The sequence below is a fragment of the Ovis aries genome, chromosome 1 (assembly GCF_016772045.2).
Source record: "Ovis aries strain OAR_USU_Benz2616 breed Rambouillet chromosome 1, ARS-UI_Ramb_v3.0, whole genome shotgun sequence".
NCBI lineage: Eukaryota > Metazoa > Chordata > Mammalia > Artiodactyla > Bovidae > Ovis > Ovis aries.
In genome coordinates this window covers 240,339,063-240,411,151 of record NC_056054.1, presented here as the reverse complement: position 1 = coordinate 240,411,151, position 72,089 = coordinate 240,339,063, and positions in this window count along the sequence as shown.

The following is a 72,089-nucleotide window of genomic DNA, read 5'->3' as shown; positions in this document are numbered from 1 at the left end:
GGATGGCAGAGAACAAAATGGTTGGATGCTATCACCAACTCGATGGACATGAGTTTGAATAAGCTCCAGGAGTTGGTGATGGACAGGGAAGCTTGGCATCCATGGGGTCGCAAAGAGTCAGATATGACTGAGCGACTAAACTGAACTGAACTGAATACTTATTATGGGCTAGGTATCATGCATGTAGATATTTACACACATTATTATTTTTTAAATTTTACTAACAACCTATGAATATTATCCTCACTTACAGCTATGTGGAAACAAGCTTAGAACGATTAACTTTACTAGGGTCAAGTAACTAGTAAATAGAAGTGAAAAAGTTCAAAGCAGACTGTTCTAATTCAAAGTCTTTCCTGGATACCAACATCAAAGCAAATAGGACATAAATAGTAATTTATTTTGATATTAGAATCAAGATGAGATAGAGGCCACTTAATTCATTTTTGCCTTGGTAATATTTTGAGTGAAGTCTTTCGGGACTCCTATTTTCAAATTTAACATGGGTGGTAATGATAAGACCACCTAATTTTTTTCTTTTTTTGTAGTTTTTACTAAATTCCATACATTGTTCTAAGCACTTTAAATGAATTAACATATTTAATCTTCATAGCAACATTATCAGATAAGTACTATTATTATTTAAATTTAAGATGAAATTGTGAGATTGCTAAAGACATAAAGGCAGCTTTCAGATTAATGAATTAGCAAACTACATTTACACAACAACTTGAATGTCATGGGAAAAGATACTGCAAGGACTTCGATCAGCTACAAGTTTAACTGGACCTTCTTATTTCTAGTTTCCCTGGTGGTGTAGTGGTAAAGAACCTGTCTGCCAATGCAGGAGCTGCAAGAGATGCAGGTTCTATCCCTGGGTCAGGAAGATCCCCTGGAGCAGGAAATAGCAACTCATCCCAGTATTCTTGCCTGGAAAATCCTACAGAAAGAGGAGCCAGGTGGGCTACAGTCCAGGGGGGTTGAAAAGAGTTAGACACAACTTAGCAACTAACAACAACAAAATTCCTACTTTCAAGGATGAAGGAACGCCCCCATCACCTCAAAAGAGATCTAAGTAGTAGTTTATGTTCCATGAGATCACTAAAATATCATACCTATTTATGTGACAGCCTTCAACACTTTTGTTGTGGTTTATCGACCATTAATTCTAGAGGCCAACAGCACTTAACATTTTTCTGTCTATAAACACTTCAAAAGCAAATTAGCCTTCAAAGATGACCACTTTGTTAAACCTCTGAATGTCCTGAGGTAGGATAATGTTTTATTCTTTCTCTTGGGACAATATCTAAGGAGTGTTTTTATTACTATAATTATAGTATTTGGGCCTGTGAGGTACATTCATCTTTATAATAAACTTATTCAAAATATTTTAATTTGAAAGGGAATAAAGTTGCAATTAGAAGGCCTAGAAATAAACCCATACACACAACACACATAGTCAATTAACTTACAACAAAGGAGCCAATAATATACAATGGGCAAAGACCAGTCTCTTCAATAAATGGTATTGGGAAAACGGGACAGTCACATGCAAAAAAATGAAACTGGACAACTATCTTAGACCATACACAAAAATCAACTCAAAATGAAGATTTGAACATAAGACATGAACCCATGAAACTCCCAAAATAAAACATAGGCCTTGACATAGGTCTGGGCAATGACTTTTAAATCTACAACCAAGAGGAAAAGTAACAGAAGTGGAGGGAAACAAGCTATGTCAAACTACAAAGTTCCTGCAGAGCAAAGGAAATCATCAACAAAATAAGGAGGCAATCCTCTGAATGGGAGAAAATACTTGGAAATCCTGTATCTGATAAGGGGTCAATATCCAAAATAGATAAAGAATCCATACAATTCAATAGCCAAAAAAAAAAAAAATCCAATTAAAAATTGAGCAGAGATTTAAATAGACATTTTTTTAAAGAGAAATGTAGATGACCAACAGGCGCATGAGAATATGCTCAACATTGATAATCATCAAGGAAAATGCAAATCAAAACCATAATGAAGCTTTTATTAAAAACAAAATAGCTGTCAGGTTATTATTTTTGAAAAAAGACAAATGTTAAAAGGATGTGGGGAAAAGAGAACACTGGTATCTACTGGTGAGAATATAAATTGGTACAGCCACCATGGAAAACATTTTGATGGTTCCTCAAAAAATTAAAAATAGAAATACCATATAATTAAGTAATTCTACTGCTAAGTATCCAAAACTGACAACACTAACTCAAAAAGGTATATATTTATATATATACCCATGTTCATTGCAACAGTACAAGCATACCTTGGAGATATTGTGGATTTGGTTCCAGATCACTGCAATAAAGTGAGTCACACAATTTTTTTGGTTTCCCAATGCATATAAAAGTTATGCTTACACTATAGTCTATCAATAGCATTATGTCTAGAAAAATAACACACATGGTGTAATTAAAAAATACTGTGTTGCTAAAAGGATGTTAACCACCATCTGAGCCTTCAGTGAGTCATAATCGTTTTGTTGGTGGAGAGTCTTGCCTCAATGTTGATGGCTGCCAACTGATCAGGAAGGTGGTTGCTGAAGGCAAGGATGACTGTGGCTATTTCTTAAGGTAAAAGTATGAAGTTTGCCATGTCGACTGACTCTTCCCATTATAAATGATTTCTCTGTAGCACACAGTGCTGTTTCACTGTGTTTTACCCACAGCAGAACTTCTTTCAAAACTAGAGCCAATCAGTCCTCTCAAACCTTTTCAGTGCTTTATGAACCAAGTTTCTACATCCTTTCTTGTCATTTCAACAATGTCACAGTATCTTCATCAGGAATAGATTCCTTCTCTGGAAACCACTTTCTTTGTTCATCCATAAGAAGCAACTCTTCATCTGTGAAAGGTTTATCATGGGATTGCAGCAATTCAATCATGTTTGCAGGCTTGACTTTAGTCTTGACTCAAGTTATTTGGCTCTTTCCATTACATCTGCAGTTAGTTACTCCACTGAAGTCTTGAATCCCTCAAAATCATCCATCAGAGTTGGAATAAACTTCTTCCAAACTCTTGTTAATGATGATATTTGAACCTTTTCCCAAGAATCAGTTATGTTCTTAATGACATCTAGAATGGTGACTCCTTTCCAGAAAGTTTTCAAGTTAGTTTGCCCAGATTCATCAGAATAATCACTATCTATTGCAGCTAGAGGACGACAGAGGATGAGATGGATGGATGGCATCACTGACTCGATGGACGTGAATCTGAGTGAACTCCGGGAGTTGGTGATGGACAGGGAGGCCTGGAGTGCTGTGATTCATGGGGTCGCGAAGAGTCGGACACGACTGAGTGACTGAACTGACTGACTGATTGATGGCAGCTAGAACCCTACAAAATGTATTTCTTTAATAATAAGACTTAAAAGTCAAGATTACTCTTTGATGCATGTACTGCAGAATGGATGTTGTGTGAGCAGGCAGGAAAACAACATGAATCTCTTTTCTTCCCCCCACTGGAGCTCCTGGACAACCAGGTGCATTGTCAGTGAGAAGTCATAATTTGAAAGGAATCTTTTTTTCTGAGCAATGACTTTCAACAGTGGGCTTAAATTATTCAGTTAACCATGTTATAAACAGATGTGCTGTCATCCAGGCTTTGTTGTTCCATTTCTAGAGCACAGTCAGGGTACATTTAAGATACTTTTTAACAGCCTTAGCAATTTCAGAATGGAAAATAAACACTGGCTTCAGCTTAAAGTCATCAGGTGTGTTAGTCTGTAACAAGAGCATCAGCCTGTCCTTTGATGCTTTGAAGACATGCATTGACTTCTCTCTGGCTATGAAAGTCCTAGATGGCATCTTCTTCCAATAGAAGACTGTCTTATCTGCATTGAAAACTGTGTTGTTTAGTGTGGCCCCCTACATTAATTATCTTAACTAGATCTTCTGGGTTACCTGATGCACTTCCTACATCAGCACTTGTTACCTGATCTTGCACTTTTATGTTATGAAGATGGCTTATTTCCTTAAGTCCATGATCCAACCTCTGCTGGCTTCCAACTTTTCTTCTGCAGCTTCCTTACCTTTCTCAGCCTTTATAGAATTAAAGATAGCGAGGGACTTGCTCTGGATTAGGTTTGGGCTTAAGTGAACATTTTGCTGATTTGATCTTTTATCCAGGTTACTAAAACTTTCTCCATATCAGCAAAAAGACTGCTTTGCTTTCTTATCAATAGTGTGTTCACTGGAGTAGCATTTTTAATTTCCTTCAAGAATTTTTCCTTTGCATTCAGAACTTGAATAAGTGGTGGTGGTGGTGGTGTTCAGATGCTAAGTTGTTTCTGACTTTTTATGACCCCATGGACTGCAGTATATCAGGCTTCCCTGTCCTTCACTACCTCCTGGAGTTTGCTCAACATAAAGTCAGTGATGCTAACCAACCATCTCATCCTCCGTCGCCCCTTTCTCCTGCCCTCAATCTTTCTCAGCATCAGGGTCTCTTCCAATGAGCTGGCTCTTCACATCAGGTGGCCAAAGTATTGGGGCTTCAGCTTCAGCATCAGTCCTTCCAACGAATATCCAGGGTTGATTTCCTTTAGGATTGAATGGTTTGATCTCCTTGCAGTCCAAGAGACTCTCAAAAGTTTTCTCCAGCACCAAATTTGAAAGAATCCATTCTTCAACACTCAGCCTTCTTTATGGTCCAACTCTCACATCCGTTCATGACTGCTAGAAAAACCATAGCTTTGACTATAGGGACCTTTCTCCATGAAGTGATGTCTTTGCTTTTTATTATGCTGTCTAGGTTTGTCATAGCTTTTCTTCTAAAGAGCAAGCGTCTTTTAATTTCATGGCTGCAGTCACCGTCTACAATGACTTTGGGGCCCAGGAAATAAAATCTGAGACTGTTTCCACATTTTCCCCAACTATTTGCCGTGAAGTGATGGGACCAAATGCCATGATCTTAGTTTTCTGAATGCTGAGTTTTAAGCCAGCTTTTACACTCTCCTTTTTCACCCTCAACAAGAAGCCCTTTAGTTCCTCTTCACTTTCTGCCATTAGAGTGGTGTAAGAGGCCTAGCTTCCTGCCTATCTCAGCTTTCAGCATGACTTTCTCCTTAAGTCTAATCATTTCTAGCTTCTGATTTAAAGTGAGAAATGTGAGACTCTTCCTTTCACTTGAGCATGTAAAGGCTATTGTGCAGTTATTAACTGGCACAATTTGAGTGCTGTTGCGGCTTAAGGAATACAGAGGCCAGAAATGGGGGAACAGCCAGTTGGTGGAGCAGTAAGAGCACACACAGCAAATATTTATTGAGTTCCCTGTCTTCAATGGGCACCGGTTCATCATGCACCAAAACAATTAAATCATAACATTAAAGATCACTGGCCGTAGATCACCATAAAAAACATAGTAATAATGAAAAGGTTTCAAATATTACAAAAGTTGCCAAAATGTGACACAGAGATATGAAGTGAGCAAATGCTGTTGTAGAAGCAGAACTAACAGATTTGCTGAAGTGGGGTTGCCACAAACCTTCCAATTGTAAGATAAAACTCAGTATCTGTGAAACACAATAAGCTGAAGTGCGACAGAACAGAGTGTCTATATTTATAACAGCCAAGGTATGGAAGCAACCTGTTTCCATTGATGAATGAATGGATAAAGAAATTGTGCTATATACAGTCACACAGACACATACACACACACACGGTGGACTATTATTCAGCCATATAAAGAAAGAAATTATACCATTCGTGACAACACGGATAGAGCTATAAGGCGATATGCTAAGTGTAGTAAGTCATACAAAGAAAGATAAATACAGTATTATTTTTCTTACATGTGGTATCTAAAAACATAACAAGCTGATATATACAGAAAACAGATAAGTGGTTGCAAAGGTGGGTACTGGGGGATGTGAAAAAGGGATGAAGGGTATCAAAAGGTAAAATGAATAGATAATTTTGAAAAAGTGACTTATCAAATATTTTGCAACCTTAATAATTTTTTTTCTTCTAGTCACAGAGAAATAATAGCTCAATATCTGAGTAAGATTGGTGCTTATTTATTTTATAAATTTAGAATCCATGACATATAGATTAATGATAATATTTATATGAAAATCTTTTTCAAAGCCAATTCATACTAAATCCATAAACCTAATATTGAAGATGATGAAATTAAAAGCAAATGGGTGAGGGTGAATATAGCCTTTATAATATATATCAATACAAAGCATTACGTTAAACAGGCAGACTTCTGAAGGTGTCAATAAGTTCAATAAAAGTACATCAGCACACATATTGGTCACTGGTTCCTGAATATGTGTTAGAACTAGAAGAAAAATAAGTATGATATATTATAAAGATAAGTTGTTAATAAAAAATCATATTAAGAGAGCAAGGACATAAATTTAATGTGGATCAATGGATCATTTTATATCATTTTACATTTTATTTTTATATCATACAAAAGGTAACTTTTATTTTTTACTATCTAAAGGGCCTTTATTAGATGATTATCTAACATCAATTTTCTTATCTCTTTTAGAAACATTTAAAACACTGAATTCATATTATATACAGTAGCTATTAGCTTTTTGAAACTGATATTCTTAGTGAGGAATCATGTGCCCATTATCTTCTGTGCTATAGACTATCATTAAAGTATCTGAGTATGCAAGTCAATTCCCAAGGTACCATGATGAAATAGCAGGTAGTGCCTGGGGTCCAACATGTGATAGATCAAGGAATAGGGCATTCAGGGCATACGGTAGCAATTGAGGAAGAGTTCAATGATGTTAACATTAGCAAGGTGACAACAGCCACAAGGAAAATATTGGATATTGAAACAATACATAAAAGTTTTTAATGATGCACAATTTTCAACTATTTATAATGATAGAAATGATGTGTTTCCTTGTTTAAGGAAGTATTCATGGGTTGACAATGATTAATAAACAAATGCTTATCACAGTGTTTGGTATTTATGGTTTTTTTCTCTCTCCATCAACATAAAGTCATTTAGTCAGCCAAGTAACATTGCTTGAGGCAAAGTTCAATAAATATACGTATTTACCCTTCAGTGGTAATTTCTGTGACTGATGTGTGCTACACTCAGATGGAGGAATCTTTTAGGAATCCTCTCAAAGTTATGTTATGCCTTCCAGGCTAGAGATTCTGAACTAGAATATTACAGCAAACTAGTATGCCAAGTATAGGATCACAGTGTACCAATATAATATTTTCAGACTTCAGGACAAACAAATAGAGCTGGAGCTGGGTACTCTCAGAATTACCATTTTCTACTGTGGCATATTTTGATAAATGTAAAGAAGCCTTGCTTTAGAACCATGTCTCTGACATTCAAGTTAGCCAACACTGGTATCTGGTTGTCATATTAGGCTCTCAAGTTGTCAAGACACTTCAGTTCAGCTCAGTCACACAGTCTTGTTGACTCTTTGTGACCCCATGGACTGCAGCACACCAGGGTTCCCTGATCATCACCAACTTCTGGAGCTTGCCCAAACTCATGTCCATCGAGTCAGTGATGCCATCCAACCATCCATCCTCTGTGGTGTCCTTCCCCTCCTGCCTTCAATCTTTCCCAATATCAGGGTCATTTTCCAGTGAGTCAGTTCTTCACATCAGGTGGCCAAAGCATTGGAGCCTCAGCTGCAGCATTAGTCCTTTCAATGAATGTTCAGGACTGATTTTCTTTAGGATTGACTGGTTTGATCTCCTTGCAGTCCAAGGGACTCTCAAGAGTCTTCTCCAACACCACAGTTCAAAAGCATCAATTATTAGGTGCTTAGCTTTCATTATGGTCCAACTCGCACATGTGTACATGACTATTAGAAAAACCATAGCTTTGACTGTATGGATCTTTGTCGGTAAATTAATGCCTCTGCTTTTTAATGTGCTGTCCAGGTTGATCACAGTTTTTCTTCCAAGGAGCAAGTGTCTTTTACTTTCATGGCTGCAGTCACCAACTGCAGTAATTTTGGAGCCCCCCGAAATAAAGTCTTTCATTGTTTCCATTGTTTCCCCATCTAATTGCCATGAAGTGATGGGACAGGATGCCGTGATCTTAGTTTTTTAATGCTGAGTTTTAAGCCAGCTTTTTCACTCTCTTCTTTCACTTTCATCAAGAGGCTCTTTAGTTCCTTTTCACTTTCTGCAATAAGGGTGGTGTCATCTGCATATCTGAGGTTATTGATATTTCTCCCAGAAATCTTGATTCCAGCTTGTGATTCATCCAGTCTGGCATTTTGCATGATGTACTCTGCATAGAAGTTAAATAAGCAGAGTGACAATATATAGCCTTGACATACTCAGTTCCTAATTTGGAACCAGTCCATTGTTCCATGTCCAGTTTTAAAACTGTTGCTCTTGAAATGCATACAGATTTGTCAGGAGGCAAGTAAGATGATCTGGTATTCCCATCTCTTGAAGAATTTTCCACAGTTTGTTGTGATCCACACAGTCAAAGGCTTTGGTATAGTCAATAAAACGGAAGTAGATGTTTTTCTGGAACTCTCTTGTTTTTTTCAATGATCCAACAGATGTTGGCAATTTTATCTCTGGATCCTCTGCCTTTTCTAAATCCAGCTTGAACATCTGGAAGTGCTCGGTTCACATACTGTTGAAGCCTAACTTGGAGAATTTTCAGCATTATTTTGCTAGCATGTGAGATAAGTGCAAGTGTGCGGTAGTTTGAACATTCTTTGGCATTGCCTCTCTTTGGGATTGGAATGAAAACTGACCTTTTCCAGTCCTGTGGCCACTGCTGAGTTTTCAAGACACTTATATATTTTTAAAATATTACTTTTTATTTTGAGATAATTATATACTTATATGTAGTTATAAGAAATAGTTTAGAGATCCCACATATCCTTTACCCAGTTTCCCCCACTAAAAACATCTTGCAAAACTATGGTATAAGGAGATACTTAGAATACTGACATTGATACAGTCAGTCAAGATACAGAACGATTCCATTACCACAAGGAACCTTCTTATTGACCCTTTGTAGCCACGCTTATCCCACCCCACCACTACTCCTAACACATGGGAATCACTGATTGGTTCTCATTTTTAAAATTTTGTCATTTCAAGAATGTCATGTAAATGTAACCAAACAGCATTTAATTTTTTGAGGTTGGATTTTTTTTTTCACTTTGCATAATTCTCTGGAAATTCAGCCAAGTTGTTGCATGTATCCATAGTCTGTTATTTTTAATTGCTGAATAGTAATTCATAGTTTTTGTGTGTATAAAGTTTATATAACCATTATTCATTGAAGGACATCTGGGTTGTTTCCATTTGGGGGCATTGCAGATAAATTAGGGACTTCCCTGGTGGCTCAGGTGGTAAAGCATCTGCCTGCAATGTGGGAGACCCAGGTTTGATCCCTGGGTCAAGAAGATCCTCTGGAGAAGGAAATGGCAGCCCACTCCAGTACTCTTGCCTGGAAAATTCCATGGACAGAGGAGCCTTGTAGGCTACACTCCATGGGGTTGCAAAGAGTCAGACACGACTGAGTGACTTCACTCACTCACTCACAGATAAATTGCTATGAAAACGTGTGTACAGATTTTTGTATGAACATAAAATTACATTTTTGGGAGATAAATCTCCAGAAGTAAAATTGCTGGGTTGCATGCTAGCTTCATGTTAAGTTTTATAAGAAATTGCCAAGTTGTTTTCCAGAATGGCTTATGTCATTTCCATTCCCACTAGTAATGTACGAATGTTCCAGCTTTTCCACATCCTTTCCAGCATTTGCTGTTGTCACTCTTTTTATTGTAATCATGCCGATAGCCGAGTAGTGATAGCTAATTGTGATTTAAATGCATTTCCCTAGTGGCTAATAGTGTTGAACTTCTTTTCATGTGCTTATTTTTCATTCGCGTACCTTCTCCAGTGAAAAGTCTACTTAAGCTTTTTGCCCATTTTTTAGCTGGATTTTTAGGGAAGATTTTACTTTTGAGTTCTAAGAGTTCTTTATATGTATTCTGGATTGAGTCCTCTGAAAGATAATGTGCTTTGCAAATATTTTTTCCTTGTATGTACCTTTTCTTTAAGTCCTGTTAACAGGCTGTATCAGTCAGGGTTCTCCAAAGAAACAAAATAAAAAATCATAATGAGAAATCCAATTTAAAGCATGATTTTAATTTAGAAAATTAAAAAAAAAAATCCTACGCATCAAGATGTCTCTCATTATTCAAAAGCTTTCTCCAGGTTATTGGTCTACTCTTACCTATTTTTTCTGGTGATAACCGAGAATGATGGAGATTTCGTTTATTGTTGGGTTAATTATAATTAAGAAGTCTTTCCCTCCAGGGAGAGGATGGAAAACACTGATCCCCTGCCTTTTGGCTGTTTTAATACTGATGACTCTCCACTAATCTCATCCCACACTGCAGTATCCATTGCTGCCCTGATTACTAGAAAAGTCTTGTATGAATAAAGGCCGGAGTCACCCTCCCCTCTACTATACGTCCAAGTCTCTTCTCTGAAAATGTTCATCATCTATATTTCCACCTTCCACTATGGTTATCCTAGAAAAGCAGATCAGCTTTATCACAGCACTGGTCATCAAGTATCTCACATATCACCTAAGCAAGTGTCTTTAAAAAGAAATCAAACAAAGTCAAAACATAATAGCATTTTAATAGACAAACCTTTAAAAAGCAGCTAGTTTTTACATAAGGGCATTATACAATTTAAGTTTGCATGCTTCCTCTTAACCCTTTTGACTACTGCAAGTGATCTTTTAGGGGTCATGACAAGTGGATTTTTTTTTTTTTTTGCTGAGCCATAAATTTAATCACCAGCTCAGGGAAGTTAGCGTGTGAGAGTTGAACCTCTTTACTCAGATTGATTGGGTGATTCCCAGACTTAAGAATATCACGAATCAGCTTTTTTATAAATTTTCAATTGGGAGACTAGATAGGCCAAGGACAACTCATTTTGTCAAATAACTACCTAAAAAAAGTGAAAACTGCCAGCTACCATCTCCATAATTTTCAAACTAAATGGCCATAAACTGAATTTGAAAGGGCATAATCTCTAAAAAAAAAAAAAAGACTAACCATATGTACTGAAAATACTAACTATATATATTTATGACCATTTAAATACTTGAAAAAACAAAAATCTACTTGTCATGACCCTTGAAAGATCACTTGCAAGAGTTGAAAGTGTTAATAGGAAATGTGAACTCAAATTGTCTACTGTCCCCATATAAAAACTAGCTGCTTTTTAAAGGTTTGCCTATTAAAATGCTATTTAAGTACTTAAATAGTCATAATACATGCGGTTAGTGTTTAAAATATATAACCTGTATTTCCTATAATTTCTACTCATGACTGGGGGAAAAAATCTATATTTTAACCTCACATCAATTACCAAAGCTATGGTGTGAACTTGCCATCAAATTGAGGTCCTTTGCCCCAGACACCATGCTGCAATGTACTCTATTCTCTACAAGTTACCATGACACCAAAATCCTTGGAAAATATCACAGCTACATTCTTTTGAAGGAAGAGCTGCTGAACAAAAGAAATCTTTTAGGAAAACTGAAAAAGCTTAAAAAGAGATGTGATATACAAGAAATACGTGGAAGCAGCTATTCATTGAAATGTTTTAAGCATCACTACCAAATGCAAAGGGTCTCCTATACATAAAGAGTTCCCTACCTGCATTAACCTTTTCCATTTTAAATAATAATGTAATATCTTATAAGATGATTGCCATTGTGAGTGCTGGTCACTCAGTCATGTCTGACTTTTTGGGATCCCATGGACTATAGCCTGCAAGGCTCCCCTGCCCAAGAAATCTCCCCAGCCAAGAATACTGGAGTGGGTTGCCATTCCCTTCTCAAGGGGAGCTTTCTGACCTAAGGGTAGAACTGGGGTCTACCGCATTGCAGGCAGATTCTTTACTGTCTGAGCCACCATATGTAGTTAGTATTTTCAATATGTATAGTAAAGATTTTAAAGTAAAATGACCAAAAAAATAATTTCATTAATATCAGATCATTTGGCATTCTATATTATTTATTCTGTATGCGGAGTATTTAGGAAAGTCTGCTTTCCATTCTCTTCTGTTAACATAGGCTGTTACTTTGGAGAAGGCAATGGCACCGCATTCCAGTACTCCTGCCTGGAAAATCCCATGGATGGAGGAGCCTGGAAGGCTGCAGTCCATGGGGTCGCTGAAGGTCAGACATGATTGAGCAACTTCACTTTCACTTTTCACTTTCATGCATTGGAGAAGGAAATGGCAACCCACTCCAGTGTTCTTGCCTGGAGAATCCCAGGGATGGGGGAGCCTGGTGGGCTGCCGTCTATGGGGTCGCACAGAGTCGGACACAACTGAAGCGACTTAACAGCAGCAGCAGGCTCTTACTTAGAAGCATTTTACATGCAATGTTGTTTTTGTTTTCTAAATATGCATCTGTTTACTAAGTGGGGTCTCCTGAGTCCAAGAAATAAATTTATGCTCTTTTTTACCAGTATCCAAGAATGGAAACTAATTAATGTCAAATATATTATACTTAAAAGAATCTTTTTTTGTAATTCTTATTTACTACTTCCAGAAAGAGGCCAAAGTTCAAACAATAAGTAATAAAATAAACTTTCATTTATACCAAAAATTATCAAAACACATGATCTAATAAAAGATCATTTCCCTACATTTCCATCTTATATATAATTTAAGCAAGAAAGAATATCCTAAATGGGCTTTGAAGAATGAGGTGTATCATGTTAGTAATACCATTTCATAAATGTTTTTGAATGGGGAAAAGATTTTTTAAATTCTATCTAAATACCAGCATTATGAATGACATTACAGCTCTCCAATCAGTAAGCCTTACATTTTACAAACTTTTCTAACACTATGTTATCCCCAAATTCACCTAGAACACAGCACTATTGAACATACTACAATCTTACAACATAGACTATAAACATACATTTTTAGAAAAGATGATAATATAAGTGAGAAAGGTTAAAATTTACTTTGAAATTACAGAATGTTTTTAAACATAGGTATCAGGGCTTCCCTGGTGGCACAGATAGTAAAGAATCTGTCTGCAATGCAGGAGACCTGGGTTTAACCCCTGGGTCGGGAAGATCCCCTGGAGAAGGGAATGACTACCCACTCCAGTATTCTTAACTGGAGAATCCCATGGATGGAGGAGCCTGGTGGGCTATCATCCATGAGGCCGCAATGAGTCAGACACAACTGAGTGACTAACACTTTCATTTTTTATATTCAGATTAAATGTAGATGGTCAAATGAATCACCTGCTTTTCTGGCAGGATTCAGCCACCAGTTGCATTACTATAATCAATACGATACACGGGTTCAAGTGGTGGATGCTTTTTTGTATTATCCTCTATCCAACCCTGTGCTACAAGTATAATCAGTTCCATTTTATAGATGGGAAAACTGTGTCACCAACTGGTTAAGTAATGTTTCAAATTTATACAGAATTTTCTGTGTCTCATTTGTCCTTTTTATTTTGTTTGTTTATATTTTACTGAAGAATTCTACAAAGATTTGTAATTAAAGTCACATCCACATAGCACAGTTAAATGCAAACTTTGTCTTAAAATCTAGATAATTTCACTATACCCCTCTGCCACCAAGTACAGTTTCATATTTATGGAATAAACCAGAAAGGACACCTCATTTTCTAAAGCTTAAGTAACAATGAACTAAACAAATTCTAACTTCATCCAACCTAGTTTAAAATAAAAAATGGCATCTAGTGGAAAACTCAAAGTATTTCAAGTTATGATCTGTGTTCCAATCTTTTGCCCAATAACTATTAGGTAAAAAAATCTAAGAAAAATCACTTGCTTTTCTCTTTTGTAAAGTGGAGATAATACTATGCCTGATGTTTCTACCTCACAATATTGTTTAGAGAAATAAAAATAGTACACTTCTGTGTAAGTTGTAAAAAGAATTATACTACACCAAATTAATTTATTTGCATAATCTATTCAGATCCTCTCTCTTTCTGAATGTGAAAACTTTCAAAATTTTAGTAGTATTAATTCCAAAGAACCAGTTCAAAAAAGTCCTATAAGATGAAATGTTAAGTTACATTATAGGATTTATTTTATACTAAAGTGAATAATTAAATCCACTTAGTATGTGCTCTCCAGGTGTTTCTTTATTTCCTACTTTTGCATTCCAGTCCCCTATAATGAAAAAGACATCTTTTTTGGGTGTTAGTTCTAAAAGGTCTTGTAGGTCTTCATAGAACTGTTCAACTTCATCTTCTTCAGTGTTACTGGTGGGGCATAGACTTGGATTACCATGATATTGAATGGTTGTCCTTGGAAATGAACAGAGATCATTCTGTCATTTCTGAGGTTGCATCTAAGTACTGTACTTCGGACTCTTTTGTTGACCATGATGGCTACTACGTTTCTTCTAAGGGATTCCTGCCCACAGTAGTAGATATAATGGTCATCTGAGTTAAATTCACCTATTCCAGTCCATTGACTATGCCAAAGCCTTTGACTGTGTGGATCACAATAAACTGTGGAAAATTCTGAAAGAGATGGGAATACAGACCACCTGACCTGCCTCTTGAGAAACCTATATGCAGGTCAGGAAGCAACAATTAGAACTGGACATGGAACAACAGACTGGTTCCAAATAGGAAAAGGAGTACGTCAAGGCTGTATATTGTCACCCTGTTTATTTAACTTATATACAGAGTACATCATGAGAAACGCTGGGCTTGAAGAATCACAAGCTGGAATCAAGATTGCCAGGAGAAATATCAGTAACCTCAGATATGCAGATAACACCATTCTTACGCAGAAAGTGAAGAGGAACTAAAAAGCCTCTTGATGAAAGTGAAAGAGGAGAGTGAAAAAGTTGGCTTAAAGCTCAACATTCAGAAAACAAAGATCATGGCATTCAGTCCCATCACTTCATGGGAAATAGATGGGGAAACAGTGGAAACAGTGTCAGACTTTATTTTTTTGGGGGGCTCCAAAATCACTGCAGATGGTGACTGCAGCCATGAAATTAAAAGACGCCTACTCCTTGGAAGAAAAGTTATGACCAACCTAGATGGCATATTGAAAAGCAGAGACATTACTTTGCCAACAAAGGTCCATCTAGTCAAGGCTATGGTTTTTCCAGTGGTCTTGTATGGATGTGAGAGTTGGACTGTGAAGAAAGCTGAGCACTGAAGAATTGATGCTTTTGAACTGTGGTGTTGGAGAAGACTCTTCAGAGTCCCTTGTACTACAAGAAGATCCAACCAGTCCATTCTAAAGGAGATCAGCCCTGGGATTTCTTTGGAAGGAATAATGCTAAAGCTGAAACTCCAGTACTTTGGCCACCTCATGTGAAGAGTTGACTCATTGGAAAAGACTCTGATGCTGGGAGGGATTGGGAGCAGGAGGTGAAGGGGATGACAGAGGATGAGATGGCTGGATGGCATCACAGACTCGATGGACATGAGTCTGAGTGAACTCCAGGAGTTGGTGATGGACAGGGAGGCCTGGTGTGCTGCAATTCATGGGATCGCAAAGAGTTGGATACGACTGAGCGACTGAACTGAACTGAGTATGTGCTCATCATAGAATACAACTAGAGGCAATATTTATGTAGCATACATAAAGAGTATTGGAAGTGTCATTTTTTTTCTGAGCATCTATTATGTGTTGCACCTGCTTAATAGTGGTGCTAGATTACACAAGTAACATTTTGCTTTTGCACAGATAAATGAGATTCAGCTTCTAACACTGATAAGATAGTGATCTCCTGGATAAATTGAAAAAAACAGCCAGTGCTAAGGTGAATAGTGCTAAAATCAATACATGAAATGGAAAGTTCATTGACTTGACCCAGTTCTGAATATATTTTCACTTCATATTATTATGTCATTCTTTCTGATCCTTCAGAGACCATTATCTCTGTAATTGCTGGTTATTGATTCCTAATTAAACCCAGTGTATGCAAATTAATTAAACATTGTTTGCATTTAACATCTCCAAACAGAGCTAATATTATTTGGCATAATAATGTCAAATATTATCGCAAATACTTGACAAGAAACACTAATTTCCTAGCAGCAATGTGATTTAGAATGTTTTGATGTCAGTCAGATATTTGCTCTGGTAACTTCTACGGTTCTCACACTGTAAATACCATAGGCCACACCAGTAATATCTTAGAGTCAACAACTCTCAAGCATTTATGTATCCGGGGCTGCAAAATGATCTGGAAACTATACGGACATTTTTAATAGAACTAGATGTTTCCTGTAGTTAAAATATAAATAAATAAATAAAACTTCATACAGTAACCACCACCATAAGGGCCCACAACAAAAGCCAGGATGTTCTGTAAGACAAATATCCATTCAAACCTGGGAGATTTCCAGAGCAGATTTGCAATAGTCTTCTGTCATATACAAAGGTCAAAAAAATAACAACTTAAAACTAGAATGTTTCCATGCAATTTAGGTGCCATTTGACCACAAATGCTCTGCCTGTATGAGAAAACTGAAGAAATAAATCACGCTTCTTTCTCTTAATGGCTGTTTTCACTGGCCAGTGCTTGGCAATATAACTTTAGGCCCAGATTGAATTTCACTCTGGGGCAGCTACATTTATCATGATTCCACAGGCAGGTACTGTGGCCATTGATTTTGGCACAATGAAAAAATTGCTATTTCAATGGGATTATGTTTTGTTGTGGTGTATGGAGGGGGGGAATCACAATAGTGTACTCTTATACAGAAGACAATACTGTAAAGATCTTTTAATGAGTAGTAAAATATTCAGCCAAGCATAGCTGATGGTAAAATGGGGTGTTTCACAAGTCCACTAGTTAATTCAGTACCAGTATTTGTCATGGATCATGTTGGTCACTAAAAACCAAATCCATCACACTGATAAAGGAAAAGAATTCAGCTAAAACTCTGGAGTGAAAAGCTCATTGCTTTTATTCTGCTTTGCAAGTTTGTATTTTAGAAGCATTCATTCATCAGTATATATTGAATGCTTATTTTATGCAATGCATTGTGTTAGGTGTAAGAAGTAATACATTGAAAAAGACAAAATGCCAGCTCTCATAAGTCTGGACTATACGGAACACTGATCAGAGAGACATTACCATTAACACATAAATGGGTGGCTAATGGGAATGAAATGTATCAAGTATTAAACAGAATCCTTTTTTCTGTAGCCTCAGTCCTTTTTGTGACTCAGATCAAGGGTTTCCAGGTTGATGTTTATCTCTCATAAGCAAAAATAGATTCTAGTGAGGAGTGGGGAATGAATTCTTGTATTTGGGATCCAGTTTCTCTACTCACTATGTGATTTGCAGCAGTAACTTCAAATTTTAGGACTCAATTTACATTTTAAAATTAGAAAAGGATAGTACCTATATCTACCGGGTAGTCGTGAACATAAATTGAAATAACACATATGAAAATACTTTGCAAGAAAACAGAGTAGACTACCACAGATACACAAACGCTATTTGTTGTTGTTGTTGTTATTAATAAATCCTCTGGGCCAAATAAACCGCTTATATAAAAGCAAGCCATCTTAAAAGAAAAAATCCATAAATCATGTAAAATAGAACTTCCTGCCTGCCTTCCCATGAGAAAACTATCTGAGCAGCTTCAATTTATCCCTAACCATGTAAAAGCAAATAGACCTGACCAATTCAAACTCATGAAACTGGAGAAACCTCTGCCCCAGGCCTTGTCTTCTTGATTTGGGGCAAGTTTTTTAATTTGAGTATCAGTTTCTATCCCTGGAAAATGGGACTAAAAACACTGAACAGAGAACTACCGAACTATAGAGACATCAAATGAAAAGAAGTATGTAAAAAAAAGCATGAGGTCCTCTGCCAGGTTCATAGTAGGTGAACCTACAAATGTTAATCAGGTCCATCCCCAAAACAACGAGTTCTAAGATTGTCATTAACTCTAATTTAATTAACCAGCTACCCTTTACTATTGATGAATTTTACATCAATAGCATTTGCATTTTGACACTTCTTTTTCTAATTACGTATAATTTGCTCCCTGTTAAAGAAATTTCAGGCATCAGCAAGCACGTCAGGAGATATTTAACCAACTCAGAAAGTTTCCTAGAAAGCTGACTCTGAAATCATACTTCTTGTTTTAATTCAGTCTTCAAGAGAGTAAATGGTGATGGAGATCAGTGCTGCTTTTGAGACTTGGAATCATGTGCCCTTCCACAGTTCTTTTCTTTACCCTAAAGCAAGCCCTGGGGCTTCTCTGATGGCTCAAATGGTAAGGAATCTGCCTGCAATGCAGGAGACCAGAGTTTGATCCCTAGGTGAGGAAGACAACCTGAAGAAGGGAATGGCTACCCACTCCAGTGTTCTTGCCTGGAGAATTCCAAGGACAGAGGAGCCTGGTGGGCTACAGTCAATGGGGTCGCAAAGAGGTGGACACAACTGAGCTACTAACACTTTCAAAGCAGGTCCCATATCCAAATAGCCCAAACTCCACTTTTCTTTCTTAGCTTAAGATTCTTTAGTTTCTACTCCTGCATTTTAGTTTATTTTACAGGCCTTTTTTTTTTTCCCCCACCCTGTAACCCTGTGTTGGTTAGGGTTCAGCTGAACATAACAGAAACCACTCTAATGAGGTTGAATAGAAAGAGGTTTATCACCAGGTACCAGTGGGGAGCAGGCTTTAGCGTAATCTTCCAGTCAACTCTCATTCTTCAGAATCACAATGATCTTCTGTGAGAGGGAAAAAGGTCTTGGAGAAGCATAAAGCTACAACTGCAAAAGCCAGCTTCCTCTATCACAACCATGCCATGAAATGGATGCCTTGTCCCTTGCGTTCCTCCCTTCATAACTCGGACCTGAATCCTAGCTTGTCAGAATGCGTGTGATTGGCAGAACTGAACACATCCAGAAATCTACCCACAGAGCATCTTTGAAATGCAATGTTTTTGCTTTCTAACCTCTACAAAATAGGACAAACACTAGACAGGAGCTAGAACATACTGAGACCATTCTACATGTCTGCTGCAAACACTACAGAATATTTGTGTGTCCTCTATTTTTCTACTATTTTTTGATGGTGGTGGTGGTGCTGCTGCTGGTTTAGTTGCTCAGTCGTGTCTGTCTCTTGAGACCCCATGGACTGTAGCCTGCCAGGCTTCTCTGTCCATGGGGATTCTCTAGGTAAGAATACTGAAGTGGGTTGCCAATTCCTACTCCAAAGGATCTTTCTGACCCAGGAATTGAACCCAGGTCTCCTGCATTGCAGGCAGATTCTTTACCAACTGAGCTATGAGGGAAGCCCATTTCGATGAAGAAGGACCAAAAAAAGACAATTTGCCACTAGAATACCTCATTTGTTAATATGCTGTGCTTAGGCATTTATTTGAGTCCAACTCTTTGTGACTCCATGGACTGTGGCCCTCCAGACACTTCTGCCCATATGGATTCTCCAGGCAAGAATACTGAAGTGGGTTGCCATGCCCGCCTCTAGGGGATCTTCCCAACCCAGGGATCGAACCTAGGTCTCCTGCATTGCAGGTGGATTCTTTACCATCTGAGCCACCAGGGAAGCCCCTGGATCTTTGACTTCAAGCTTAAGGTTGTTAATTATGCTACTTTATTAACAGATGGTAAAGAATCTGCCTGCAAGAGTCAACAAATTTGAGCGACTAAGCATAGCACAACACAAAGACCTAGAGTCTTTGTGACCTAGAGTCTTTCCAACCTAGAGTCACTAATTAGTTTTTGGACCTGGGAAATCTATTTTCTTTATAAAACCTTTGTTTCTCATGTGTGTAATAAAATGAGGAGATTAGATTCAGTCATTGCTGTGCAAGCATTTTCATAATATACTTGTGTGTATTATTATTGCTGCTAAGTCACTTCAGTCATGTCCGACTCTGTGTGACCCCATAGACAGCAGCCCACCAGGCTCCCCTGCCCCTGGGATTCTCCAGGCAAGAACACTGGAGTGGGTTGCCATTTCCTTCTCCAATTGTTGTTGCTAGTATAAATAAGTAACCTTTTGTATTTGATTAAAAGTGATACACAGGCTCTTAGTATTATTATGAAATAATGCTGTTTCACTTAATTCTCATAAACCTGTCTACAGAGGCAGATAAGAACAAGCAGCAGTATGTTTTCCCATGCTGAAGAGGTTTACAGACTCAATGGCTTGACTAAAGGACACTTTGAAAAGTTTTCTATATTTTTTTTCTCTCCCAGTCTCTCCAAGGCACTTCATAAAACAATCAGTTCTTTACCCTTTTGTAACTACCTTCCAGACTCCCAGAGCAGATACAGAGAGGCTAACAGGAATCATTTCAGTGAACGTCACAGTGTTTGGGGAGCCAAAGCAGTAGGCAGGACCTCTCAGTCTGGTGTGTTCTTGCTGTGAGGATACAGGCCAACAGGCCTGGCCTCTGCAAAATGCGTTTCCATGGTAACTCCAATTTTTCACCCTTTTATGGAGTCACCCTTATGATTCTAAACATACGATAAAAACAAACATTTTAGTTAGCTTGGGCTACTGCAATGAAATATCATAGTCTAGGTGGCTAAAACAACAAACTTCTACTCTTCACAGTTCTAAAAACTGGAAAATCTGAGATCAAGGTGTCAAGAGATTTAATGTCTGGTGAGAACATTCTTCCAGGTTTGTAGACAGTCATCTTCTCATTATATCCTCACACAGCAGAGAGCAGAGACCACCTCTTTCACTTTTCTTCTTATAAAGGGACTGGTGCCAATCATGAGGACTCCATCCTCATAGACTAAACACCTCCCAAAGGTCCCATCACCTAATACCATCATATTGGTTGTTAGGATCTCAACATATGAATTTGTGGAGTGAAGCTACAAGCACTTAGTCCTTAATACCCACTCTTCTATTTCTACCAACACTGTATAAACACCGTTTAAATGGGTTACATCAATATAAACAAATTGATTTATACCTTAGATGGTTTTTAAAAAAGCAATACACCAAACTCCCTTGATGCTGACCCCACTTAGAGTATAAAACTCTGATCATCAGAAAGAAAACTTTTGTGTATTTGCTTGTTTGGTTGGTTGTTGAGCTTTGAGAGTTCTTCATATAATCTGGACAAAGTCTTATCATATATTTCACTTGCAAATATTTTCTCCAAATATGTAGCTTGTCTGAATCCTCTTGGCAGTCATTCATAGAGCAAAAATTTTTAATTTTGATGAGATTAAGTTTATCAGTTTTCCCTTGTACTGATTTTGTTTTGAGGACATGATAGAACTATTGGTCTAATCCTAAAACTCAGGAGATTATCTCATATTTTTTCTAAAAGCTTTATAATTTTATATTTAAGTTGACCCATTTTAACTTAATTTATGTATAGGGTGTGAAGTTTACATGGAGATTCAATGTTTTGCCTATGGATGTCCAAAAGCTCTAGAACTATTTGTCAAAAAATGCTATCTTTTCTTCACTGAATTGCATTTTCACTTCTGTTAAATATCACTTGGGTATATTTGTGTGGGTCTGTTTCTAGGCACTCTATTCTGTTCCAGTTATCTATCCCTTTGCCAATATCACCAAATCATAATTGCTGAACCTATGTAGTAAGATTCCTCCCACTTTTTTCTTGTTTCAACTGTTTTTGCTATTACAAGTTTTTTTCAAGTGCATACAAATTTTAGAGTATTTCTCTTTCTCTCTCTTTCTCTCTCTCTATATATATAAACTCTGCTGCTGTTCTGATGGGAATTTTATCTGCAGTGAAATCCTCTACCACTGAGCTATACCCCTAGACTGTGTTATATCCATATATCAATCTGAGGGGAACAGATATCTTTACTATGCTATCTCCCAATTCAAGAACATTTATTTAGGTCATTTCTGTTTCATTATATGATGATTTTAAGCTTACAAATCCTATAGTATATGTTATGTTAGATTTACACCTGTTTCACTTTTTTGAATGATTTTAAATCATATTGTATCTTTAATTTCTGTCCACAGTTTGTTAGTGTTTAGAAATAAAACAAAATTTTAACATTGATTATGTTTCCTATGATCTTGCTGAACTCACTATTTAGTTATAGTAAGTTTTGGGGTGGGGTTGTTTGTTTTTGTTTTTTGAACTCCATGAAATATTTTATGTAGACAATTATGTCCTCAGCAAATAGAGAGAGTCTCTTGCTTTCCAATCTGTATGCTTTTTATTACTTTTTCTTTCCCATTGCACTGGCTAACACTTGCAGTATTATATTGAATGAAGGGTGAAAGCAGACATCTTAGCCTTGTTCCTGATCTTAAGGGAAAATTATTTACTCTTTAACCATTAAGCAAAATGTTAATATAATGTGTTTTGTGGATGATCTTATTTGAACAAAAGACACCATCTTTTTCAGTCTTGTATGAGGTACTGCAAAACACAATTTAGGAGCAAACAGTAGAATCTCGCTACCCTCTATTAAGTTAGACATTAAAGAGATTAGCAAAATTGTGAAATAGTACTACACTTCCACTTCTTTTTTTGCAAACTATAGTAACTGTCTATAAAAACATGCTATTTTATTTTTAATGAATTAATAAATGTTTTAAATTTTATCAGTTTTCATTTTTGATATGGTAAATCAATAGATATATGCCAAATAAATACAAAGTCTTTGGAGTCCTCAATAAATTTTAAAAGCGTGAAGTGGTCCTGAGACAAAAATGTCTGAGAACCAGTTCTATAAGCTAATAGACATCTTTAAACTTTACTAGAGTTGGTGTTTAATTTCTGATAAATGTCCTGCATGTAGGAATGGTACTGGAAGACATAATTTCTATAAATATGTATGTGAGTCACAATTACAGGGACTTTTTCATGATTCTTATTAACTTTTTCTTGAAAGTCTGTGTTGTTCTTCACTTTCAGTTAATAAAGGGCAACACAACCAAAACCAAAAATTCACTTTTAGAAACTTTATACAGAGTAGTACTCTTGCCTGGAAAATCCCATGGACGGGGGAGCCTGGTAGGCTGCAGTCCATGGGGTCCCTAAGAGTCGGACACGACTGAGCGACTTCACTTTCACTTTTCACTTTCATGCATTGGAGAAGGAAATGGCAACCCACTCCAGTGTTCTTGCCTGGAGCATCCCAGGGACGGGGGAGCCTGGTGGGCTGCCATCTATGGAGTCACACAGAGTCGGACATGACCGAAGTGATTTAGCAGCAGCATACATACTCAACCAATATTGAATGCTTGTTTTGTGCACTGGGTTTATAGTGGTAAAGAAAACAGACAGAAATCATTTGCTTTTATGAATCATGTCTTCTAATTGCAAGAAAAAAGAACTAATCAGCAAGTAATATTGTACCAGGTACACTGTAGGACAAGTAGGCATGGAAACTCGAGTCAGTTATGGCTTTTCTTGCTCTGGGGCTAAAAAGTTCTGCCTCTTCTGGAATTAAAGCCAGGAGTAAAGAATATTTCTACTGATTGGGTACAAATATGAAAGAGAATATGCAGATCCTCACTAGATGAAAGTGCTTTCCTTCACTTTTCTCAGTCCTTCCTTCTTCCTTTGCTTTGCTTTGTGTGGAACTCTTATCAAGCTTGGGGCATTACTGTCAAGGTTTCTTCTTATAAGGAGTGAAATCTGTATTACTTCCCTTGGAGCATGTTACTGACTTCTATCCTTGGGGGAGTTTTAAAAAAAGACATTCATTTACATCAGGAAGTTATCCATCAACTTTTCCTTATCCTTTGACTGTTTTAATGATGATACACGAAACAGGCCCACATTTTTTAATAAATAAAAATAGAAATCTTGTAAAGAATTTGTTTCCTGCTGACTGTGAGAAACAGAATCCTAGGTGGCATGGTGACCTTATTTGTTTGCATATAGTCTTGTTTTCAGATAAGGAGAGCTACTGGAAATCACTCTCATGCAAGGCTAATGTCACAGCACATGGAACCCTATAAGAATCAGCAGTGTGGCAAGCCAGAGTGTGCAGAGGGCCTCTGAGCTTAATAAGCAACTGCCTTAAATTATTCTATCAAGTTTTTTTTTCCTTAACTTTTGTGCATCCATTAGCATAATCATCTTTTTCATTTCTGAAACAGCCTCAGGAAAAGCACATGTTTCTTTCAGTGATGATCTAGTCTGGTGGGTGGGTCTTATGTTTATAACACTACTCTGCAAACATTATCACTAAGCTCTTGGATGTGCTTAATTGTGTGAGTGAGAAAATTTTAAGTGATAATAATTTGGCATAATTCATGCAATAAGAAGAATGTTCTTAGAAATTGTTCTTGACTGGTCATTTTCTTTACCTTCTATAATTAAAGCAGCCTTCCTTTCATCTTTCACACATTCCCCTTCTTTCCTATAAACACAGAATCAATGGTGACTTTTTGCCTAGGTTTTCTCATATATTCATTTATCAGTTATGTGTAACTCAGATATTTTTCTGAATATACCTAGATGTGAAATGTATTAAGTGGTTATGGCTCCACGGAAAAAAGGCTTGATTTTTTTTTCTGTTGATAAAGTTTTACTTCAATGACTACTATTTCTTTCTTTTTTTTCCCCCTGGGCCCTTTTCAAGGAAAGTTGGCCATTTTGTGATTGGAAGAAGCAGAAAACAAACAAACAAACAAAAATTAATCTGGCTACTTCAGATAAGGGGATCTCTGGAGGCCTTTCTGAGATGATGACATAAAACTTGAAATCTAAAAAGGCACAGCCAGGCAGAAGAAACAGCAAGTGCAAAGGCCCTGAGATACCAAGGTGGAATGAGCTTGGTTTGTTAAAGGAATAGCAAGGAGAGAAGTGTGGCTAGAGCTGAGTGGCCTAGGGAAGAGAGGGGTCTGGAGGAAAAAGATTTTTTTGGCCATGGTGAGAGACTGGATTTGATCTTTAAAGTGATGTGATGTCACTGGAAGGAATTTGATCCATCAGTCATCAGATACCTGTGGAATCTTCCTTCAAAATACATTCTCAATAATCATTCCAAAGAATCCCTGCCTACAGCTTAAGGAGATGCCATAGCTGAACTTGGGAGCCTCCAAGGACAGCCTCATCTAATCCCCCTTGTTTTCCAGAATGTCAGGGAGGGCCATGGCCAACCCCCAGCCATGGAACAGATGGGGAACAAGAACGCAGGCTTCTGGGGTCCTACCAGAGGGGACTGCCTGACTCGTCTTGTTCCATCCTTGCACTTCACATTATTGCAACCATTCCTCCCATCATCGTCCACTTTAATCTCATTTCCAAATCCTGCATCCCTGCTCCCATCTCACCCTCCCCCTGCTTGTGCCAAGTCCTTTTACCTCCCTTTATTCCCCATCCCCAGTTCTGAATGGGCCCCCACTGAATTGAGAAGTACGGATGATGGGGTATTTTGGATGTGGGTGAGCGAAAAGTGGGGGCAGGTGAGGTGGTCTCTGTGTCTCTTGCCTCTGATGCCAAAATCCACTCATTAACATGAAATAATGGCTGGAGCTGATGGGACTGCCTGATTACCTACCCCAAGGTCCTAGATCCCTCTCCCTTCCACACACTTCCTTTCTGCTCTATCCTCTTTGTCCATGACCCACCCTCCACTAACCTCCTACACCTTCTTCCAAGATCCTTCCTCCTGACCTGTTCCTCACATTTGCCATGACCCCTCCCTTCTCCATCTTCTTTCATCAAACACCTGAGTCCTGCACAGACCCCTGTTTCTCCTGTCTCCCCAGCCCTCCCTCTCTGCTCTTTCTTCATTCTCTCCCTACCCCCCCACCCCCAGCCACCCCAGAATTTCCTTCCATATTTGATGTCTCTGGCCAACTCCATTTCACTGCTCCTCCCCGAGAAAACACCAGAGAGGAGGAAGGGATCTTGCTATTCCTCCATCCCCACGTCAGTGAGGCTAAATGGGGTCTTCCCCTGGACCATCCCTCGCCCCACCATAACTCTGTGTATTTCTGTCCCCAGCTCTTATCAATGATTACTATTTTAAAACTAATTTGAAGTTATGTCTTTCTTGGTGGCTCAGCTGGTAAAGAATCCGCCTGCAAATGCGGGAGACCTGGGTTCAATCCCTGGGTTGGAAAGATCCCCTGGAGAAGGAAATGGCTACCTGGTCCAGTATCCTGGCCTGGAGAATTTCATGGACTGTATCTACAGGGTTGCAAAGAGTCAGACATGACTGAACAACTTTCGCTTTCACTTTCCACATCCCTGTAGTCAGTCATTCCTGTGAAATATTTATTGAGCATTATTCTGTGTCAGTCACTAAGCATGATTCTGGATTTAAGTGTCCAATGCTGGTAACACATAGCAACCATGACTTATTTACATGGTTACTCAATTCTCTATAGCCCTTATTTTCATATCATGCTCAAAAGACACTTGGAATGTATTTAACTGTGGCCCCTGTGGTATGAGGACAGAGTTCCACCACTGTTATTGTTCTCAGTTTTAAATAATGAAAATGATATAAATTTATAGTATAATTTCAAATTTCAAATTTAGATTGAAACTTTATAAATTTAAAATTTGCAAATTAAAAAAATAAATAACTGGACTTTCTTGTAAGATTTCATTTAAAGAGTTGTAAAGCTGACAGAACTCTTTTCTCTGTCATAAACAAACTAGCAAGATAAAAATATTTTTCCTAAAATAATTTTTTCCTATATTAACACAAGACAGTGTGCCAGATGATAAAATGGTAACCCAGAGAATTCATTTAAATAGGAGTGAATTAAATTCAGGATTCTCAAACTTTTTCATTTTAGAACCCCAAACTCTTATTGAAGATCTGAGAGTTTTACTTTATGAATTATATCTATTAATGTTTTTTATATTAGTAATTGCTTTCATATCTGAGGAAATTTAGAAATATTTATTTAATTCAGTTCCATGGAATTCTACAGGCAAGAATTGCCATTCCCTTCTCCAGGGGATCTATCCGACCCAAGGATCCAACCAGGGTCTCCTGAATTGCAGGAAGATTCTTTACCACCTGAGCCACCAAGGAAGTCCAGTTGTTTAACAATTCATTTAAAAATAAGTGTACACATTAACATACACTTTTGTGTTAATATACATAAATCTGCAAAAAATAACTGTATCTTTCAAAACAAAAATACTAGTGAGTGGTTTATCTTGCACTTTTGCAAGTCTCTTGAAGGTGGTACATAATGGAAGAACTGCTGGATTCCCAATTCTGGTGCAATATCATATGTCATATACCCTCTGGAATATGTCACTACAGGTTCATGAAAGAATAAGAACAAAAATGGCAAAAATATCCTAGTTTAATTCTGGACAAAATTTTGACCTATGGACCTACTGAAAATGTCTCAAAGAACTCCTAGGAGTGCTCAACCACACCTTAAGAACCACTGACTTAAGAGCCATTTTAGAAAACAGCTGATCCACTCAAGGTTATAAAAAATACTATATAATAGATAATAATTTCAAAAAGAACAAATATTTTCCATAAATATAAAAGTACAGGTATATAAGCTCCAAAACTAAGGGTATACTATTTGTAGATGATATGCTTTTCCACATATAAAACTCCAAGGAACCTATTTACAAAAACTACTGACAGATGAAGCTATTTTAGCAAGATTGTAAGATACAAGATCAACACAAACACACACACACACAAAACCACTCACATTTCTACATACTAACAACAAACATATGGATACCAAAGGTTACATCACAGTATCATTTTTACATTTGCTTTGAAGAAAATTAAATAGTTTAGTATGATATTAAAAAAAAAAACCCATGTACAGGTTCTGTATTATCAATATAAAATGATGATAAAAGAAATCAAAAACCTACCTAAATAAAGACATATATTGTGTTCACAGATTTGAGGACACTGTAGGAGTAAAGGTGTTAATTCTCCTGAAACTGATATATAGGCTTAATGCAATTCCCTTCAAAATTTGGCAGATTTTTGTAGACATAGACAATCTTATTCTGAAAAGCATATGAAAAAGAAAAGGACCTATTAGTTCAGTTCAGTCGCTCAGTCATGTCCGACTCTTTGCAACCCCATGAATCGCAGCACACCAGGCCTCCCTGTCCATCACCAACTCCTGGAGTTCACTCAGACTCATGTCCATCGAGTCCGTGATGCCATCCAGCCATCTCATCCTCTGCTGTCCCCTTTTCCTCCTGCCCCCAATCCCTCCCAGCATCAGTCTTTTCCAATGAGTCAACTCTTCACTTGAGGTGGCCAAAGTACTGGAGTTTCAGCTTTAGCATCATTCCTTCCAAAGAAATCCCAGGGCTGATCTCCTTCAGAATGGACTGGTTGGATCTCCTTGCAGTCCAAGGGACTCTCAAGAATCTTCTCCAACACCACAGTTCAAACGCATCAATTCTTCGGCGCTCAGCCTTCTTCGCATTCCAACTCTCACATCCATACATGACTGCTGGAAAAACCATAGCCTTGACTAGATGGACCTATACCACTTAAAATAAGTTTTCAAAGGAAGAATAAAGTCAGAATCATTCTATACAATGTTAAGTCAGACTCCAGAGCTCCAGTACTCAGGACCATGTGTTCCTGGGATAAGAACAGACAATGCAAGAGAATAGAGAACTTAGAAACAGTCTCACACAAGTATGTCCAAGTGATGTTGACAAAGATGAAAAATCAATTCAATGAAAGAAGTTTAACCTTTTCAACAAATGGTGCTGGAAAAATAAGATATCCATAGACAGGGAAAACCTTGATTTCAACTTCACTCTTTGTGCATGGAATCATGAGCTTAAAACATAAAACTATAAAACTTTGAGAAAATGACAGAGAAGAAAATCTTTGGAACTTAGAAATAGGCAAAGGATTCTTAGATTTGACAACAGACGTTATGCCCACCAAAAAACCTGTACTTTAATGTTGAAAGCAGCTATATTTGTTACAGCCAAAATCAGAAACAATCTAGACACCTTTCAATGAGTAACTGGCTAAACAAACTGTGGTGCCTCCATACCATGGATTACCCTCAACAATAAAAAAGAACTCATCACTGAAACCATAACAACCTGGTTTGATATCAGTGATATTACACTGAATGAAAAAGCCAATCTCACCAAGTTACACAATAAATGATTCCACTCATATCATTCTTGAAATAACATACTTATAAACATGTAGAATGGATTAGTGATTGCCAAGTGTTAGAGATAGAAAGAAGGGAAATAGATATGCTTATAAATGGCCGCATGAGCAAGCTTTCTGATGATGGAACAGTTTTATGTCCTGTTGTCACCGTGCTTGTACTATGTGCTTGGTCGCTCAGTCGTGTCCAGCTCTTTGGACATGACTGACAGTAGCCTGTCAGGCTCCACAGTCCATGGGGATTCTCCAGGCAAGAATACTAGAGTGGGTGGCCATGCGCTCCTCCAGGGGATCTTCCCAACCCAGGGATGGAACCAGGTCTCTCACATTGCAGCAGGATTCTTTACCTTCTGAGCCACCAGGGAAGCCCATCATAGTGCTTACACAAATCTAAACAAGTGGTAATACTGCATAGAACTACACATACACATGCATACACACACACACATTCACAAATGTATGTCAAACTGATGAAATCTGAATAAGCTCTGTGGATTGTGCCAATGTTAATTCCTTGGTTTTTGATATTCTACTATACTTAAGCAATATGTTATCATTGGAGCGAAAGGTATGGGGGACCTCCATGTACATTTTTGCTACTTCATGTGAATCTGTAATTATTTCAAAATAGAAAGTTAGAAAACAATAACTAAAACCTCAAAATGGAGAACACATAAAGCACATTTGAAGAGAGGAAACTCAGAGTTTGTGAGTAGTTCAGTAGATGGGCCATGTTTCTACCATGCAGTCTCTATGGTTGAGCAAGTAGGCCAAGACAAAGGACTACCAACAAGAGAGGAAGCATCAACATGGAGGGACTAAGTGAGCTTATAATCAGAACATGAGCATACAACTGGTTACTTTGGTTCAGTTCCTTTGTTAGCCATCTTCCTAGACTAGTGGAGGCAATTTTCTCCAATTTGAAAAGAGCTTCACCTAATTTTATGCTAATTTTCAATCATATAATTATACATTCAATTTCCAGACCGAACTCTGAAGTCAGAGTAGTATTTATGTTTTTAAATCAAAAGATCTGGTGTCTTTTAAGGTTCATGGTCCAAGTGGGCCATTACTATGATAAGTAAAGTTATTAAAAACTAACTAGATAAAAATGATAAAATGCTGACAACCAAATTTGAATTAATTTCAATAAAACAAATATTATTTTATAAACTAGTTCCAGGCCAGTCAGCATGTATTACTACAAGCCTGGATTCTCAGATTTATAAACTACTGACTTCAGCATTATTTCCAGAAATGTAGTGTGTGCTCTTACTCTTCAGAAGTAATTGGCTGTGACATGTATCTGGAAAACATGCATTAAATATCTGTTTTGTCTAAAAGACCTGACTTCTAGGAATTAAGATATTAGTTATTTCCTTTTCTTTCTACCAAAGGAGTGTAGAAATGCCAAATGTCAGAAACTGTCCACAAAATGATGGTGTTAAGCTCAAGAGAACAAAATTCAGTTCACCAGTTGTGTCTTCCTATTCTTTGACTGGTGGTGTGAAAATCAGTGGTCTCTTCTGCAGTTTTAATGAAGCTTTCTTTTAGAAAAACCAACAGCTAATTGTAATCCATATCAGTTTACAAAAAAACTTCTTTAAAATGTTTTAATTCAGTGGCCTTTAGAGACTGTATGTTGATACTTACATATCAGTAGACACTTTCATACATAAGCATGAAAGTGCATTCATACACAAGAATACTGGAACAGAAAATATGCAACCTTTCAGTTCAGTTCAGTTGCTCAGTTGTGTCCGACTCTTTGCGGCCCGATGAATCGCAACACACCAGGCCTCCCTGTCCATCACCATCTCCCAGAGTTCACTCAGACTCAAGTCCATTGAGTCCGTGATGCCATCCAGCCATCTCATCCTGGGTCGTCTCCTTCTCCTGCTCCCAATCCCTCCCAGCATCAGAGTCTTTTCCAATGAGTAAACTCTTCGCATGAGGTGGCCAAAGTACTGGAGCTTCAGCTTCAGCATCATTCCTTCCAAAGAAATCCCAGGGCTGATCTCCTTCAGAATGGACTGGATGGATCTCCTTGCAGTCTAAGGGACTCTCAAGAGTCTTCTCCAACACCACAGTTCAAAAGCATCAATTCTTCGGTGCTCAGCCTTCTTCACAGTCCAAATCTCACATCCATACATGACGACAGGAAAAACCATAGCCTTGACTAGACAGACCTTTGTTGGCAAAGTAATGTCTCTGCTTTTGAATATACTATCTAGGTTGGTCATAACTTTTCTTCCAAGAAGTAAGCGTCTTTTAATTTCATGGCTGCAGTCACCAACCTTTAGATATAAGTTATGAGTTTGAGAAAGGACATACCATGACTAATATTAATTGAAATAAAAATAAAAATTCATTTGTGACACAACATCATGGTCTCAGGAAGTCAGAGGGTGAAAGTGCACTTGAAATCAGAATGTTTCTTCCATTAGTCTTAGCAAGTGTTTGGATTTTTGAACTTTAATGTTCTGACTTTGAATACAATATATTTTAATTAACTTATCCCAACATTCTAATCATATAAACACTTTCAGTTCAGTTCAGTTCAGTCGCTCTGTCGTGTCCAACTCTTTGCGATCCCATGAATTGCAGCACGCCAGGCCTCCCTGTCCATCACCAACTCCTGGAGTTCACTCAGACTCATGTCCATTGAGTCAGTAATGCCATCCAGCCATCTCATCCTCTGTCGTCGCTTCCTCCTCCTGCCTCCAATCCCTCCCAGCATCAGAGTCTTTTCCAATGAGTCAACTCTTCCCTTGAGGTGGCCAAAGTACTGGAGCTTCAGCTTTAGCATTATTCCTTCCAAAGAAATCCCAGGGCTGATCTCCTTCAGAATGGACTGGTTGGATCTCCTTGCAGTCCAAGGGACTCTCAAGAGTCTTCTCCAACACCACAGTTCAAAAGCATCAATTCTTCAGCACTCAGTGTTCTTCACAGTCCAACTCTCACATACATGACCACAGGAAAAACCATAGCCTTGACTAGATGGACCTTTGTTGGCAAAGTAATGTCTCTGCTTTTCAACATGCTATCTAGGTTGGTCATAACTTTTCTTCCAAGGAGTAAGCGTCTTTTAATTTCATAGCTGCAGTCACCATTTGCAGTGATTTTGGAGCCCAAAAAAATAAAGTCTGACACGTTTCTACTGTTTCCCCATCTATTTCCCATGAAGTGATGGGACCAGATGCCATGATCTTCGTTTTCTGAATGTTGAGCTTTAAGCCAACTTTTTCACTCTCCTCTTTCACTTTCATCAAGAGGCTTTTTAGTTCTTCTTCACTTTCTGCCATAAGGGTGGTGTCATCTGCATATCTGAGGTTACTGATATTTCTCCCAGCAATCTTGATTCCAGCTTGTGCTTCTTCCAGCCCAGTATTTCTCATGATGTACTCTGCATAGAAGTTAAATAAGCAGGGTGACAATATACAGCCTTGACTGACTCCTTTTCCTATTTGGAACCAGTCGGTTGTTCCATATCCAGTTCTAACTGTTGCTCTCTGACCTGCACATAGGTTTCTCAAGAGGCAAGTCAGGTGGTCTGGTATTACCATCTCTTTCAGAATTTTCCACAGTTTATTGTGATCCACACAGGCGAAGGCTTTGGCATAAACATTTTGATAGAGCAATAAAGCATACTTGTCTATATCACTTCAGTTCAACCAAAAGCTGGTTGGTGTAAACAGCTAACAACATACTAGGTATTGGTGTAGAGACAAAGAAATAAAAAGACCAGGCCTGTATTTTGAAATGTTTATAGTTTTTGAATTGACAATATTAAAAAAGGAACTCCTAGCCAGTGGGGGACGGAGAGTTTGCTGCTTTGCCAAAGACCTGGACTAAGTGTCACTTCAAGTTCAGTGTCATGGCTAGCCCTAAAGAAGAAATGTCAAATAATCAGACAAATACTAGATAAAAATTATTTGGGCTTTCTTTTACCAAGATTCGAAGTTAGTTTGCATTCAGGATAAATGCACAAGGTTTATAAACTTAAATCGAGATGATATCTCAGAAGCTTCATGCATTTTACTATCACACGCCAACATGTATAACTGTCAGGTGACAAAAGCTTTACATGGTGAACTGCTGTGTGCCCAGTGCTGGTTACTTCCTTTGTCATGTCTAATACAAAACCTTTTTCACCATAAATAAAATGTAATTAGACCAAGTCTTCCCACAGTACATGGAGGTGAGAGTAGACGCACAATGAGCAAAATAAATGCAGCAGAACATGGGCTGCAAATTCCTAACAGTTGCTTGGCAGTAAAATATGTGTATACAATAATAATGACACTGTATCACCCTCAAGAGCAATGAGCCTCTTATCCAAGAGAGAATAAGTTCATTAAAGTACCAAGAAACCATCCTGGCAGTATCATCAATCAGAGACAAGGTAGGAAGCAATGGGCCTGGTCCCTATACCTGATGCTGAGGTCCCAGGGGCAGTGCTGGCTCCACCAGTGGCAGTACAGTGATGCTTTCTTTTGTAATTATGACATAATCTAATGTGAAGGATTTGGCTACCGTGATATTTGGGTTACTATGACAATAGCCTGGAACTATTTGGTTTGGTAATGCCATCATATGCTTATTTATAAGATATATGATTCATGTGTTTTATAACTTCAATTCAATAACAAAAGGTATAATGTTTTATTAAATTACATTATTTTCCTCCCTTTGGCTAAGGTTTCTTTTTCTTACAAAAACATAAAGAGAAAAGGGAAGAAAAATCTACTTAAAGATTATGAGACACGTATAAACTAATTCTGAATTTAACCAGGAAACTGGAAACGGTTCAATGGGCTTGAATCCCAGTGTGGACAATAGGAACTTGGAAGCCATCATACCCAATGTATGACTTCATGCTACCTTTAATGAAGTATAACAGATTTAATTTCACTTTGATTATTTTCAGGATTTCTGATTCTCTCCAGCAAAAGGAAATTAATTAATAAAGCTGTCCAAATTAAGTCATTTTTGCTGATATTCCTTGAGCACTAAAGAACAGACTTTTTTTCTAAATCGTCTAAAATGAATATAAATTGCAACAAGGAGGGAAAAATCTTTTACAAAAACCAGAATGTGTGTTTCCATAAAAATTCAATGTGACCATAAGTTCAGAGTAATTATTAGATGGCTGGCTTACTATATAAGAAAATAAAATGGAATATGTTACATGGTATGCCAGTTTTACTAACAGATATAATCCATTATGCATCGTTTGTGAAAGAGATTATCTCTGTACTTATTCCAAAGTTCTTTAGTAAGAGAATCGCTGCTCTGATAGATGAGCTTAAAAAAAAAAAAAAAAAGCTTTCTTTGAAAAACCTAAGGACTCTCACACCATACATTTTTGATGAATTAGTAAGTCTTGGTATAGCTTAAATTTACTATTGCTTAATGAATAATAGGCAATTAATGAACTGACAACTAGATATTGTGCTGAACTGAATATTCAAAAACATGATACAGATATCTTGAAATGTAGACATTCTTTTTAAAGAGTAAGAACTATTAATAGTTTGAAATAGTAATGAACAAATAGGAAATACCTTAAGCAGTAAGAATTATGAGATATAGGGCTAAAAGAGTATTGCTGCTGCTGCTGCTGCTAATTCGCTTCAGTCATGTCCGACTCTGTGCGACCCCATAGATGGCAGCCCACACGGCTCCGCCGTCCCTGGGATTCTCCAGGCAAGAACACTGGAGTGGGTTGCCATTTCCTTCTCCAATGCATTAATGTGAAAAGTGAAAGTGAAGTTGCTCAGTCGTGCCCTACTCTTAGCGACCCCATGGACTGCAGCCTACCAGGCTCCCTCATCCATGGGATTTTCCAGGCAAGAGTACTGGAGTGGGTTGCCATTGCCTTCTCTGAAAAGAGTATTAGAAATAGAAAATAAAATATCTGACCAAGCATTTGGACTTACAACTGCAGTGAAAGTGAAAGTGAAGCCTCTCAGTCTTGTCCGACTCTGCGACCCCATGAACTGTAGCCTACAAGGCTCCTCCTTCCATGGGATTTTCCAGGCAAGAATACTGGAAAGGGTTGCCATTTTCTTCTCCAGAAGGAACTACAACTGCAGTACATGCCATTAATTCCCTTCCCAGATCCCTGACTTGCCAATGCAACCCTCTTCTACCTGCTGAAAGTTTTGGCTATAATGGCACACAGCTGCTGGAAAAGACACACCTTGCTGGAAGGCAAAATAAAGGTGCAGCAGATGATGATGAGATGGTTAAACAACATTCCAACTAAATGGACATGAATCTGGGCAAACTGCAGGAGATAATGGAGGAGAGAGGAGCCTGGCATGCTGCAGAGGTTGCAAAGATTTGGACATGACTTAGAGCCTGAACAACAACCACAGCCCCCTTCTCTAGACAGGAATTGTGCTGGACCACCAGAGATGCCTTTGTGGTTATGAAAGCTCCCACGTACCTGTGGGAAGAGCTTAGCCCAACTGCCAATAAATGATGTAGGTGAAGGAAATCCAATTTGTCCAAATGGAACAACTCTGAATTTCCGTTCATACTCTAGAGTGCCCCATAGGATCAGGCTGACCCATAGACTTCTGCCAAGAGTACATCTTTTCCTACCTTCTTCATCTACTCTATTCTATTCAGCTGTAATCACTTCCTTATTTTCTGAAAGTATATTCTCAAAAAAAAAACAAAACCCTTCATTTGCATAATAATCTCCAATTTGGGTTCTGATCCAGGGAAACTGACCTCAGGATAATCAGACAACTTGATATTTCAGCATAAGGAAACATGAACTTTAAAATGACTCAAGCAATTTCTGAATCCATTACTTCAACTTTTGTTCTACTGAAATTTTATCTTCTGTATATTTGTTATCAAATTAGTCAGACAGTATCCATTCATGTCATTCCTAGTATTTCAAAAGAAACAATGAAAATATGTCTTCTTTAAGTCCCGTCAGAACCAACAAAATCACTACATCATTTTGAACTGATATCTTGGAATTTTCATTTTGCTTGATGCTCGCACTTTTTTTATACGGTAATACAAGTAAACACAGAACAGGGAATACATATGGCTATATATTAAACTATTCTACATTTAAACACTTCTCTAAATGTGTTTCAATATTGTCAGTGTACTGAACTATCTCTCTTTGAACCATAATTTTGAAAACACTAGGGTATCTTTTGTAATTACTTGATCTGCATCAGAATTTTTTCACTTTGATTTTCATTATTTCTACATTTCAGGGTAACTAAAGAGACTCTTAAGGAAATGACATCCATTAGTGTCAGTGGCCCAAAATTCAGTTTAGTTTAGTTGAGTCACTCAGTCATGTCTGACTCTGCAGATGGTGATTGTAGCCATGAAATTAAAAGATGTTTACTCCTTGGAAGGAAAGTTATGACCAATCTAGATAGCATATTCAAAAGCAGAGACATTACTTTGCCAACAAAAGTCTGTCTAGTCAAGGCTATGGTTTTTCCAGTGGTCATGCATGGATGTGAGAGTTGGACTGTGAAGAAAGCTGAGCGCCGAAGAATTGATGCTTTTGAACTGTGGTGTTGGAGAAGACTCTTCAGAGTCCCTTGGACTGCAAGGAGATCCAACCAGTCCATTCTGAAGGAGGTCAGCCCTGGGTGTTCATTGGAAGGACTGATGCTGAAGCTGAAACTCCAATGCTTTGGCCACCTGATGCGAAGAGTTGACTCATCGGAAAAGACCCTGATGCTGGGAGGGATTGAGGGTAGGAGGAGAAGGGGATGACAGAGGATGAGATGGCTGGATGGCATCACAGACTCGATGGACATGAGTTTGGGTGAACTCCGGGAGTTGGTGAGGGACAGGGAGGCCTGGTGTGCTGCAATTCATGGGGTCGCAGAGAGTTGGACACGACTGAGCGACTGAACTGAACTGATGACCACAATAACACTACAGAGGAAGCAACAAGAAAATCTCTGTGACATAAAACAAGCCGTTATTGCTCACACATTTGAGGTGGCCATTAGGTGGCTCTGCACTCATGGGGTTGGCTGGCTACAGCTACTGTAGGTAGGCCTTGACTAGACATTCACACCTGCAGTTTGGCTCACTTATTTACCTATCTATTGATGGGGTTACTCCACATGGTGATAAAGGAGTTTCTCAGGTGGCTCAGTGGTTAAAAAAAAAAATCTGCCTGCCAATGCAAGAGATGAAGGAGACGTGGATTCAATCCCTGAGGTGGGATGATCCCTTTTAGGAGGAAATGGTAGCCCACTCCAGTATTCTGGCCTGGAGAATCCCAAGAACAGAGGAGCCTGGTAGGCTACAGTCCATGGGATTGCAGTCAGACATGACTGAGCAACTGAGCACAAGAGCACAACACATTCCACGTGTCTCTGATCCTCCAACATACTAGTCAAGAATGTTCTGAAACCAATGGCCAGAGTGGAAATAAGGACATTCTTTTCCACCTCTGCTGTATCAAATCTTCTAAACTGCATTAGCCAAAGAAAACTACATCCAAGCGGGGAGACACCAAACAGCTATATAATAAAGTCCATGGACTCAAAGAGAGGAGAGAATTTGGGCCAGTAATGTATTCTACGACAATGGGTATTTATTGAGTGGATTATACTATTCTCAAAATTTGTTGGGGTTAAAATACTTCTATCATCTTTATCTGGAGAAGGCAATCATCTTTATCAGTATATCAACCAAAAAGTAGCAGGTATATTGTGCTACCATAAAATGGAAGACCAAATGTATAGCTTTAGATTAATGCAATTTAAGCTGATTTTTTCCCCTTTTTTAACCATTTGTAAGGTCAGATACACAACCATTTATAATATTAGGGTGGTTTTGTTGCTTCACTTTGATAATAATGTAAAAACCAAATTTCTGAGTAACCATAACCTACTTAACTAGGCAAAATACTTTTATAATTTTTATAGGACCTACATACAAATGAGTAGTTGAGTTATTTTTACCTCCTCTTTAAAAAGTTCCCTCAAAGACTCCAAGTTGTAATATGCTATTTGTTACTGTTGAGATTATTATATGTACTTAATAATAAAATTATATTTGGATTTTTAGCCATAAAACTTAAATTTTAATTTATTAATATATGTCTTTTAGCTCTTTGTAAAAATATAAAACAAGCTAATCATTTAATGAAACAGTTACTGGTTCTGCCAAGAGCTCACCTAAATGATCCCATTAGCTTCTGAAAACCTTATATTTGACATTTAGTTTTCCTTTTATTTCACAGAATTTAGAATTTTAAAATAGATAATGAAATCTCTTTCAATAAATATTAAGAACTGTTAAAAAAAGAATTAGTAATTTTTCCAATGAGAAGAAAATAATAATTCAAAAAGTAAATGAAATGAGTTGTAAGTATAAAATTAAGCCCAACCCAATGTAAATATTTACAACACTAATAATAAGATGCTTGCTTCTTAGAAGAAAAGTTATGACAAACCTAGATAGCACATTAAAAAGCAGAGACATTATAGTGCCTACAAAGGTCCATCTACTCAAAGCTGCAGTTTTTTCAGTAATCATTCATGTATGGATGTGAGAGTTGGACTATAAGGAAAGCTGAGCACCAAAAAAAATGATGCTTTTGAACTGTGGTATTGGAGAAGACTCTTGAGAGTCCCTTGGACTGCAAGAAGATCCAACCAGTCTATTCTAAAGGAAATCAACCCCGAATATTCAGTGAAAGGACTGATGTTGAAGCTGAAACTCCCATTGTTTGGCAACCTGTTGCAAAGAACCAACTCATTAGAAAAGACCCTGATGCTGGGAAAGATTGAAGGCAGGAGAAGAAGGGGATGACAGAGGATGAGATGGTCGGGTGGCATCATTGACTCAATGGACATGAGTTTGAGCAAGCTCTAGGAGACAGCGAAGGAAAGGGAAGCCTGGCATGCTGCAGTTCATGGGGTTGCAAAGAGTCAGACATGACTGAGCAATGAAACAACAACAACAAAAAATAGTAATTAAATTGTTATAGATCCAAGACATTTGAAGTTCATCAAGAACCACTGGAGAAGCAAGATAGGAGGCTACCGGAAGGTACAGTATATGCCACGAAGATTCCTTAGGTCCAACTGATTCAGGAAAACAATTATGCAATAAGAAAAAGATCTTTGGGGGATTAGAGAAGCATATAAATGTAAAGACAATATAGTATGTTCTGAGGTTGTATGAAAAGGAAGATGAGCAAATAAGATGCTGGTGAGTTCTGTAAGGTTGGATTTAAGACACAAAATATTAAATGAAATAGTAAAAATTTGTTTAAAATCCATTAAAAGGTTCTGAGCTCCTAACTGCAACTGCAGTCCCCCAGATGGATCTGAGTGTTATTTTGAATTGTTCTCTGAGAACTATCTTTTAAAATAACAGTAAGCTAGGCACTACACTCATATATATGGATGTGAGAGTTGGACTATAAAGAAAGCTGAGCACCGAGAATTGATGCTTTTGAACTGCGGTATTGGAGAAGACTCTTGAGAGTCCCTTGGACTGCAAGAAAATCAAATCACTCAATCCTAAAGGAAATCAGTCCTGAATATTCATTGGAAGGACAGATGCTGAAGCTGAAACTCCAATACTTTGGCCACCTGATTCAAATAACTGACTCATTGGAAAAGACCCTGATTCTGGGAAAGATTGAAGGCAGGAGGAGAAGGGGACGACAGAGGATGAGATGGTTAGATGGTATCACCAACTCGATGGACATGAGTTTCAGCAAGCTCCAGGAGTTGGTGACTGACAGGAAAGCCTGGCAGCTGCAGTCCATGGGGTCACGAAGAGTCAGACACAGCTGAGTGACTGAACTTAACTGATGCATTATTATTGAAAAGAAGAAGGAGTGTCTTGCAAAAAATTACAATTAGAAATATTTGGATGAAAAAATTGAAGCCTTTTTTTTGGACTGGCAGGGTACCTGAGGATGAGGCACAAAGTATCATTATCACATATTTATTAAGTTAGCTTGAAACTTAAAGGCACTTTTAAGAAAACAAAAGAAACTACCTTTTTTAAAAAATTATTATTTTTTTTTACTTTACAATACTGTATTGGTTTTGCCATACATCAACATGAATCTGCCACAGGTGTATATAAGTGCCCACTCCTGAACCCCCCTCTCACCTCCCTCCCATACCATCCCTCTGGGTTATCCCAGTGCACCAACCCCAAGCATCCTGTATCCTGCTATGAACCTAGACTGGCGATTCGTTTCTTATATGATATTATACATATTTCAATGCCATTCTCCCAAATCATCCCACCCTCTCACTCTCCCACAGAGTCCAAAAGTCTGTTCTGTACATCTGCGTCTATTTTGCTGTCTTGCATACAGGGTTATCATTACCATCTTTCTAAATTCCATATATATGTGTTAGTATACTGTATTGGTGTTTTTCCTTCTGGCTTACTTCACTGTATAATCAGCTCCAGTTTCATTAGAACTAATTCAAATGTATTCTTTTTAATGGCTGAGTAATACTCCATTGTGTATATGTACCACAGTTTTCTTATCCATTCATCTGCTGATGGACATCTAACTTGCTTCCATGTCCTGGCTATTATAAACAGTGCTGCGATGAACATTGGGGTACATGTGTCTCTTTCAATACTAGTTTCCTCGGTGTGTATGCCCAGCATTGGGATTTCTGGGTCATAAGGCAGTTCTATTTCTAGTTTATTAGGGAATCTCCACACTGTTCTCCATAGTGACTGTACTAGTTTGCACTCCCACCAACAGTGTAAGAGGGTTCCCTTTTCTCCACACTCTCTCCAGCATTTATTGCTTGCAGACTTTTGGATCACAGCCATTCTGATTTGTGTGAAATGGCACCTCATTGTGGTCTTGATTTGCATTTCTCTGATAATGAGTGATGTTGAGCATCTTTTCATGTGTTTGTTAGATCAACTAAACAGAAAATTAACAAAGAAACACAAACTTTAAATAATACAATAGACCAGTTAGACCTAATTGATATCTACAGGACATTTCACCCCAAACCAATGAATTTCACCTTTTTCTCAAGTGCTCAAGGAACCTTCTCCAGGATAGATTATATCCTGGGCCATAAATCTAGCCTTGATAAATTCGAAAAATTGAAATCATTCCAAGCATCTTTTCTGACCATAATGCAGTAAGATTAGATCTCAATTACAGGAGAAAAACTATTAAAAATTCCAATATATGGAGGCTAAACACACTTCTGAATAACCAATAAATCTCAGAAGAAATCAAAAAAGAAACTACCATTTTAGTTAGTAGATTTTATATACAATATAGTAGATTGTATATATTCAAATTCAAATATTTGACACTAATTAGATAAATAAATACAAGAAAAAATATGGATTATGCACTATCATTTTTATTATTTAATAGTAGTGTAGGTGTTATCTAAGGAAGCACAACTGAAACAGATACTAGTCATTTCACTTAGTTGGAGAGACAGAAATGAGAGCATGGGGAGACTGAGACATCTGCACTTTTCAAAAAGTAAAAGCTTGCAAATAAAAGTAAGTACTGGGAATGTAATGAAGAACATCCTGACTATTGTTAACATTGCTATTTAATATATGTGAAATTCCCTAAGAGAGAAAATCCTATGAGTTCTCATCACAAGAGAAACATTTAATTTTTCTTATTATATAAGATGTATGGAAGCTAATTAAGTTTATTGTCGTAATCATTTCACAATATATGTAAGTCAAACCATTACTCTCTATACTTTAAACTCATACAGTAATATATATTAATTATACCTCAATAATACTGGGAAAAAAATCAGAGTACCAAAGAAATGAGATCTAGGCAGAGAACACTGGAGATTTACAGATTTGCTCAAGTCTATTGCTAAGTATCTCTCTGCATATGCATGAGAGGAAACTAACTGGAACTGAAGACAGAATCTGTAGAAAATATCAGGCATAAAAATTGCCAGAGAGAACACAGGACTGGGAATAAAGTCACCGCTTAGAGGGGGAACTTTTCATAAGAATGCAGACCTAATCGGTTCAGTTCAGTCACTCAATCAGGTCCAACTCTTTCAAATTCTGTAGACTGCCGCACGTCAGGCCTCCCTGTCCATCGCCGCTCCCAGAGCTTACTCAAACTCATGTCCATATAGTTGGTGATGCCATGAAACCATCTCATCCTCTGTCATTCCCTTCATACAGATTTCTCAAGAGGCAGGTCAGGTGGTCTGAGATTCCCATCTCTTTCAGAATTTTCCACAGTTTATTGTGATCCACACAGTCAAATGCTTTGGCATATTTAATAAAGCAGAAATAGATGTTTTTCTGGAACTCTCTTGCTTTTCCATAATCCAGTGGATGCTGGCAATTTGATCTCGGGTTCCTCTGCCCTTTCTAAAACCAGCTTGAACATCAGGGAGTTCACGGTTCACGTATTGCTGAAGCCTGGCTTGGAGAATTTTGAGCATTACTTTACTAGCATGTGAGATGAGTGCAATTGTGTGGTAGTTTGAGCATTCTTTGGCATTGCCTTTCTTTGGAATTGGAATGAAAATTGACCTTTTCCAGTCCTGTGGCCACTTCTGAGTTTTCCAGATTTGCTGGCATATTGAGTGCAGCACTTTCACAGCATCATCTTTCAGGATTTGAAAGAGCTCAACTGGAATTCCATCACCTCCACTAGCTTTGTTCGTAGTGTGATGCTTTCTAAGGCCCACTTGACTTCACATTCCAAGATGTCTGGCTCTAGATTAGTGATCACATCATCATGATTATCTGGGTCATGACAATTTGTTTGTACAGTTCTTCTGTGTATTCTTGCCACCTCTTCTTAAATATCTTTTGCTTCTGTTAGGTCCAGACCATTTCTGTCCTTTATCGAGCCCATCTTTGCATGAAATGTTCCCTTGGTATCTCTAATTTTCTTAAAGAGATCTCTAGTCTTTCCCATTCTGTTGTTTTCCTCTATTACTTTGCATTGATCGCTGAAGAAGGCTTTCTTATCTCTTCTTGCTATTCTTTGGAACCCTGAATTCAGATGCTTACATCTTTGCTTTTCACCTTTGCTTTTCACCTCTCTTCTTTTCACAGCTATTTGTAAGGCCTCCCCAGATAGCCATTTTGCTTTTTTGCATTTCTTTTCCATGGGGATGATCTTGATCACTGTGTCCTATACAATGTCACAAACCTCATTCCATAGTTCATCAGGCACTCTGTCTATCAGATCTAGACCCCTAAATCTATTTGTCACTTCCACTGTATAATCATAAGGGATTCGATTTAGGTCATACCTGAATGGTCTAGCGTTTTCCCTACTTTCTTCAATTTAAGTCTGAATTACTGGTAGAAATACAAAATAATGTAGCCACATTTGGAAAACATTTTAGAAATTTTTTTCAAACTTAAATATACATTTATCATACAACCCAACAACCCAATTCTAAGATTTTACCCAAGAAAATCAAAACCTTGTGTCCAAATACAGAATAGCAATTGAATGTTCATAGTAGAGCAGCTTAATTCACAACAGCATAAAACTCAAACAACCCAATTAATCCAGCAACTAGTAAACATATAAACAAAATGTGGTATATCCATCCACAAAATGGAGCACTACTCAGCAAGAAAAAGTAAATAACTACTATACAACGGAATGAATGAATACTAAAAACAAGCAAATGTCAGTGAGAGAAGTCAGACACAAAAGACTATGAACCATATAATTTCATTCACATTAATTCTAGAAAAAGCAAAACCATAAAGACAGAAAGCAGTAAGTGGTTGCCTCATGTAAGGGCTTGAGGTGAGGAAAGAAGATTGACTGAAAATGTATGGATGTGAGAGATGGACCATAAAGAAAGTTGAGAGCCAAAAAATTGATGCCTTCAAACTGTGGTATTGGAGAAGACTCTGAAGAGTCCCCTGGACTGCAAGGAGATCAAAGCATTCAATCCTAAAGGAAATCAGTCCTGAATATTCATTGGAAGGACTGGTACTGAAGCTGAAACCCTAATACTTCGGCCACCTGATGTGAAGAGCAGACTTATTAGAAAAGACCCTGATACTGGGAAAGATTGAAAGTGGGAGGAGAAGTGGACGACAGAGGATGAGATGTTTGGATGGCATCACCGACTCAAAGGACATTGAGTTTGAGCCAACTCCAGGAAATGGTGAAGGACGGGGAAGGCGGGTATGTTGCAGTCCATGGGGTCGCAAAGAGTCAGACGTGACTGCGTAACTGAACAAGAAGACTGAGATTTTAAATGTGAAAACTGTAACCATGAAAGGTATAAAATGTGAGAAAACTGATTTATAAACTTAGAGTAGTAAAGGTCTTTCTAAGTATGTTACAAAACCCAGAAGCCATAAAAGAAATGACTGATAATTTCAACTATTTAAAAGTTAGAAATATCTGCATGGCAAAAAATGCCATTATCAATAGTGAAATGCATATGAAAAAAAATATAGAAAATCTTTGCAACACACATCACAAAAAATAAGTAATTACTAAACTAGAAACTCATACAAATAAATCAACAACCCAACAGCAAGAGCATCAGTGGGCAAACTATTCAGAGATCAGAAATTGGAACAGCTCTTAAACATAAGAAAATATGCTCAATTTCATTTACAAAATAGAGGCATGAAAATTAAAACCTAAAAAAAATAACTCATTTTTTACCTACTTGATTCCAAATATCAAAAAGCGTGTACATTGCATTACAAAGGCATGAGGAGACAAGCACTCTCGTGCATTTTTTATGGGTATGTAAACTGATGCAACATTTATGGGTGGCAATTAGGCATATCAATCATAACAATAATCACACTTTAAAATTCATTTTATATACATACCTATGTCAAAACTGAATTTTGTATATGAGTACTTACTACACAAATATTGATAATAGTTAAAGAGTTGAAATAAACTACAGCTCATAAATATGGACTAGCTAAATCAATCAAGATATATCCATATAAAAGAATGCTATGCAGATGCCTGCATGTGTGCATTTGTCAAAACAATTATATTAATATATTTTGAGAAAAGCATTGTATAAAAAAGCATGTATATATTTACACATATTATTCACTTTCCCATAAATGATTATATATGGGCATATATCTGTATAGGCTTATATTTATGACTTCTAGAAAATTACACCTACAGAATAAGTAACAGTGATTGCCTTGAACGAAAAGAATCGAGTGCCAAAGGGGGAGAGGTATATCATCTTAAACATTTTTGATTTAATGTCATATATAATTTATCTAAAATGATGTTAAAATTAATTAAGCACAAATTTAATGTACTGATTAATTACAAAATAGATATAAGAAATGCTTAGTAATTTAGTGGTGATAGTCCATGACAAGTCACTTTAAGTGCTATAAGATGTTTGGAAATTTACCTTGTATTTTAATGTTCATCTGTCAGAAAGCCAACTGCACTATCAGAGAAGAAATACTGAACAGGATGAATATTTGAACTGATTATTATGCCTCCTCTTATATTCTAGCTTTCACATATACAAGGGAAGGTTTGAAGAGAGTGCATTGAGAATGGGGAAAACAGACTTATCTCCTGTTGTTCCAAATTACTAAAGGCATATACATGTGTGTGTATGAAACAGAGAGAAAAGATAGAGAGGGAAGCCGGCAACAGGCTTGGACAGAGAAAAGGAAACCCTAAATAAGAACGGTCACAAGAAATACATGTTCCACTTATTGCTGTTAATCTGAATCTGTAAACAGTTACTGAGTCTTTCTCTCTTTCCCAGAAATGGCTGCCTTTCAGCACATTATGGAGTGAGTGTTCCTACAGGCTTTATTTATGTGTGGAACAAAGGGTACATTAAAAGCCATTTGACTTGAAAGATATGATGTTATTTTAAGACATGTTTATTACTGTTTGACATCACAAATGCAAAACAGAGTTAGGGATGAGGGTAGCACTGGCAATAGAAAGCGTTTTCAGGAACAGACATCTCTCCCTGTGTTTTAGGATTGATTCAGTGACCCAAACAGATATAAGGAAATGCCTACTTGATCTCCAAGCCTCTTAGACTGGTGGCTTGTGCAAACACTTAAGAATGTCCTTTACATTCAGTTTGTTAACCCCTCTCTAAAGTTGAATTGAATTACAGTTCTACTCTTATCATCACCTATTTTCCTATGAGATTACTACACTTCAGCAAAGTTGGAGGGCATGCACACACACATGTGCATGTACACATGATGTTGGCTATATCATTTTAAAATATTTTTACTCAAATTTATCTCTGAGCTCGGCACCTCTCTCTTCTGTGGACCCTGCCTAGACCATTCCACAGTTTTCATCACGCCTTCTGAAATGAGTTTATATTGCCTTTATGACAATTTTAGCATCACCTGGTAATTTTTGAGGTGCAGAAAATTTGCCTTGGTTATTTTTGGAATTTGTTTTTGCTGAATTTTATTTTCTATTTTAAAAAACCCAAATCAATTGCACTATAGTAAGAAAGTGATATTCTGAGTGTCCAAAAAGACTTCTGCTTCTGTCTATGACAGTGATGAACTCCAGACTTGCCTTCCCACAGTAAGAAACTGAATAACTAGACAAAATATATGACATTTGACAACAGCTCAGGATTGTATTTCTTCAGAGAAGAAAAGCGAATGAAGTGAGCTCTCCAATTGCTCTGGGTTTCTTCCTGGAGGCACTTTCAAGATTGTGGCCCAGAGAAAGGTTCCCAAGCAAAGCATAGCAGTCTTTGAGTTAAGAAGTCAAGTCTCTGCAGAGGGGAAGATATACAAAGAGCAGTAGAAATCCGCATGAGAGTCTTGAATCTTTGTCTGATTACTAAGTTGTACAGGCATAGGGTGAATCTCCACAAGGACAAGCAACAATGACCGTGGAGTTAGAGGTGAACATTTTCCATAGCTTGCATAGGGATACGGTAGGAGACATTCCAGTTCTGACCAATCAGAGTAGGGAGATCTCCATGAACACACAGTGCATTCCGTAGAAACACCAAAAGAGGTAGGATTCAACTAGCTCTAGAATAAAGGCTGCTGTATACCTTCCCTAACAAAACTTAAAACTAGGCTTGGAAAACTGAAGCTGATCCACAAGCACTCTTTGAAGGAAGACAATAAAATCCAGATATTCAACAATGGAATTTGTCCATACACATAAATTATTTCTTCTGTGTTTCTCTTGACCAAAATATAAGTTTCATAAAGGTAGATTTTATTCATAGATATATAGAAAATACTTAAAAGAAAAACTGTAAAAACTAGGTATACAATAAATATTTATTGAATGAATAAAAACTATTCAATCTTTTGTTGCTGTTTAGTCGCTAAGTCGTGTCCGACTCTTTTGCAACGCCATGCACTGTAGCCTGCCAGGCTCCTCAGTCCATGGAATTTCCTAGGCAAGAATACTGGAGTGAGTAGCCATTTCCTTCTCCGGGGGATTTACCAGACCCAGGGATTAAACCCATGTCTCCTGCATTGACAGGTGGATTCTTTTTACCACTGAGCCACCAGAGAAGCCCAGTCTTTATCCTATATCAAATATTTATACTATATAAACTCATACCACACAATGTTTACTCTGGATTAAATGTTTCTATTATACAAATTCAGGCCTCATTACTTTGTGGCTTAGAAAATAAAATATCTTAATGAAAAGAAATGTCTTATTTTTCAAAACTTCTCTTAACAAGTGAAAATGAAGAGCAATAATCACAACTCTTACTTTATTTTGGAAAAAAAAAGGGAAAGTGAGATTTCCAAAGAGAAGCAATTAGTAATTATTAATCAACCTAATTAAGGATAGCTGAATTTTGTAAAATGTGCATGATTTTGCCTTTTCCACAACATATCTGCATAAAACAACAAATTCACAGAATATTGCAATGAAAGACCAATATGGAAGTAGTCTTGAAGGAGTACTCCATATGAGGGTCTAACTCAGCAACATGGTCCCTAATGAAAAATTGGTGTGTAAACTAAACAAGCAACAAAGCAAAATAAAATATACATATAAATATTATTATTATGTAAAAATACAATATATGGCACATTTTATTTTCAAAAAATAAAATGATTTTTCAAAGTTTGTATTATGATAAATTTTGGTTTTGTCACAAAGTAAAAACTTGCATATGAACACCAAATTTTCATATATTGTTTACTAGTAGTATAATTAAATGTATAATTAAAAAATTATCAGCAAACAAAAGTCCAAGTCTAGACAACTTCATAAGGGAATTATACAAAACATATAAATGTAAACTAATATCTATCATTCTCAAATAGTTCTAAAACATCTAAGAGGACAGAACACTCCCAAATTTACTCTGAGGCCACAATTACCTTGATACAAAGACCAGATAAAAACAGTACCAAAAACTAAAATTATAGGCCATAGGTGCAAAAATCCTCCAGAAAATAGTAGCAAACTGATTCCAACAATATATAAAAATGATCACACACCATGATCAAGTAGGATGATTTATTCCACGGATACAAGGATGGTGCAAATTCACAAGTCAATTATCACATGAACAAAAGGAAGGATAAAAATCAGATTATCATCTCAAGAGATGCAGTGAAAACATCTGACAAAACACAACATCCACTCACAATAAAATAAAGACAAATACTGTATAATATCACTTAAATATTAAATCTAAAATTAATACAAACCAATGTATATGCAAAAAAAAACTCACAGATATAGAAAACAAACTAGTGGTTACCAAAGGGGAGAGGGAAAGGATCAGGGAAGTCAGAGATGGAATTAAGATATACGAACTACTCTGTATAAAATAAATGACAAGTATATATTATGTAGCACAGGAAATTATAGACATTATCTTGCAGTAACTTTTAACGGAGTCTAATCTATAAAAATATTGAATCACAATGCTGTACACCTGAAACTAATATAATATTGTAAATGAACTCTAATTTAATTTTTTTTAATAAACCAGAAACAGACTCATAGAGAACAAACAAGTGAGTGCCAGAGACGAAGGCACTGGGTGGATGAGAGAAATAGGTAAGAGAGATTAAGAGGTATAAACTAGTTATAAATAAGTCCCAGAGATGTACATACAGCACAGGGACTACAGCCAATAATATTGTAATAACTTTGTATGGTGACAGACGGTAACTAGATTTAATGAGGTGATCATTTTGCAATATATAAAAATATTGAATTACTTTATTGTACATCTGAAAAGAATATAATATTGTAATCAATTAAAAATCTGGATTTGGGGCTTCTCATAAAAACTCAACATGCACCACTGGCCCCTGCATTCCCAAAGTTATGGCAATTGGCTAATGCTAAGCAGAAGGTGCTGTATTTGGATAGAAGATATTAAGTCATTTCAGTCATGTCCGACTCTTTGCAATCCTATGGACTGTAGCTCGTGAGGTTCCTCTGTCCACGGAGATTCTCCAGGCAAGAATACTGGAGTGGGTTGCCATGCCCTCCTCCAGGGGATCTTCCCAACTCAGGGATCGAACCCGCATCTCTTATGTCTCCTGCATACACAGGTGATTCTTTACCTCTGTCACCACGTGGGAAGCCCAATGCCCTCTATAGTTCTCAAAGATTCATGTGATATTCATGCTGCTATTTATCAAGCCACCTTCCCTCACTTGTTTGACATTTGATGGCACAGGATGTCATTTCAGTGTACAAGCTCTGGCCTAACTCAGATTCTACCTGAGGCTTGATCTAATAAAATCTTTTAAAATTATTCCTCTGGGTAAATAATGTCACCTCTCAGTTCGAGTTTCTCAAATATAAGATGAAGAGGAAAGACCCAGTGGTCCTAAATCTACTAATAGGAGGGACCTGGGAAAACCGATACCTTGACCTCACCTTCCTCCTCCCTCTACTCTTGGGCTACGGCTCTTCTTTGCCTGAACCCAACCAGAAGTCCAAGGATGGATGAATAGTTTAGAAGAATTCAGAACCCCAAATGGCCAGGCAGCATCAAATTTATCAAAGCTGTGACTGTCTTCTGATAGAAGCAGTCCTCTCCAGAAATTTAAAATTCAGAGACCCCAGAGTTGTGTGGAGAATATGAAAAAATTCAATCAGTGGATCATTAGTCAAAACAATGAAAAAGGCCAATCTCACCTTCATCCTTGGTTTGCGAGAATCTTCTAACTATATAGTTGGAACTAAATTCCAACTTCTGGATTAAGGACTATTAGTTGCATTCCATAGAACAGTACTAAATCTCCCAGGGCATTTTTCTTATCTGACCCTGCAACTGAGCCTTCCCCAGACCATTATACTGTTTTGTCAAGATCATTGTTTTGGGAGCATGGGGCACAAGTAAGACCAGAATGAATTCAATGGGCATGAATCCAATGCCACACTTTCTTCACTATTAAATGAGGCTATGGATATAGCAATCTAGTCATGACCAACATGTGGGTAGAAGCCCTGAAGGCATGAGAGGAAAAAAAGTGTGTTCCTAAATGACTCTATGTCTTTGTGGACCAGTGCTGACTCCTCCCTGATGAGCAGGTAGAGGCCAGCTATTCCCTTCATGAGTGGTGCAGAAACCCACTGTTGCCCTTTGCTGCCTTCAGATTGGACACTCAGTTAAGTGTCTAGAAGCCAGATCAGACTTGCTGAGAGCAGGTGTATGTTGAACACACACAGAACTTCCAGACTTGATGCCATGACCATTTCACAATGGACCTGTGAAACAGTTACCAGGGTGCCAGGAATAAGAAGCTGACTGATACCCAAGCTGACTGATATCCATGATGAATCGAGTTTTTTACCTAATTATTAAGATCCTTCTTCACATATTTGAAGCCCTATAGCAAGCATGTATGTAGATCATAAATATTTTGCAGTCAGTGCCTCATATAAGAGGTCTGTCTATAATACCTTATCTCTAGACCTCTTGCAACCAACCTTCCAAATGTGTACATTTCAAATCCAAGACCATCCCATCAATCCATTAGCTACAGTTCATGAATCAGATGCATCTACACTCAGGTCATCCTTCCTTCCATGCAGCCACATGGATCACCTACAGTCTTGTCTCTTCTGAGGATTCCTTTTCAGCACTGTTTTTCAGAGCCAGCTGTGAGAGGAGCTATAGTTCAGTAGCTGCCCCTTTCTGGCTCATGCCAATTCTAACAGTATAAAGCAGAAGAAGCTAGAATCCTATTCTGATATTTAAGCCCTGTAACTATCCTGATAATTTCTAATTTTTTTTCTCAGATATATAAAAGACGAAACAAACACACAGCATCACTCTCACACATAAGCCCATACCAGCTTTGTCCCTGAACCAGATCCTATTGTTTCAGAAACATTTCCTATCAGGCATCAAGCATTAAGAGTCAACTATAAATTAACTTTTCTACAGAAGTAGAAAAAGGCAGCAATAACATTCCTAAGATGTACATATTTTCTTAAAAATTAAACATTGTTTTAGAGCTATGTTGGTTTCCCTCCCCCATTTCCATCATAAGCAAACTTACTTTTACTGCAAAGGATAAAACGGATGTCACGAAAAGCAAACAGTCCTCACTCATGTAAACAACCTCATCTGTAATTCATTAACTCGGCTGCTCTCAGCCTGTTAGAAAAAGTGTCTCATTTGTTAGCGTCCAATCCCAAGTTCATGTTTGTCTTCCAGTTCGGGGGTATTATTGAGCAGTAAAGAAAAGAGATGTTCTATTACTGATAACATCTCATAAATGGAGGTACCAATCTTACACCAACGATGCAGGTTTTTAATAAATAAACTATTTTTATCTCTGTCCGATTAACTATCCCACTCTCTGCAATATTTATATGCCCTGCCCACTGAAAAAGTAGAAAAACACATTTACTGAGGCACCCCACTCCTCTTTCTGCCATCTGAAACAAGAGAAATAGAAATTGAGATAGCAGTAGCCACTGAGGAATAGCAATGCCTCTCATGGTGAGCGATGCTATTGGTATTTGACATGATTTTACTTAGTAAGTGAGACTGCTGATGTCAGATGATACTTTAACCAGGAAAATAATGATATTAAAAATTATAATAAAGTTATTTCCTTTTACATTTTCCTTCAATCCTTCAAAACTATTAGGGAAAAAAAAAGTCTCAGTTTGGTGATAGTCTTTAACACCTAAGGTTTTAACTCAGAGAGAGCAGGCTTCATGCTCAGAACACTTGGTGGGCACCCACATCTAGCAAGAACTTATTGTCATTATTCTGTTTTTGTTGTCTATTTATGAAAAGTGGTACCATCTGCTTAGTAGAAATAGTCAGGTTTCTCTTTTGATAATCTTACCTTTTAAAAGCAAGTTATTTTTAGCAAAAGTGTTAAGCAAATATTAGGGCAGGTGATACATATACATAAATACAATGAACATTTCAAAATGGGAGTATAAAAGAAAGAAATATTGAAAACATTGTAAAATGAAAAAAAGATGTAACTCTCTATGGATGTCATCCAGAAAGTAGAAATTACTCAATATGGCAGGTGTTTGTGTCTGGGCCGTGTGTGTGTGCACAGGAGAAGACCTGAGGTTCTGAATCTTCCTCTATGTCCCATTCCCACATGATGAAAATATCATATTATTGTCATATTTCCACTGTGTTAAATTTATGTATATTGTATTTTATATATATATATATATATATATATGTATTTAGTAACATTGGCTCTCATATTACCATATTTTTCAAAACTTGATATATGTGTGCATGTGTGTGTGTGTCTGCTATTGCTTCAGTCATGTCTGACTCTTTGCAACCTTTTGGACTGTAGCCCACTAGGCTCCTGTGTCCATGGGATTCTCCAAGCAAGGATACTGGAGTGGGTTGCCAAGCCCACCCCCAGAGGATCTTCCCAAATTATGAATTAAACCTGGGTTTCTTATGTCTCCTGCATTGGCAGATGGGTTCTTTACCACTAGCACCACTTGGGAAGCCCATATGTATGTATACATACATGTATTTTTATTTTTTGCAACTGTCTTTAATCTTGAAAACTCCTTCTGGAATATCAGTTATTTCCTTCAATTAAATATATAATATACTGTTTTATAAACACTATGTCCTTGAGCATTTTTGTTTATTTAGTCTCTGGATTGTCTTCTATTTAGAACCTAGGCTTAATAAATTCATTTTATTGAAGTAAATGTCTCTGGAGATCTTGTTCTTCAGAAAGAATAGATGTAATTGGCATTTTGTGTATAGGAATAGAAGAGTCTTCATTAAACTTCATTAGTCTTATTCAGCTGAGCTGAGGTGAAGTGTTAAAGATATATTTTGCCGCAGTTATTTGTATTTCTATCTATGCAGTCATACGCAAATTATATTATTTGCTAATTTCACATTAAAAAAAACTGACTTTGTAGACAGATCAAGAAGAAGGGCTTATACCTACTTAGAATAATTTCTTTTTCATTTCACTACTGTCTAACATTTGTTTATAGCATTGACAACTGTAATAGATGGAAGTGGTTGTTTAAGGATCATCACTCTGCCAGTTTTTCAGTTTTTGGCATTCCACTGTGTCTCCCAATAGTTGTTAGGACCTACTTCACTGGAAATGTTCCACATAGGTCACTAAACTTCTAAAGAATCCCAGATACTTCCTAAGGCACAGTGTGTTCTTTTCCTTCCATGGATTCTTGAATTGAAGCTAAAATTGCTGTGGCTTTTGAACACAAATAAATAGACAACTTCTAGAGTTGTTTTTGGATTACTGAGATTAAGTTTTCACTCATTCTCATGAAAAAAGACAGATTTGCCACATGTGCATAAACCCAAAGGGATGCTGAACTAAGAAACAGATTAGTAATCACTGTAAACAGATGTACACTTTGGCAAGTTTTGAATTTTTTAAAGAACAACAACCCAAAAAATGTTGGTCAAGTTTATTCCCATGCTCAGATCTTTTACTTCTTAGCTTATAGTGCCTTTTGTAAAGTACTTTTTAAAGCATAATAAATATGTTTTCATTTGTTTAGTGTCCTATAGCTGTAATACCATGGGATCTGGCATCACTGGTTCCTCATCCTACAGATATTTTTAAACAAACACTCAGCAATAAAAACAACAATAAACCATGAAATTCGCACAGATTTTTTTCCATGTTGTCTCTAGATTGTATACTTTTCTTTATATACTTTTTTCACTTAAAGGGCAATTGACATAATCCAAAACCACATCATTTAGAGAATGCTTCATATGTAAAATATAACTTTTAAAAAATTATATTAAAAATGTAACTTTAAAATAGTCACTATCAAAAAACAAATTTCTTTAAGTCTTTTTTCTTTTACAACATCCAATGTGAACTTTGCATTTATTTGAAACTACAATGCTTCCTTATGCATTTCTTGTAACTTACTTTCAGTTTTGAAATAACTTTGCAACTTAAGATTCGAAAATATTACAAGGAACAAAGGAAGGTAACTTTTGTAGTAGCTGATGAAATGCTTAGCAAGAAAGTATTTTTTATATAAAAGAGAAATTTCATAATAAAATCAGAAGTAAATAGATATTAAATATATCTGGGATCCTGATCAGGGGACTATCAAAATCTGTTCTGTCACTTTCTCCCCAAGAAGAGTCTTAACATCAAGATAAAGATGGAGAGAAATAAAAACTCAAGACTATGTATCCCCTTATATGGAAAGACAAGTTTTATAGAAAGACAGGTAGCATAATCAATCGGATATCCATTCAAGAAACTTTTGCTCTTAAATCCTACGATTAAATTAAAACCAAATTGCAAGTTGAATATTAAAATGTAAAAACACCCCCCAAAGGATTGTAAGTGGCTTAACCTATGTTATTGAGTTTTACAATGTCATTTTTTTACAAATATGATTTAAAAAAATTTTTTTTCAGGCTTAGGGAAAACAGAACATTTTGTTTTATGTTCTCTATGTCCTGTTGAAAAGAAGATTTATTTCAGTAGATTACAGAAACGATTATAAAGAAGCATTATTCCAATATGAATTATTAGTCCAGGCATTTAAAACTGCACTTGGGAAAGAAAATCCTTAGTTCATCCTAGAAAAGAAAGGTTCAATGCATAAATATCAAAACAACTGGAAAATAAGCAGAAGTGGAGGAAAACCAAGTCTTAGAGACCAGGATATTCTGCATCCACATGCAAGTGTTAACTGTTAGGCTGCTCTTTGTAATCACTGTCTTCTTGTCCTTCTCAAAAGCAAGTTTATGCGTTTTCCTTTTCACTTATCCTCTGTACATGCTGTTTCATCATATTCTAAGTAACATTCCTCTGCACTTGCCTGGTGGCTCAGATAGTAAAGAATCTGCCCACAATGCAGGAGACCTGGGTTTGATCCCTGGGTCGGGAAGATCCCCTGGAGAAGGAAATGACAACCCACTCCAGTATTCTTGCTTGGAGAATTCCATGGCCAGAGTCCATGGGGTTGCAAACAGTCAGATATGACTGAGTGACTAACATGCATAAATAAGATTCTAAAAGTTCAAATTCAGACTGTGTGCTTCCTTCCAGTTCATACTGTGGACTGAGTTCAGGCACTTAGCAACCTTCCCTCCCAAAATCTGATTAAAATGTTAAAAATACAAATCACAGCATCTAAAATAATAATAGCTTATTTCTATTAAGCAACTACCATGTTTCAAGCATTCTTCTGCATGTATCTCATTTAATCCTCAGCAACTCCCACTTTACAGGTGAACAAACTGAGGAACAAAGAAGTTAAGGAACTTGTGCCGAATCACAAAATCAGTATTTAGTGGAGCCAGGGTTTGGATCCAGAAGCCATGAAGGGAGCCCCTGAGCACACTACCAGTGAAAAGAAGATGAAGAAAAGGAACGGGGGAGAGGAAGAGGGGAAGGTGGAGGAAGAGAACGAGAAGGAGATGGGGAATCAGAGGAGAAGAAAAGGAGGGGGGAGAGGTGGGGAGAGGAGAAGAAGCAGGGGGAGAAAGAGGAAGAAATCAGTTAAGGCGATGAAAATAAGAAATGCTCTTTTCAGAAATCTAAAAATTTCAAAGGATTTCTAGAAGAAAATAGATTGATGGAGGGTGCACAGTCATAAGAGGAGCAGCAGGCTATGAGGCAATCACCATCAAGACATTAAATTTCTTAAATGTCTACAATATGTCTAGATTAATTAAGGGTTCTCATCCTCCCCATAAGACAGTGCAGATGCAGAATCTGTCCTCCCCTAAAGCAGGCTCCAACCAGGGAGTCAGAAAAAAAAAAAAAGTATTTATACTAGAGGAAATGTCATGCAGGTGATTGATCACACAGAGGACTATGTTGCTGAGAAGCCATGCAGGAATAGAGGGCGAAAGCAGGAAGCAAGGGTGGGTGTGGAGTTCCTGATGGCAGACGGCCAGCTCGCCAGGTAGAAGCTTGGATAAGGCGTGTCCCAGGAAAGCAGAAGCTATTTCCAGAGACACTGCCTGAGACAGGCAAGCTGCGGGAAGGGGAGAAAGGCTTTTCATCCCCCTCCTCCATGTCCCCATCTGACGCCTCTGTGTCCCATTGGTCAATCCCAGCCAGAACCATCTGAGACCCAGGAAACACAGCCTGTGAGCCAATTTTCTCATGATAAGGAACAGAGCAAGAGCAAAAATTGATTCTGAGGGCACAGGCTCCAGAACAGCATGGATATTTCTAAATAAAATGACAGACCATCCTGGCAAGCAGTCCCAGTATGGGTATGAGGGCCAGAGATGAATAAAAACCTGACGTAACCCTGGACACCTAACTTCATCCTCTTGGAGGTCTGCACTCACTTATTTATGTCCCACGCACTCTAATGGGAAGCCCTTACTTAGCCCCCAACAGTCCAGGGAGAGACCATGCATGTGAACTCGCCTAACCAATCGCAGAAGAAGCACAGTAGTAGGTGCCCAAAATTATCAAACTACCTCATTCTTTATCAGCTTTAAAGGACAACTCAGAGTTAGCAAGAATCTCAGGGAAATGAACAGTATAAAAGAAAAGGACCATAATAATAATAATAATAATAAAACAGAACACAACTCTGGAGAAAACAGTGATACTGAAGAAGACAAATAATTCTAAATTAATGTCAGAAGATTAGACAACACCTGCCTCCATGAAACTAAAACAAACTGCTATAAAAAAAGAAGCAATCAAAGAAAAAGAAAATGTTCTTGGAAAGTAGGTCATAGACTTTTTAATAAAAATTCAAAACTGCTGAATCATAGAGAAAACATTCCTAAAGACCAAATTTGTGATAGAGAAGATAAGATTGAATACATCTTCCAAGAGGAAAACAAGACAGAAATTTAAAATATGAAAAAATAACTCCAGATATACAAAATAAGGCTCAAGGAGGTAGGAAAATAATTTTTTAAATAATCATAGAAAAAACTTCCCACTCTCAAGAAAGATACAAGTTTTAGATTGAAAAGGCCCATCCAGTTCTAAGCAAGAAAAAGAGAGAGAGAGAGAGAGAGAAAGATATACATTGAGATTTTTATTGAATTCAGCGGATAGAAAGAGAATTCTGAAAGCTTCCAGAACCAACAAACAAATGAGAATCAGACACATCAGACTTCATTTCAATTGTACTGAGAGCCTAAATAAAATGAAACAATAGCTTCAAAGCTTTGAAGGGAAATAAGAGGTATAGATGTGGATACAGGAATAAATATAAAGTTAAAAATCATAGAAGTATATACACAATAATAATAAGAGCAACATTTCTAAGTAAAGACAGCTAACCTGTGTGTTTGCACTTCACTGCATCTAGCATAGTCTGTGGCACAAGTAAGTTGCTCAGCCAATATTATTGGCTTTGTGTATGAAACATTGTTGAATGGAATATAGAAGGGGATGAATAAGGCCACAAAGTCTTAATGGGAAGCTATATACATAGTGACAGCCTATATGAACCATTAAATCTCAGTCAATGTTATCCTCTTGAGGCATTCTTGCTTTCTGAGACTCATTTGTTTCCATTCTCACATTTGATTAACAATTTGATTAGGCAGTCAGATACATCAGTTGAAAGTAAGCACAGGGCTGGTTTATGCCTCCAAGGACTTGCCGCCTGAACACTACCAAATAGCACTGCACATCACACCACAGTATGGCCAGCCTCATCAGTTATAACCTCTCTATGGGAGGCAATGTCAGGGGAACAAAGGGAAGGCTGACACCTCAAGCTCGGCTGTTGCCTTTAAATTAACTGACCTTTTCGAGCTTATTTACACCTTGGTTGTGGAGGATCTAGGACCCAGTGAAAAGGCTGCTAGGCTTTCCTAGTTTTCTTATGGCCCTGTGTTTAACCACAGTTGATTTCTGTCAATTCAAGTAATTCCTCTCTTATGCCAAGAACCTAAAGAGTACATATTAAAAGTATTTTGTTACATATGAAATAATATTCTTAATAAAACACAGAAAGTAGAAAGCAGAATCAGAATTGCCCATAATTCAGTTATCCAGGAGAAAAATCACTGCTACTATTTTAATAAGTCCTCCTCATGTTTTACTTAGAAAAATAAAATCATACTTCTTTTCACTGAATGAAATATCATTAATATACTTTCATGTCAATGAACATGCTTTTATGTCATTAGTTTTTAGTACTGCAGAGTGCTCTTAAATATATATACATATATATATAAATGAATATAAATAAAAACCTATGGTTGGATATTTTGGATTCTCCAATAGAGGGAAGGCATTTTGTGAAAGCAATATCTTAATAATCAACTACTAAGAATAAACATCTTTCTGATTATATCATTAAACCTTTTGCCAAATAAAAATGTTTCTGTCTCCATTATAAAGCAATAGTTAGATATCACAGTTTTATATCTTCTAATAATCAAAATAATGCTTTGTAGTAGAAAATGTAGAAAACTATATTGAAGAATACAAAACAATCCTAATCTCATCACAAAAAGTCCGCTATTAATATATTATTAAGTATTCAATTCTATCTGAAGAATTAAATTTCACTATAATTCTTATATTAAGGCAAGTTATTAACACTTTATTTTTTTTCATGTTGTCCCATTTCTTATTCCTTTTTTGTTTTACTAAATTATACCTGGAGCAAATGATTTAAGAGAGTACACAGCTAATTTTTCTTTCTTGCTTGCTGGTTTTATCTTTCAGTGTTATTGAGATATAATGGACATACAGCAGTGTATATGTTTAAGGCATACACTATAATTATCTGACTTACATACATCAAAAAATGAGTATGTAGATAAATATTATGAGTCCATGTCCTCCAAAGCTGTTTTTTACTTTCTCCTCACATCTAATATTTTAAGTGCAAAAGCCTAGGATTAAAATAATTTTCCTCAGAACAGATAAGACTTTAAGCTACATAAGGCACTTAAAAGAAGTTGACTATGAAGAGCAAAAATAAATGCATTCTGAAAGTAAAAGTGTTGAATGGTTGATTGATAAGAATATTTGAGGACCCAGAGAATCTACTTAAAGTAGAAAAAATATCCTAAAATTGAGTGGAAGATGATAAGATCAAAAGTAGAGTATGAAGATCTTAAAAGACAATACAAATGTTGCCAGTTTATTAGAAATTCTTGGGAGAGGTGAAGGAAGTGATGTGAAAAGGACTTCCAGATTCTGGCACCATAATGCCCAGCATACAGTGGGAAGTTAATGTTGACTGAATGAATGGAGAAAGTTTAACATTAACCAAATCATGAGGTTAAAAAGGTGTGCACTAGAGAAAGTGGTAATGAAAAACAATGAGATATTCATCAATCATAAGGGAGTTTCGGACATAATGTACTGAGAGGCAACAAACAAGTATTTGCCCAAATATCTGAATTTTCCTATAGTAATGATGGATTTGAAATAGTCTGCCCATTCTATCACCAAGTTTCCCTTCTAGAACAGTGTCAATGAATCGCAAAATAACTTGTTTTTAGCTGGGACTGTTTTAAGACATTTGTCTTATGAGTAGCCTATCCTAACTTTAATGGTCCATTTTACCAGAAGTGAGGGTTTCCCTGGTGGCTCAGCTTGATCCCTGGGTTGGGAAGATCCCCTGGAGAAGGAAATGGCATCCCACTCCAGTACTCTTGCCTGGAAAATTCCATAGACAGAGGAGCCTGGTAAGCTGAAGTCCATGGTTTCACAAAGAGTCACACACGACTGAGCAACTTCACTTCTTACCAGAAGTGAAGATGTTTATTAGGGTAATAAAAGGCCAATAATAAAGTCCTTTAGTTGTATTTTTTTTTTTAATCAAGATTCCTGGTCTTTTGTCTGTCTCTGTTTCAATCCCCTAGCGGGTTCTCAAGGAAGTCAGTTAACTGGAATGTGTCCTAAAGTTAACTTCCTATTATGGTGCCCAGCACATCTCAAGCCTCAGTAAATATTAATAGGACAAATACATTTATATAAGCACATTAATTGCTGATAAGTAGTTCCATTAGACAATTTAGCCCTAGAATTTTTATAATGCTTTTTACTTCCTAGAGGCGCTTCCACATGCATTTTCTGATGAAATTTGACGTGTTGTATATGGATATTACAACTGTTATTCAGTTCAGGTCAGTTCAGTCACTCAGTCGTGTCCGACTCTTAGTGACCCCATGAATCGCAGCACGCCAGGCCTCCCTGACCATCACCAACTCCCGGAGTTCACTCAGACTCATGTCCATCCAATCAGTGATGTCATCCAGCCATCGCATCCTTGGTCGTCCCCTTCTCCTCCTGCCCCCAGTCCCTCCCAGCATCAGAGTCTTTTCCAATGAGTCAACTCTTCGCATGAGGTGGTCAAAGTACTGGAGTTTCAGCTTTAGCATCATTCCTTCCAAAGAAATCCTAGGGCTGATCTCCTTCAGAATGGACTGGTTGGATCTCCTTGCAGTCCAAGGGACTCTCAAGAGTCTTCTCCAACACCACAGTTCAAAAGCATCAATTCTTCAGTGCTCAGCCTTCTTCACAGTCCAACTCTCACATCCATACATGACCACAGGAAAAACCATAGCCTTGACTAGATGGACCTTAGTCGGCAAAGTAATGTCTCTGCTTTTGAATATGCCATCTAGGTTGGTCATAACTTTCCTTCCAAGGAGTAAGCGTCTTTTAATTTCATGGCTGCAATCATCATCTGCTGTGATTTTGGGGCCCCAAAAAATAAAGTCTGACACTGTTTCCACTGTTTCAGAATACAATTCAAACAGAATAACTAATAATAAAACACAGTTTCTAAAATGTTAAGGTGAAGTCACTCTAAGTCGTGTCCGACTCTTTGCGACCCCATGGACTGTAACCTACTAGGCTTCTCCATCCATGGGATTCTCCAGGCAAGAATACTGGAGTGGATTGCCATTTCCTTCTCCAGGGGATCTTCCCTACCCAGGGATTGAACCCGGGTCTCCCACATTGGAGGCAGATGCTTTAACCTCTGAGCCACCAGGGAAGTGGTTAATATTGACTACTCTGGCAGCTTAATGATGTCATCAAGGATCCTAATTTTCTCCCCTGCTTTCCACTGTGCCAATCTAGTCATAGTTATTTTCCTCAGCTGCCAAAAATAGAACCAGATTTGCATCCTTTCTCTTACATGTCCAATTAAAAAGTGTCTCTCCAGGCACTTAGTCCAGGACCCAGCACCTCCCGGAGAGTGTGAGGGCTGTAGAAACTGGGATCTGGACATCAAAGCAGGTTTGAGGCTTCTTTACATCTTGCTCTCAAGTTTTTAACCCCCAAAGGGCTAATGCAGCCCACAGCTACTGTATCGCATCTCTCTCCACTACTCTCTTTTGTGTTAGCTGCTCAATTGGGTCCAACTCTTTGAGACCCCATGAATTGTAGCACACCAGGCTCCTCTGTCCATGGGATTCTCCAGGCAAGAATACTGGAGTGGGTTGCCATTTCCTCTTCCAAGGGATCTTCCCGACCCAGGAAATGAACCCAAATCTCCCACATTGCAGGCAGACTCTTTACCATCTGAGCCACCAGAAAGACCACATTCCTGTTCTGAATGCATTTGGAAGCCTGGTCTAGGCTTTTCTTCTCTGGTTTTCCCATGGTGATCTTTCCCCTTGGGATTGTGATGTGCCTCTGTAATTTCTGCCTCATCTCTCCTCACCTGAGAACCCCCCCAAAGGAGGGCAGGGCTTATTCACCACTGTAGCCCCAACTAGCACCAAATAGTGACTGGCCTTCAAGTGTATAGTAAGTCTGTGCAATAAGTCTAACTGGGCATAAGTTGGGGGGAAAAAAGTCTCTCTTAAAAAGAATGAATGAAAAAGTTTCTAAAAAATCCTTGAGACACCCCAGTGCCCCAAACTGTAATACATGTCTATTCCTGCGCTAATCACAGGCTGGCAGGTGGGAATACTCTGATTTGCATTAGTGATCAGATTAGAGCTCACTTCTGGACCTCTTGTGTGTGTGTGTGTGTGTGTGTAAGGGGAGGCAAGGATAACAAAATCAGAATACTTTCAGCTAGAGGGAAGAAGGGATGGATGCTAGGGAGACACTCAACAACATCCACTCCAGTCATTTTCTTGCTTGCTATTAATAATACGAGAATGCCAAGGCTGGACTGCCATGCTAGAAGTATTGTATCAAGACTCACAGAACTTTAGAACAGGCAGGACAAGAGAAATGTTGAGCTTACTCCTCTTCTTCACAAGTGAGGAAACTAAGGTTTCAAGGTCTTGAAAAGTTAAATGCCTTACCCTAGTTCACATGGGCAGTGAAAATAGAACTGGTAATAAGACTCAAATTATTTAATGGCTAATTATATGTCCCATTTGTGACATTCCTCTTCAAAAATAAGAATGGTGACACTCTAGATAAGAGAAGAACACTCTCAGTTGCTGACATCATGTCAGTAAATTAATGACAAAAAAATATAGTGTTTAATGGGTGATATTATAAATAAGATAAATGATTAGAATTGTAATTATGTTTATACTAGGTGATTATAAAAGGATATGTTCTGTTTTCATTTGTTAGCTATCAATGTACTGTGACCTTAATTTTTAGGAAAAATTTATAGGACTCCCTCTTTGCTGCAAAGAACTAAGCGTATTTTCTAAGAAATGCCATGTCATTAGATCCCATCCAAATCAAGAATAAGAAAGGGCAGATTTTATGACAATCAGAACTTGAATATGCCTGAAGGGGAAAAACATAAAGTATTTTCATTTTACAATAACTCAGGACATTCTGTTTGGGATTATTTACATTTTTTTCCTATTTTCAAAGCCATTCTGAAATTTTTTCTGTGAGAGCCATTAAAACTAATGTAAACCAAATATGAATCATGAAATTATGTCAAAGAGGTTTTGATGTATTTTTTACTATATTTTCATAGTCACAAACAGCATAACTACAGATATGATTTCCATGTATAAAATAAAACAATTATTGTATAGAAAAAGCTCATCCTTTCCTTGATGTTTTTTGGTGCCATTTCTGATTTAAAGGGATTATATGTTGCCTTCTGGACTATGATAGCTCCAGCATCAACAACAATTGAAATTGCTTTAAAGATTAACAAAGTTCTAGGAAATAATCATTAAATGTTCCAGGAACAAACATGTGGGATGAATAAAATTAGACATTTTCAAAGAAGGAAGAACTAAGAACATCAACTATTGCTCTTAAGCCATTAACTTACATTTATTGTTATGATTTCCACACAGTGAATATTTTAATACACAACTTTGAAATGCAAAATATCTACAGAAAATATTTTATGTGGCATGAAACCTGGCATAAAAATTAGGTAGCCATGCAAGAGAGCACCAGGTTCCATTACTTTGGACTTAGCTATCAAATAATAGCTTACATTCTGAACCAGAGACATTAACATCAATTTTCCCATTATTCATCTTCTGTTTCACATTTCTGTGATGATGAGATGCAAAAATATTTAAAAATACACATTAACCCTCTGGTAAAATACTAATAATGAAAACTCAAAGGTCAATCATTGAGTGGCACAGTTAATTCATACTATAATTTTTGGAGGAGAAAAAGAAATCAGCCATAAATGTAAAATGTTTCAAGATAAACAAATCAGCAGGTATTATTATATAATTATGTAATATGTAATAATTATGCAATATAACTTTAATTTATTATAATTATAATTTCAAGTATTTTTGTATTTCTAGATAACCTTAAATATGTTTATGTTACTTTGAAATAATTTCCAAGAAATTTCTTGCCTTTGAACTTAGTAGTTATTATAATGTTGACATTTCAACTTATTACAACACTCATGATTATTTAGCAGTTAATACATCTTGATGTTTCAAGTCTGCAGCAGAATTCAAGGAAGAGAAAGAGCCATTTATAAGTATAAATTAATAAGGAATATAAAAAATTAACTATATATTTCCAGCTATTATACACCTTGCTTTTGAAAGCATTTGTGAATTGTTTTTATTATAATTAGCTTTAACATTTGTTCAGCTTTTGCCAGCAAAGGTGTTGTGTTTGGAAACTCAAATATGCTAAGAAAGTAATGTCTTTGAGCCACTTAAAGTTTAGCAATGACTTTGCTACTCTCAATTACATACCTAGCAGATCAGTTGTTTTAAGGGTCCCATTCCATAGATTAGAAGCTGAAAAGAAAAATAAACCAGTCTTTATTAGTTAGAATTCCAACCTGAAAAGCCAAAGGCTCAAGAGTAACAATGGTGAATCACAAAATAAGCTGCAGAAAGATAATGGGGACAGTATTTTTGAAATGCCTCCTGGTGTGTTTTCACCTTCTTGATTTGATAGTTCTATAGCATAGCCACTCTGCCATTACTGGCTCAAGAAAAGGGAAAGCACTTAACACAGCATTGAGAAGCAGCAGCATGTGATGTAAAGGAAACCACTGGACTTTCCTCCTCTAAAAGTATCATTCCCTGCACCTACATACTTGCATCTAAGTCTTTCTTTCTTCTCTTAGATTCGCTTTTCAAGTTCTCACTTCATACAACAGGATTAACAAAAGACAGCTCTGACTCCCTTCAAGGGAACTCCTTCCCAATCATGGTAAAACATACATCAAGGTTTTGGTTTTGTCTTCAGTCTTGTTCACAGTCTTGATTTTTGCATTCTAATCCCTATCAAGACTACAGCACTGTAGTCCAACATCACGGCATTTCTTGAAGCCAGAGTTAACTCATCTTAAGTAACAAGCCAAAATCCAGAACAAGGCTAGCTTTCCTAAAATGTTCACACAGCTCTCTATCAGATCAGTCAACTGATTAGAGGAAAACAAAAACATAGATGTGATCAAAGATAATTTCAATTTAGAGTACTGAATAGAATACAACTCTCTTGTGAAAATCTCCATGACCATTTCCATATAGGACTTTCCTAAGTTCGTGGTGGGACACCTGCTTTAAATATACACAGATTTAAAAAGTGAATTAAATGTTTCACTTTATGTCTCAGAAAAAATTGTCCAACCCAAAGGTAAATTAAAATTTCTACCTCAAAGCTATATACCTGACAAGTAAAGACACTGAAAAAATGTATAATACACATTATTTTCAAGGGTATGCAAACACTGTGCATTAACAAAACATCAACAGGTGAAAATATTTCAGTAAAGTTGCTAAAAAAATATGACCCTCTACAGGAAAAAATAAATAAATCATCAATGAATTTTAAAAATCAAAATCATACAGAAGATATGTTTTGACTATATGGGAATTCAGCTAGACATCAACAACTAAAAATAGTAGAAAATCTTCCAATGTTTAGGAATTAAGCAATATACTTCTAAATAGCCCTTGGGTCAAAGTTGAGATCACAATGAAAATTAGAAAATATTTTAAATCTAATCTGTGAGATTCAGCAAAATTGTGCCTAAGCAGAAATTTATAGCCTTGAATGAGTACATTAGGAAAGAAAAAGACAAATGATCTAAGTTCCATGTCAAAGAGCTGGAAAAAGAAAGCAACTGAAGGTAAAATACAGGAAACAAAACTGATGAGAGCAGAAGTAAGTGAAATAAAAAGGCTTACAGCAGATCAGATCAGAAAAACCAGATGTTGGATCTTTTAAACATGAATACAATTGATAAAAACATAATGGCCAGGATTGAAACGGAAAAAAAGTAAGCTACTTCATAGCACACAGACATCATAAGTGTCATAATAGGAGAGATTATGAAAACTTTATACCAATAAATGTTAAAAAATACATTAATAGACAAATTCCTAAAAATAATCAACAAAAAGATTTTTTTAAACCCTATTTACCAAACTCAAGTAAGAAATTGAAAAAATGGGTATTTCCATACCTAATAAAGAATTTTAAATGACTATTAAAACTCTTTACACAAAGACAATGCCAAGACCAGAAATGTTCCACCTGTGAAATCTACCAAGTTTTTAAGAAAGAAATTATACCAATATTATGCAGACTCTTCCAGAAAATATTAAAGTAGAATATGATAGATGTAATTATACAGATAATTCAAAAAATATATAACTATTAATAAAGTTTAGAATTAATGAATGAAGTTAGCAAGGGCACTGCATACAAAATCAATATGAAAATCAGTTTGTTTCTATAAATCAACAACTATAATTAGAAAAAAAATCTTGAAAGTAATGATTTACAGTAGAATCAAAAAGCTTCTAATACCAAACAAATGAATAAAATGAACACCTCCCCAACAAAAATATTATGAAGACTTCTCTATCTAAAGAGCCCAAGATGTGAAATATTGTTTAAAGAAAATAAAGACTACTCAAATAAGTTTTTAAACAATATTAACACTGAGTTATTGGTCTGAAAGAGCCAAGATTGTTCTTTCCAAATTAATCTTTAGACTCAAATGCGATACAAATAAAATTTAAACAGGATTTTTTGTGATTATTTGATTCTCAAATGGATATACATTTAAATAGCCAAGAATATCTACAATGATGGAGAAACAAATTAGAGGACTACCATTATTTATTTAACTGAACATCAAGATATTATTAAGATATATTAATTAAGGCAGGTTTTATTGCTACACAAATAGGCAAATACAGACCAATGGAATAAAACACAAGTTCAGTAACAGACCCATACATTTGGGATAGATTTGCTTTATGAAATAGGTGGCACTGCAGAGAAGGGGATAAAGACTTCTTAAATGGAGCTGCAAGAATTAGTCATCCATATGGAAAACAATGAAACTAGGGTTTTTCCTCATACCACAGAGAAAAATCAGTTCTAGGTAGACTGCAGATCCCAAGATGAAAGGTCATGTGGTCATGATCTTAGAGTAACAAAGACTACTTAAGTAGAACACCAAGAGCACTAACCATAAAAGAAAATTAATTAGGTAGATTACATGAAAATTTAAAACTTATTTTCAACAAAATATTTTATCAATTATGTGAATGAGTGAGCCACAAGGTAGAGAAGGTAATTGATATATAAATATCAATTAACAAGGGGTTTGCACTTCAAATATATAAAGAACTTCTAATCATGTGAAACAGACAATAAAAATAGAAAAAGGCAAAAGACTGGAATAGACACTTCAGAGGAGGATATTCAAATACATAATTAATATAGTAAAGGGTCTTCAACTTCATTAATCACCAAAGGAATGCAAATTTAATAAAAAATATATGTTATCATTGTACACAAAAAGAATGGGTACTCTTTTTTAAAAGACTATACCAGGTGATATTGAGAATGCAGAACAGTTGCAACTCTAATACTCTGCTGGTAAAAATGTAAACTGGTACCATTTTGAAACACCATCTGACAATATCTGGTGAAGCTGAGTGAACAGGTGCACACCCTTTGTTACAATTCCACCTCTAGGTATATACCCAATACAAAAAGGTGCCCATGTTTGTGAGAAGACATGTACAAGAAAATTCATAGTATTGGTAGTAGAATATCCACAGTAGCATTAACTGGAATAACTAATAACTGGAAACAATTTAAAGTCCCACAAGTAGTAAAAATGATTTAAAAATTAAATAATTCACTATCATACCATAAAAGAATATATACTACAAAATGAAAACAATGTCTACAAAGAACATGAATGACTCCACAAGCATATGGTGAGTGAAAAAAGCCAGACCTAAATATCATTATGCTGGAAGGTAATTTTAAAAACACTGAAGACTATTCTGGTGTTAGAAGCCAGGATAATGTCACATTTGGAAGGAGGGAGGGAGTATTATTGAATGTTGACAGTGCTGTATCTCTTGAATTGGGTGGGTCTGTTCACTTTGTAATTGAAACATACACATAATATAAGCATTTTTCTATATGCAGAAGTATATAATTTTTTGAAGATTTCTTTTAAAAATATATTTGCAACCTTTAAATTATTTTTAAGTACCTCTTCAACAATTGTTCTAAAACAATCTCAATGTCACCATAATTAAAAACAAAAAAAAATTACATGTTAAATGTTAATTGGGAATGATAGGAAAGGTCAACAGTGTAAAAAGAAATAAAATCCCCATGCCAAAAAATAAAAAAGAAAGAAAGAGAAAATCTCAAGTGTATTAAATGAAGTCACTCAGTTATATCTGACGCTTTGTGACCCCAAGGACTGTAGCCTACCAGGCTTCTCCGTTCATGGGATTTTCCAGAAAAGACTACTGAAGTGGGTTGCCATTTCCTTCTTCATGGGACCTTTCCAACCCAGGGATCAAACCCAGGTCTCCCACATTACAGGCAGATGCTTTACCATCTGAGCCACCAGGGAAGCCAAGTATATTAAAGTACTGCAGAGAACATCATGAGAAATGCTGGACTGGAAGAAACACAAGCTGGAATCAAGATTGCCAGGAGAAATATCAATAACCTCAGATATGCAGAAAACACCATTCTTACGCAGAAAGTGAAGAGGAACTAAAAAGCCTCTTGATGAAAGTGAAAGAGGAGAGTGAAAAAGTTGGCTTAAAGCTCAACATTCAGAAAATGAAGATCATGGCATCTGGTCCCATCACTTCATGGCAAATAGATGGGGAAACAGTGGAAACAGTGTCAGACTTTATTTTTTGGGCTTCAAAATCACTGCAGATGGTGATTGCAGCCATGAAATTAAAAGATGCTTACTCCTTGGAAGAAAAGTTATGACCAACCTAGATGGCATATTCAAAAGCAGAGACATTACTTTGCAGACTAAGGTCTGGCTAGTCAAGTCTATGGTTTTTCCCGTGGTCATGTATGGATGTGAGAGTTGGACTGTGAAGAAGGCTGAGCACCAAAGAATTGATGCTTTTGAACTGTGGTGTTGGAGAAGACTCTTGAGAGTCCCTTGGACTGCAAGGAGATCCAACCAGTCCATTCTGAAGGAGATCAACCCTGGGATTTCTTTGGAAGGAATGATGCTGAAGCTGAAACTCCAGTACTTTGGCCACCACATGCGAAGAGTTGACTCATTGGAAAAGACTGATTGGGGGCAGGAGGAGAAGGGGACGACAGAGGATGAGATGTCTGGATGGCATCACTGACTCGATAGACGTGAGTCTGAGTGAACTCCGGGAGTTGGTGATGGACTGGGAGGCCTGGCATGCTGCAATTCATGGGGTCGCAAAGAGTCCGACACGACTGAGTGACTGAACTGAACTGAAATGAAATACCAAACATATGATAGACTTCATTCCTGGTTAATTATGTCCAAAACACTACTCCATATTAATTTGCTGAAGAAAATGAATGTGATGCGCTCTTCACGGCAGAGAAACTCATGTATTTTTTTTTAATCCTTTTCGATTGACTTGGATCATTTCAATGCATTCCTCTTTCACTAAATGAAGCAGTCATGAAGGAAAATGTGTGTAAGTAATAAAATAACGAAGAACAGTTGTACATTTAGATAAGAGGTTAAACCAATGCAAAATGAGAATGAAGTGTTTTTATAATTTTGTTACTACATAAAATGTTGTCTCCACTAATGAAAAAACAACATAAAAAAAGATGGAGCATGGGAATTATTGAAAACTAAATAATCCAAAAATGAGAATTTTTAAGCATTTGCTTCTAAACAAGACTAATTCATTGTTAGTATACAATAACATATGGCATCAAATTTAATTACCAAATCAGCAAAAATTAACAGTTTCAGACACAGCCCTCATCTATAGACCCATTCCAAGCAGTTGGTCTCATTTTAGAGTTTACTCTTTTCATTCCTCTTCAAGTGGGGGTGTACTCACCAAATGCTTACTCTATTTTCAGGATTTTGGTCCTAAGCTGGGCAAGGCATGGGTCCCTGGAGTAGGCCATGTAAGTGGTGAAAATCAAAACAGAACTTGAATTCTTTCAAGCTGACTTATCCCACAAAAACATTTAGTGCAGAAGGAAGAAATATTTTACATGGTGTCTCACTTTGGTTTATTTTTGGCATCTGAGGGGTTTTGTTTGGCTGTGTTTTTATTTCTTTTTTTTCTTCTTCTTCCTTTCTCCCTTTCTTCCTCCCTTTCTTCCTCCTTTCCACCCTTGCTTCCTTCCTTTCTTTTTGTATATATAAGGTTTAAAAAGAAAGTTCTAAGAAATGATGCCCTACATTCACATTTTTAGTTGATTTTTCCTGGTGTTTATGTGTATGGCCAAAATCTAATCAAGAAATGAGTTTCTTCCAGGTTTCCATATTTATAAGAAAGAGGAAAAAAACATGTGATTTAGAATGAGTTTAGGTTTAGTTCCTTAAATGATTCTGGCATTTTCCACTTGATGACTCTATCTTCAATCTACATTGCATTTCTGTAACTACATTTTATTACATTAAGACTTTAAAAATCTTATGAATATGTTTTGGTTGATTGTGGCATTAAAATATACCAATGTCCATATAGTGCTTAACATTTCCCCTTAAAGCTCCTTAAATCTTAAATTTGTGTTCGACCTTCACACTCAGCCGTTCCCAGGAAGCCTGGTAAACGCAATGCTAAATTTTCGCTGCCTCTCTTTTTTTTTTTCTTTGCTTGTTTTATGTCATCTATAATTTGTTTTATTAGAACATCTTGAGCAGGATGTACTGTTAGGATACCAATAAAAAGGTGGTGGTGCTGACGGCATATAACAGGAAGGGGAGAACGAAGAAATAAGTAGCCAGGGAAGAGATGAGAGGGAAGTGGCTGATGACAGTTAAAATTTAAGTGACAACTGGGAGGATTCAGCTAGAACAGCTCTGTCCCTGACACTCGAAGCCTGGTACCCGGCACATTGCAGGTGGTCAGTAGTACAGTTTGAACTATTATCATAATTGATATTTCTCAGAGCAAAATATGGTGGAAAGACCAAGACCAAAAGCTAGCTTGACCACCTACTCTATGTATGAGAAGATAGTAGATGCTCTTGACCTTTTCCTTGATCTTCTGAGACCCTAGTTTTTTGTTTATTTGTTTTTGTATCCAGCAAATATCAAGAGCTAGTAGAAAATCAGTAAATTAATAACCTATTATTGTTTTCTCAAAATGACTATTTATATACACACATATGTACCTACAATGAGATGTGTGAAAAACACTAAGGCCAAAATAAACTTTCGAAGAAGAAAAAGGGCATTGAAAGTTGTGTTCATTTTAATACAACTTGTTAATCATCCACTGCTGAACAAGTTTCATATAAATATTTCCTGACTTAAAAATGGCTTTCCAATGGCCTAGGAGAAAAAGTTATGAGTATGGCTGCCAATTTTCACATCTGGACACTGTGAAATGTAATATGGTCCTTACATTCATAATCATTTTCCCTCTGGCTCAGTAAAATTCCCCTATTAGCTATCATTTATTCAGAATTAGGGAAATAATATAGCCAATAATAGTGCAACTTAACCCGATTTAAAAGCATGATGGCTTGTATATCTTAAGACTCCTTATAAATTGGCATCCTTTGTAAACTTAAAACTAGTATAACTAGTCCCTTTTCAGCACCTAAGTCATATACTTTTTTTTTCCCCCTAAATCGAAATGGGCAGGTTTGGCAGGATTGGTCCAGTTCTTGTCATTATTGA